Here is a 72,089-nt window from a genome sequence, read left to right as displayed (position 1 = left end):
AATATCATCGATATATAGAAGAATCTCGGAAGAGTTATTGATTTGTGAACGTGTAAGTGTCTGCGAGAGAGAAGATGGATGCAAACGTGGTTAAAAAATGGTCTTCTTCCAATGAAATAATCAGTACAGTTCAGGCAGCCCTAAGGCTGCTATTGATGGCAGTGTTTTTGGGGTCTCTTCTGATGTGGATCATGGCGCCTACAAACACCTATAAGCAAAGTTGGTTGCCGAGTATCCTAGCAAAGCTTAACTCAACATATTTCGAGCCCAAACAAGGTTGTTCCATTTGCATTATTCTTTTCTCTTTCGTTGCTTTTGTGTTCACGTTGTATATAATGTTGTTTTCTCAAATCATTTATTTATACTCTTCATGTGTTACAGGTGCAAGACTTCTGATTTACACTCTTCCCATTCTATTTGTTGCTGCCATGGGCTGTTTCTACCTCCATATGGGAAAGGAATTGAAAAATGATAAAATCACAAGGTAGTTTATAGCTTTCTTTGTACTACATTTTATAGACTAAAGGATTAAATTTACTATTTTTAAACGGTTTAAACTTTTAAGATAATTGATGTTTTTTCAAATACTTCATTTTTTAATATCACTAATAATCAATTTCATTTCTTATGTAATCAAATATTTTTTACAAGAATGAAAACTCGGATCTTACCTTTTTTAATAGCAGTTGCAGAAATCCTCGGTTTGCCTCATGGAAAAAGCCGGTGCTCATAAAAGGCCCTCTGGGGATTGTTTCCAGAGTAGAGCTAGTTTTTCTCATCATGTTCATTGCACTGTTAGCATGGACTTTTGCAACTTACATTAGCAATTATTTTGCTAAAATCAACCCAAATTCAGCAGCAGCACAAGGCGAAAAAGTGTAAGAATTTCTTAACAAATTATCAAATCCAATGCTCGATCAAACTCTCATTTCAAACGATATCATCATCATAAAAAGTTGAATTAATAATTTAATAATATGTTAAAGCTTGTTGGTGCTTTTGGTGGCAGATGGCAATCTAAACTGGATTCTTCAGCCTTAACCCTAGGCCTTGTTGGGAACATATGTTTAGCATTTCTGTTTTTCCCGGTGACTCGCGGTTCATCTTTGCTGCCACTCTTTGGCCTCACCTCTGAGAACAGTATCAAGTATCATATATGGCTTGGAAACATCACCATGACTCTTTTCACAACTCATGGTATTTGTTTCATCATCTATTGGGCTGTTACCAATGAACTCTCCCAGGTAATTAAGAATTTATATTTCGGAACCAACTTCAATTTATTCATGAAGCATTCTTGTATCTCTTTTTTTTTTTTAATTATTAAAGATATACGCCTCTTTTATGGTGTGTTTGGAAATTTTGAAATAGAGGAGAGTAGAGGGATATTTTAAAAATTAGTGAAGATGAGTGGAGTAGATGTATATCTCTCTCTTTTTTCTTTTTTTTCTTTTTTAATTAAGATGAAAATGATAAAATTATCAAATAAATTGACAATCATATCCTTGTTTTGATCAATTTAAAAATCTATATATATACTAGCCTCTAAGCATGCGCTCACGCACGCGCTCACGCACGTGCTCAAAGGCTCTTTTATTTTTTGGGTAAAAATTAATAATTTGCATTTATTATAATTAGATTAGGTTCAAGTTACACTCAGTATAACTCTAAACAATGATACACCACCCAATAAATTGCTATAAAATTCATATTTTGAAAATCTCATCATTGAATTACATGTTTTATATGTTTTTAACATTCTTGCCAATTTTCATGTCAATTTTCATGTTATTTACTATTCGATCCATAAACTCATATTTTTATGCTTTATTTTAAACTACAAAAATTTAAATTTAAACAATTGATTGATGACATGGCTATTAATCTTTAATCACCATAAAAATTTGCAAACATGGAGAATATACAAAGATAATGTAATTTAATGATCGATTTATCAAAATTCACATCCAACTAAAAAAATATTGAATGATGTAATATTGCTTAGAGTTACACCAAATGTAACTTGAACCTAACCCATTATAATTTAGAAATTTTTTTTTCAAACAAATAAAAATGATAAATGATAAACTTTATAAATAAGCAGTAACTGTAGTTTCTTTTTTAAACGTGAAGAAAAAAATCCTAAATTTTAGGATTTCTCTTTTTGAATTCAAAATGAAATTTGTTATTTGACATTTATAACCATATTTCTAAATGAAGTAACCCTTCATTAATGAGAATATTTTTAAACCACATAAAAATCCTTTTTTTTTTTTTTTTTTTTTTGAGAAAGACATAAAAGTCTAGTTGAAAGAGAGAAAATCCTCTTATACACTTATATAATATTGATAAAGGGTCATGTTAACGAGTGCCCTAAGAATAATTGTTAATAAACTATACTAGAAAAGTTTTGACACAATTTTAATAGGAAATATAAAAAGTTGTCAAAAACATTAATTGTTTTATCATTTTTCAATAAAATATTTTTAAAAATAGTTCTTAAACCAATGCCCTTAGGGTATTCGTTAACATTTTCCATACATAAATTATAGAATCATAATGACAAAACTAACAAATTAAAAAAAAAATTTAATTGAAGGAAAATCCCTCTCCCTCCAATTTTGCTCAACTTTCTTAAAATAGATATATATATATATATATATATATATATATATCATTCCCTCAAGTCTTTTCTCGAGTTCACTTCCCCCTCCAACCTTTAAGAAAGGCGTCAACTTTTTTTCCTTTTTTCTTTTTGATATAAATAGGAAAGGGGCGTTCGATTGGGAAAATTAGGTTATCCCGTTAAGGGCTCTTGACAAGAAAGGGTAATCTTTCTACTCTTTTGCCAAATCTTTTTTCAAATCTTAGACAAATAATTTACTCTTTTCCAATTATTTTTTGTGTTTAATAGAAATATAGAATCATAGAAAAGCTCTTTTTGGGATGAAGGGAGGATAATGGTTTTAAGAAACTGAAAGCTGTCATTGTTTGGTATGGATATAGAGGAAAATTATCATTTCTATTTTTTTTTTTCTTTCTTTTCTTTATTTTTTGATGTACATGTACTATGTACATACAATGTACATACTTTCACCTTAGGTGTTCACAATTTTTAAAAAAGTCCATATTTATCATATGATGACATATTATGTGTATGTGTATTCCCATTTTTGGAGAGATACTTACTTGTAATCTATAAATGAACTAAGTTTTTTTTATAAATAACTTGAGTTTAGCTCAAGAAAATACTTGTTTATATTTGTTTGTTTAGTAAACAATCTAAACTCAAATCTAAGTTTATGCTCAACTATTAAATGAGCTAAATTCAAATATAATAATATGTTCGTGAATAAGCTTGTGATTAGAGTTTCAATTTAGCTATATATAATACAATATCTTTATATATAAATTTGTTTAAAAATATACTTATATAAACTTGAAATTAGATTATATAAATTTGTAAATAGATTCATAAGATATCAAATCTTCTTCTTTTTTTTTTTTTTTTTTTTTTTTGCTATTTGATGATAGTAAAGCAGTACATTCATAATAAATTCTAATAAATTTGTGAAGAACCAAATATTTTAGTTATAGTTTTACTATATATAGGAACTAAATAACTTAATCAAGTAGTTTATAAACAAATTCGAATTTGATTGATAAGAAAATGTACCAAACCTAAATTTAAAATCTAGTCTGATAAAGAACTAAAACTTAGCTCATATTTAGAAGAAAATTAAATGAATAACATTAAACTTCTAATATACAAGTATACAACTCGACTTGACTTGTTTACTGCCATACTTACCTGCAAATTATTTTTGTTATATAATTGTGAATGTAATTTTTTTTTTTTTTTTTTTTTAATTGAGGGATTGTGAGTGTAATTATACAACAAGAACATATAACCCCATGTCAAAACCTTAATCTTCCTATTAACTTAAAAGACTATTAGCACTAGAAGTAACCAAAATAGAAAAAGTGTACACTTTTTGTATGTATGATTTTGTTCATGTAAAGAGATCATGAACCGAAAGTAGCAGATGCAAAATCTAAAAATGGTGGTGTTCACTTCACATCACATGGAAATCGTGGTGCTTTCCTCCGGTAGTGGTTGGACCCACTCGTCAAGTTCTGTGGTTGTTCTCCTATGTAGATTACTGGGTATGCAGAGAGAAGTTTGTGACTATTTCAAAGTTTGAGAAGGTTGAATTTATGTTGATCACTAAAAGAGGTTCATCATAAATGGAACTAAATTGACTTCATGATTAGGAGAGAGCTGAGTGGCACACTTTCATGTAGGACCCTGTCCCTCAGCCTCAAAAAGATAGTGAGTGCGGTATTACTTTTCTTTTCTTTTTTTGTACTTTGTCGGTTGTTCTTTACGCGGGACTTTTGGAGGTGGATTGTCACTAACTTTTTTAAAAATGAAAACTAGATAGTTAACGAACTAGAAATGAGAAATGTTTATATCCAAAGGAAAATGTTTTTATCCGAGCTTCAAACCTCTCTTATATCTTTTTATTAGATATGAGTTTTAAAAATCTAATGGTTGGATTACATATTTTTATTATATTCTCTATACTTAAAAAATTTCATAAAAATCAAATATTAATAGCTAATTATCAATTAAATGTTTAAATTTTAAACTTGATTCTCAAAAAAAAAGTTTAAATATTAAACTTTTATGGTCTAAAATTATGCATAAAAATGTGTTTATTAATTGAATAGCAAATAATATCTAATTTGAAAGAAATTTGACATATATATTAAGAACATAAAAAATATGATATCTAAAAGTTAAATTTTCAAGATTCACATCTAATTAAAAGACATAAAAAAAAGTCTAAAATATTTGTCTCAAAATTAGTTTCAAGAGAAACCTTATATATTTATATATATATATTTCATTTGCTAATATATTATTATTGTCTTTGAACATAAGACTACCTATTCTATTATTTGAAACAAAATACTGACTATTAAAATTCAAGTTTTAAATATAAATTAAATACTGTAATAAAATTTTAAATAAATAAATAAGTAAATATATATATATATATATATCATTAAAAAAAACGTATAAAATTGTTACACTTCAAAACAATATATGTGACAACATAATATGAGGTCATCCTAAAGTCTAAATATTTTGGTTTCATATATATTATAAATTATAAATACTAAACTAATTATAAACATTACGAAAATAGTATATACCAATTAAAGTGATAATAAGCATGATTGATATTAGTGCAACACATAAAAAATAAAATATTTTAATTACTATTAAATTATAGATATTAACTAAAATTTTAATATTTAGGTAATAAAATTGATAATGTCCCACATGATCAACATTTTAAAAAAAAAATTAAAAAAAAAAAAAAAAAACGTTCTCTACACGTATTTAAAAAAACGTTCTCTACAATTTAGTCAACGTATTTTAGGCGTATTGTTAGGCGTTTCGGATGTGATGTTGATTTAGTATAATTGTTGGTTACTTGGAATCAGCCTTATTGTTAGGAATTTGGCAGCCTTTCCTGCAAATGTTGGTGAGGAATAGGAATAACGTGGGATTGAGATCAGGATTTCCGTCGAAGCTTTTATAAATTTAAGCATTTAGTATATTAAAAAGTCATTTTATCAATTGGGTCTAGTTAATGTGTATTCTAAGAGCATACATTAACTTATTTATTTTTAGAAACATTTTTTCGGTGAAAAAATTGTCAATGCTTTTTCAATTCTCAAAAAATAATTTTCCAAAAATGATTAATTATTGTGTGCCCTTAAGATACACATTAGTAAAATCCTTATCAATTTTAACAACTCACTTTAAATACACTTAACCTCAAACGTTTTATTTTTTTTTCCATTTCGTTTAAAATAATATAAGCTAATTATTAAAATAATAAAAAACAATTAAACAAACCACCTTTTCCACCACAAGTATTAAAATAATAATATTTTTTCAAGATTGGAGCTACAGTATGCTCACTGTAGCTCAGTTGCTATGTTTTTACATTTATTGTAAAAACATTATGAACCTAACCTTTCTTAATTGACTAACATATAAATTTGTGAAAGTGATATTAAATTTCTACTCTATTTATTTTTCTGAAAAAATAAATATAAATAAATTGATTATATTACTATTAATTTTTGCATCTATTAAATTATTAATGATGTAGTGAAATCTTGTCTACTCATTTCAAATTAGATTTGATAAAATTTTAGAAACTCAACGACTATAGAAGATTCTAATCTTCATCAGCCATTGCTAACTAAGGAGATTTTTTATTGGTCTTTCATTGATTTAAATTGATCGAGCATTCAAATAGGTTAAGGGATAAGGGTGTCACTGGTTGGGTTGATTCGAGTTTGACAACTAAGGTCTTAGTTAATCAAACTCAAATCATCCCAACCAATTAGACTATTGAATTTAATTCAATATGACTTAATTCAATGAATTAGGATCCATTTTGTAAATCAATTTGAGTAGTCTATTAGATTATTTAACAATATGACTTAATCAAACCCAACTAGATCTTACGTTTTTTTTTCTCTTTTCCCTAACCAATTCAACCCAAATGGCCGGTCTTGTAGATTTTTCTTTTTTTTTTTTTTTTTTTTTTTTTTTTTTTTTCCTTTTAACCTACTTACAATTACTTATCTACCTAATTTTTTTTAAAAAAAATCCCTATAATTAACTTCTCATTTTGGTCTTTTAAAAAAAAAAAATTTATATTAAGGAAAGAAATCAAGCAATATCATATCACCATGTCTTGTTTGCCATTATTTCCCTAATTATTCATTTTAATTTTGTATTATGGAGAAAAATCATAAATGTTTGAAATGATTTAATATATTTTATTTTTAAATTTGTTGAGTTTTTTCATAATATTTTCCCTAAACAATGTTTTGTATCTTTTAAAATTGTTCACTCTATTCTATTTTATTCACTTTTATTCATTTAATTAATATCTCTTTTTTATTTTTGTTTTAATTAAACCTACGGCTCAATTATTAACTTACTAGTTGAACATACCCTTAATCCTTTAAGTCCTGGCATATACCAGCGATTACGACTTTATGCATCTTAGGATACTTCGGACTTGTGGATTCTAGTTAACTCAACCGGTAAAGTCTCTGATGATTGTATAAGAGATCTGGGGTTCAATCTCCGCCTACACTAAAAACTGATTGTTGTCTTGGTCTGATAATAAAGAGCTATCATCTAGAGCGAACGTCATAAGTTAAAACTCTATCAAAAAAAAAAAGGTACTTCGGTTTTTCAACCCAAAAAAAATAAAAATAAAAATAAAATAAAATAAAATAAATGAAACCTTCTTGTGTGCTTTCCGAGTCCTAAAACAATTCCACCCAATTTCAAATAAACTACTAAGTTCTAATAAAACCTTCTTGAGTGCTGTCCAATAAGTTTTTACAATTTTGCTATGAAAATCTTACAAATTGATTCCAATAATATATATGATAATAAAATCTCTTTATTACTTTCTTTTTTGTGTTTTCCTTAAAATTTTACACGTTAGTTAGTAAGACTAAGACTTATATTATCCTTACTTCCTTAGCATCACTTATTGGGTACATATGTACAAAGATCCTATATGTCTGTCTTTGAAATGCAAATGGTACACTTCGTGTCATATATATACCCATATTCGTGGAGATTATTATATATTGCAATGTTGTTTTTCCTCTGTAATCTTAATTGAGATGTAAAGATTAAAATGTTATGCTACTGTTTCAATACAGATGCTTAAATGGGACAAAATTGGGGTATCAAATTTGGCTGGAGAGATTGCTTTGGTAACTGGATTAGCCATGTGGTTAACAACCATCCCTCGCATACGACGGAAATTCTTCGAGCTCTTCTTTTACACACATTACCTTTACATCATCTTCATGATTTTCTTCATACTCCATGTTGGTATCTCTTTCTGTGGCATGATGCTTCCCAGTTTCTACCTCTTTGTTGTCGATCGTTACTTGAGGTTTCTACAATCACAACGAAATGTTCGATTACTCTCTGCCCGCGTTTTACCATGTGAAACTCTTGAACTTAACCTTGGCAAGAGCTTAGGTAATGCTACTATATACATATGATCAGTGCTTATATTTGTATTGTGTTTGACTTTATATCTTACTAATCACAATCTTTCACACGTTTTTTTATAAATAATAATAATAAATTTTCACACATGACATACTAGAGCCGATAAAACATATAAAACATCAAGAATGAGACATAAAATTTTTATTCAGGCTCATACACACTACAAAATGAATTTTCAAAAACAGTTTGAATATAACTATTCTTGAAAGAAAAGAAAAAACTTATTTTTGAACTTATTCAAGGAAAAAAATTCATTGAGAACATTTTACCTGTGACTTTTAAGATTGATGTGAAGGTCCATTTTATTTTAAGTTCGTTTTCTAATCTATCCTGCCAGGTCTGAGCTATAATCCATTGGGCATTATGTTCATAAATGTTCCCAGCATTTCCAAACTGCAGTGGCATCCTTTTAGTATCACTTCTAGTAGTAATTTGGAGCCTAACAAGATCAGCATTGTCATTAAAAGCGAAGGAAGTTGGACCAAGAATCTCTACCAGATGCTTTCATCACCTTCTTCACTGGATCGTCTTGAGGTCTCAGTTGAAGGACCGTATGCACCGGCTTCTAAAGATTTTTTAAGGTAAACGTATGCACATGAATAGACTCAAAGAACAAAATGACATGTCAGATAAGAAAATAATAGAGATTGTAACTTCAAATAAAATAAAATGGTAGAAAAAAATATATGTAACCAACCATAATTAGTTTGCTGACAATCCATAACAAACCCTACAAATTTTAGAACTATAACTTGGTTATTGTTCCAACTTCTTTGCTTTTCAAACAAAAGCTTGCTTCTTTTTTTTCTTTTTTCTTTTTTTTTTTTCTTTTTTTTTGGACCAAATAAAGGAACATAAACAAAAATGTACTTTCTTTATGCAAACTAGCTATATGGTAGCTTAATATATTTCAAATAATATTAATTATCGTTTATGCAGGTATGACACCCTTGTGATGGTAAGTGGAGGCAGTGGCATTACTCCATTCATCTCAATCATTCGAGAGCTCATCTATATGAGCACAAAGCTTAATTACAAAGCTCCGAAAGTGATCCTAATTTGTGCATTCAAGAACTCCTCAGAACTAACCATGCTAGACCTCATCCTTCCTATCTCTGGAACCCCCTCTAACAACTCCAATTTGCAGCTACAAATTGAGGTCTTTGTAACAAGAGAGAAAGAACCCAAAATAGATAACATAAAGCCTATAAAAGCCATAAAGTTCAAGCCTCATGCAAAAGATACACCATTGTCTTCCATTTTAGGCCCTAAACACTGGCTTTGGATTGGCGTGATAATAGCCTCTTCCTTTGTTATTTTCCTTATACTACTTGGAATTATTACTCGTTACTACATATATCCTGTTGATCATAATTCCAATATAATATTTTCAACCACTTGGAGATCTATGATAAATGTGTTAGTCATATGCATCTGTATAGTCATGATGACTAGTGCAGCAGTATTTTGGAATAAGAGGCAGAATGATATTGAGACTAGTCAGGTACAGAACATGGAAGGTACAACTGGGTCCCCAAGCTCGTATGATATGGAATTGGAAAGCTACCCACGCCAGTCTCTTTTCCAAACTACCAATGTTCACTATGGTCAAAGACCTAACCTAAGGAGTGAGTAACTTGTACTCTCATATAAACATCTAATGTCTGGATTGGCCTTCAAATTTCGAAGTTAAGACAGCATGCTCTGAAATTATAATAGACCAATTATTTCAAAAGTTTTAAGTGTGGCGAAATGGTAAATTTAATTATTTAACTATAATTCTAATAAATGTTGATAAATTTTCTCTTGCAGGAATGCTACTTGAGTACAATGGATCAAGTACCAACGTTTTCGCGTCTGGCCCAAAGAGGTTGAGACAAGAGGTTGCAACCATTTGTTCATCCGGTTTGGCAGATAATCTGCACTTTGAGTCTATCAGTTTTAGCTGGTGAGTTGTCTATGTTGAATTTTCTACTAGACGTGTGCAGCAATGTTGTGAAATATCGGTGCTTGTGGTTGCTGGCTTGCTTCTATATGCCTGAATCATTAAGACGTGTTTGTTGAGGAGAATAAATGTAACTATGCAAGTGCAAATGATTTCGTATGCTTTGTTAAATATGTAACTGTGGCTTTAGTCTCTCACTGCTCAATGATAAAATGTATATATTTATGAGCAGAAAATAATGACTATCTTTTGGATGACTTATCTCTGTGATTGGATTTTCTATCATTGCATGGACTAGTGTAAGGCTGAGATTTGTACTTCATAAAATGAAGCCAATGTCAAAAATGTGTACAACAAAAACCTTCCCTCACCATAACATAGCTTTTGCTTAAATGGCAGGCGAATGAAACAAATTAAATATAAAAAGCATCGGAATTTTCTCTTTCATTTTTAAGACAATCAAATGCACTCAATCTAAACTCGAGTAGTCAATCCTTTATGAAGAATCAATTGGATCGTTTCTGTATGTAGGAAACCAGTCGATGTGATCACATTGCAATGAATTTCTTGAATTTTCTCATCTTAAGGGTGTGCAATATTTTCCACGTTACATGTCATTGGTTACATTCATGTGAGGGATGGCGTAAACAGCATAATTTGCAAACATCAATGTGACTCTACCGAGTTTAAATTGGAGGGGGGGCCTTTATTATTACGTCATGCTAGCTGGTCTTTCTTTTTTTCCTTTTTATTTGGCAAAAAATTTAGTACAACCTTATATGCCACTACTTTACTACCACTTTGATGTACCAACCTGTAAATAGTGAACCCTTGTATATTTTTGACTTCTCTCTCTCTGGCTCTCTGACAGTAGAAGCTACATACTCAGAGCCTTCATTGTGAGATTCAAACTCTCCAATCTGTTTCTTATCAGGTTGTAGTAGAGGTCTTCGTTTTTTTTCCCCCCCTCTTCTACTTTGTCTCGTCTATTTTTTCTCTCTCTCAGTTTCTTAGACACTTGCTATTCTTCTTTTTTTGTTTCTGTTACTGTTACTATGGATGCAACCATGGAGGAACTTTGGAAACACTTCAAGTTGTCTGATGAGGAAAAAGGAATAATGGCTGTGAAATCTCATGAAGTTGCTGTCTCCAAACAACAGGCTCAGTTTAGCATCTTGTTTAAGTTGCAAACTACCAAAGACTTCAACAAGGAAGCCTTCAAATCTACTTGCTTAAGTCTTTGAAGATGTTCTCGGGGAGTAAACATAAAAGAGGTGGGTTAGAATTTATTTTTGGATATCTTTGGCTCAGAGGAACATGTGAGGGAGATCATTGATAAGAGTCCATGGTCATTTGATAAGAGACTAATTTTGATGAAACGTTTCTATGGAGATATTAGCCCAGCTAATGTTAGTTTTACTCATTCTCCTTTCTGGATTCGTATTTTTAATATTCCAATTAAAAGTATGAATAAGGATGTTGGTGCTCGTATTGCTAACAAGATGGGTGAACTTATTACAGTAGATGCTCTAAAAAGTGGTTTAGCTTGGGGACCTTTTCTTCAAATTAAAGTATTGATATCACTAAGCCTCTCATGCGTGGTAAAATGATTTAGATCGAGAACCTCGATGCAGGATGGGTTGTTTTAAAATATGAAAGACTTCCTATTTTTTGTTATTGTTGTGGTATTCTTGGTCATCAAGATCGTGAGTCTCCTCAATTGAAAACGGGATGTTTTTCCTCTAATGAAGATGAGTTTCAGTTTGGACCTTGGCTTCGCTCTATTACTTCAAGGGGTGGACGTAAAAGAGAGTCTGGTATTCCTCATTCAGAGGCACTAGACGAGGATGATGATGATGAACCGGAGGATTCTCTACATATTGGAAGGCGGCCAAAGGAGCTTCCCATGGTGCTTGTGATCAGAAATCTAGTTCATTTGATGGTTACTCCAATAAGCGATACAGCTATTTCAACGTCGGAAAATATTTGCTCTTCTATTACTTAGGAGGATTCAAATGTTCGAAAGGACACAGCTGATCCGACTTTAGTGTTGGATTCTAATCCAAATTCAAATTTGATTATTGAAGATCAAATTTTGGATTTGGATCACTCCAAGATCTCGCCCACTAAGGTAATTCCCTCTCTAAATCCGGATGTTAAAGATAGAGATAAGGAGGATCCGTTGAGTTTTCAAACACAAACGATTATGATACCACTATAAAAAAGGTTGCTATTAGCGATGGCCAGAGTTCATCGTAACAACACAGAAAGCCGTCACAGATTCGTATAGCCGACGGCAAAAGGCCGTCACGGCCATCAGAAAAAGCCTTGTCGGTAATACTATATTACCGACAAGGCCATTGCTAACACTCATTTTCAATAGCACAACTCCGTCGTAAGTACTTGATAATTAACGTCATAGATTCAACTTCATACGAGGAAGTTGGACGACAAAATACCTTTTGCGATGACCTTAGGCCATCGTTAATGCATAGTTTTGACAACAAAATGCCGTCATAATTATTTCATTTGCCATCGACAATACAACTTCATATGAGGAAGTCGTATCACCAAATACTTTCTACGACGAACTAAGGCTATTGTTAATACCTTTTTTTTACGAATAAAAGCTATCGTAATTACTTGGTTTGTCGTCGACAATGTAACTTCATACGAGGAAGTCAAACGACCAAATACTTTCTATGACGAACTAAGGCCATTGTTAATGCCCTTGTTTTGACGAATAAAAGCTATCGTAAGTACTTGGTTTATTGTCGAAAATAACTTTTGTGATGAACTATAGTCATCGTTAATGTAGTTTGCCAACGACTAAAAGCCATTGTAAAATACTTGGTTTGTCATCAACAATACATTATCAATGTGTCCATTTACCTTTTTTGATGAACTTTAATTGTTATTAAAACATATTCACCAGATCACTAATACATTATTTGCAACAAAATAACTCTGTTGATAATAAAAGAGAAATCATTTCTAATATTTTAATTGTGAGGAAACATAAATCTCCCAAAAGTTTCTCACTTCAGATAACAAGCACAAATCCATAATTGTCCAAAACTAGAAAGTGCATTATGCAATAAAAAATATCAAAACGTCTACAAAATAGAATCAAATGTTCATTAATACATGAAAGCTATAATATCCTTCACCAAACTTGAAAACATAAATATTGAAAGATCAATCATCATCTAAGTCAGTATTCTCCTTCTGAGAGCCATTTGAGTCAGTATTTTCCTCCTCAAAGTCATCTTCTGTGTTTTCGTCCACATTTTGATTTCCTCCTCTAACATTGGTCTGCAATATTTTGATTAAACTAAATAAGTATACAAAAAATTATTACTATGCAAATTATATTTATAATACATAATAAAGATATTGAAACGTATTAATTTAACAACATCAACAACAATCCCCACAATGAATAAAAATGGTATTATCAACATCAAAGAATACAGAATCCTTACTAATAAGAACCTTGTAGTTCTCTTGTGCATGAGAATTTCAAAGAATAAATTTGCCACAAATAATCACATTAATAACATTTTCATAACAAACACTACAAATCATGTACTTTGCATGGATAGGTAAACAAATACTAATTTAAATAACATATTTTTAATCTAAATTTAGTGATCCAAATAATTGAAATCTATAATGAGCAATTTTACAACTTATTTCAACAACCTCAAGAAAATAGCAAAAAATATTAATGTTGATTATACTGAAAAATATATAAATATACCTGTGTAGTAGGTTCTTGCATAGAATTAAGGCCCATCTTTTTCAAAACATTTGCTATCATAAGAGGCATTTTCCTCTTTCGATCGATTGATTGTTCCCTCCAATTCCATTTTCTCAGCAGAACTTTTATCCTTTTCTTCTTTCAAACAAAGCTCAAAATCAAGGACCATATTAGAAATATCAATATAAAGATAAAAATAATTTGTTCTCATTCATAATATGAAAATAAAATACAACTAAATTAACAACACCACTGCTGAATATATTGTAAATTAACTAACATGAAAATCTTAATTAAATTTTAGAAATCCACTAATTTAATTAAATAATTAAATACAAATAACATGCGGAGCTTCAACAAATTGCTAAAGTTACTTTTAAGTTAAATAAATAAGAAAAAAGAAAAAAGAACTATTCTGATACAATTTATTTGCATGGTGCAAATCATTTTTATTTTTTTTGTTTTATCAAATTGAAAAGTGGTCAATACTATTCTAGTCTCCACTTGTAGTTTTATAGACAAAAAAAATATTCAACGGTCCCCACATCAATAGTTCTTTTATTTCTTTTTTGGTTAACGGGAAACAGATACAAAAGCTATCTCACAAAAGCAATGAAACCAGTTCCAGCACTTCTTAACTACATACATACCAGCCATATCCATATTTACTAAATACAAAACATCAAGGCTTGGTGGAGAGCTAAACACAACAAAATCTTCCTCCGTCATACTCCCCCACCTTGCAAGTGCATCCACGCATCGATTGCCTTCTCTATATACATGCACCACTTGAACCTGAGGGATTCTTCTCAGCAAACACCTGCAGTCGCATAAAAGAGGAGAGTATGGTTTATTAATGTCCACATTAGAATTTAAAAGATCAACCACAACTCGCGCATCCAACTCCACAATCAAATTCTGGATCCCTTCACTCAAAGCTAGCTTCAGACCATCCCTTAAAGCCCAAAACTCAGCTGACACGCTGGTAGCAAAACCAATGGATCTCACAAAACCTTTAATCCACTGCCCACTACAATCCCTTATTAACCCACCACCTCCGGCTTTACCTAGATTCCCACAAGAGGCTCCATCCGAGTTGAGCTTGAACCACCTTTCAGGAGGTTTGGACCACTTCACTAACACTCTCTGACTAATTTTCCCCATCTTTCCAACATAATAATAATACTCCATGGCTTGACTTAAACAAAAGCCATGCAGATTGGTATTGAGTGGAATATTTATCAAAAACCACTCTGTTACGGTGCTTCCATAAATTTCAAATAGCAAAAGGAAAAATAACACTCCAAGGCACATTACTATGATGAATCTATGTACAGTGGCAATTACATGCAACTAGTCACCCAAACTTTGGCTGTGCAGGGGCGGTGTGATATGAGGAGACCGAATCTTCAACCAAAACTGGCGAACAAATATACATTCCCTCAACAAATGATCTATGGATTCACCTTGCTGCCTGCAAATAGTACAGAGAGGATTACAATTAATACCCCTGCCTGCAAGAACTTCCCTCACTGGAACACTATTATGCATGCATAACCATAGATAACTCATGATCCTTGGAATAGTATCCAACTTCCAAATCCAAGCACCCTTGAACGAGTTTCCCACTCCCATTTCAGTCTTAATACTGAGGTAAGCCGAGCTAGTGGAGAAACTACCATCCTTCGTAAATTTCCACATTAAAACATCCTCTCCAATACCAAACTCTTGAACTAGAATTGCTCTAATCTTCTCCTTGACGCAAGGAGGCAAAGCAAAAGATAAACTCTCCCACCTCCAATCATTGTTAGTCTGAAAGTCAGCTATGGTTAACTGCAAATCTTCCCTTGTTAAAGGCCCCTCAATAAGCTCCCTTAATGGTTGCCCACAAATCCAATTATCCATCCAAACACTCTTTCTGGAGTTATTCCCAACCCTCCACCATATTCCTTTAGAGAAATAAGGAAAACCAACCTTAATAGCATTCCAATTAGGAGAAGAAGGAAGGCTATCAGGGTTGTTGGATCTATTTCTGGCATTAGAATAGTACTTAGTTAACAGCACCCTTGCCCATAAAGCCTCCTTTTCATGGTACATACGCCAATTTAGCTTGGCCAACAAAGCTAAGTTCTTGGCTCTGGCTGACTGAATCCCCAGAACCCCTTCTTCCTTGGGTCTTACCACTTTTTCCCACCCAACAAGATGCATTCTTCGCTTCTCATTGGCTGACCCCCATAAAAAAATCTCTATTTATTTTGTCCAATTTCTCGCACAAATGAATTGGCAAAACAACTCCTTGCATAACATGGTTAGGTATAGCTGACATCATAGATCAACTTCATAAAAACCGCCCTTCTCGCAAAAGATAAAAATTTGGGCTTCCAACCAACCAATTTCTTCATAACCTGATTAGCCACGAAGTTGAACTGCCCCCTCATTGCTCCTTTATGTTTAAAGGGAAACCCCAAATACTTCCCAAAATTATTCATTTCAAGCATACCCAACTTCTCACAAATTTCCTCCTTCAAATCAACTCCAACATTTGGGGAAAAATATATTCTAGATTTAGCACAGCTGATTTTCTGTCCAGACTCCATACAAAAAGTCCGTAACACCTCAGGTATAACTTCACCAATCTCATTAGTAACCTTAGCAAATAGGATGAGATCATCCCTGCAAAAAGTAAATGGTGGGAAATTTTGATATTCCCACGTGATGCTTCGAGGGGACACCATAAAGCTTTAGAACATTTCTCTTCAATAAGACAACCTAAGTGCTCCATACACATGATAAATAGGTACGGAGACAAAGGATCTCCTTGCCTAATGCCCCTTGAGGGGTTAAAAGCTTCAAGAGTACACCCATTCACCAACATAGACAAGGATGAGGTCAAAATACAACTCATGATCAACTTAATGATGTTATGAGAAAACCTGAAAGCTTGGAGAACTTTATGAATATAGCTCCATTCCAATCTATCATAAGCTTTTCTAGATCAACCTTCATTGCCATATAGCCCTCACATCCCTTCATTCTATCCATCGTATAAATTAGCTCTTGAGCAATTACCACATTATCAACACCTCTCCTCCCCGGTACAAAGGCAGTCTGAATTAGGGATATGAGATTATTGAGAAGAGGCCTAATCCTGGCAACAAGCACCTTTGAAATAACTTTATACACAGAATTGCACAAACTGATAAGCATTTAATTAGCCAAGGATTCGAGGTTATTACACTTAGGAATAAGAGTAATCAGAGTAGTATTCAAATAGGCTGGAATGGTTCCATAATCAAAAGCCATCTTAACTTCCTGATACACTGAAGCTTGCACATCATGCCAAAAATATTGGAAGAATCCAGCATGTAATCCATCAGGTCCAAGGGCCTTAAAATGTTTAATAGACCATAAGGCAGCCCTAATCTCTTCCTCATCTACAACTCTACCCAATTTACACCTCTCCTCCTCAGATAGCATGCAGCACGAAAAATTCATAATAGGGGAGTGTAAATGAACCATGCATAATTCTGAAGTGTACAATTTAGAAAACTCATGCCAAATATGTTCCTTAATCTTCTCCTCCTCATAAATCCATTCACAAATCCCATCCATGATGCATCTGATTTTATTTCTCTATCTCCGAACCACAGTTGTGATGTGAAAATATGAAGTGTTACGATCCCCAAACACAACAGCATTCAACCTGGATTTTAGAGCCCAAAACTCCTCTTAAAGCATGATCAATGCATGTTCCTCAATCAAAAGTTTCTCCAACCTGAGAAGGGCTTCACTTGGATTACAAGCAATAGCTTTTTGAACTCCACCCAATCTGGCTAGCACCCTTCTTTTCCTTGCAAACAAATTCCCAAATACTTCAGTATTCCACTTCTTCCCTTTACTAGCAAAATCAGAAATGGCTGAAGAGAGGGACCTATCTCTAAACCAAGCATCCTCAACCACCTTCGGGAATTGGGGGTGCAATAACCACATGGTATGAAACCGAAAGGGTTTATTTGTGGCATTTGTTCTAGTACCCAATAGTTTAATTAAAACTGGACAATGATCCGAAAAGTATTGAGGAGATGAGTAACAGTAGCTTCAGGATATAGCATTCTCCAACTAGGGTTGGCAAAACATCTATCAAGCCTTTCAAGAATGAGGCTTGTGACAGGCTTCTTATTAGTCCAAGTAAACTTTGGGCCAGCAAAGCCCAAATCCAAAAAGTTACAATTATCTAGACATTCTATAAATTCCAATGCCCTATTTAGGTTTATCTGATTCCCTCCAAGTTTCTCTTCACTACTCAACACTTCATTAAAATCACCAAGTATCAACCAGGGAAGATTGTGGAGTTAAGCAATTTCTGAGAGATTAGACCAGACTAACCGTCTCTCAACCAAATGAGGACTTGCATAAATAACAGAAATAAACCAGTTCCAATTAGAGTGACATACCTTAACTGTGGCATGAATTTCTTGCTCTGTAGCTGCAAGGAGATCAACTTCAGCTTCCTCCTTTTTCCACAACACCCAAAGACCCCCAACATAACCAATGGTCTCTGTTGTAATGAAACCGTCAGTAATAATCTGTTCAGCCCAATCACCACCCACTCTAGTTTCTGTAATCACCATAATTGCTGGATTATGATTAACAACCATTTCAAAAATTCTGCTTTTAAAATCGGGGTTCAAAGCACCCCTACAGTTCCACATTAAAATATTCATTTCAACAAACTGACCCAATGGAACCTCCATAGGGTTAGGATTCATTAATGCAGCTTCCTCCTTTATTTCTTCTACCTCTAGTTTTGCTCTTCTCTAAGCCTATTGTACTTTTATGCAAGCAATCACTGCTCCTCTAGTTTTCAATTTAACTCCAATTTTTTTTTTTTTTTACTTTTTCAAAAATAATAAGAATAGGACAGCCATTGACACAACTACAAATACCTTAAAATTTACAAGCATAGATAATAGGAATAGGACAACCATGTATAGTCACTTGTTTCACTCTGTAACCCCCTCTGACTAAATGAAATCACAAAACAAGAGAAAGAGAGAGAGAGAGAGAGAGAGTTCCTAGCCAGCAGCAAGTAGGGGAGATGGTCGGTAGTGGGCTACTAGAGGGTCTATGAGAAATAAAGAATGAGAGCAAACCCTTTTTTCTTAGAATCAAATGAAAGCAAACATGATAGTGAGCTAGAGACCTAGGGGATGTTTGGTAAAGGAATTTGAGTAATATTATTTGGATATTTTTGATATACGTGTGGGTAAAAAAAATGTGTGAAAAAATGTGTAATATTGTTTAAAATACTCAAAAGTGTGTTCAAACTAAACTACCAAATAGACCCCTAAAGGCTAGAATGACAATCAGCGCTTTCATTTCTCTTCATTATTATTATTATTATTGCATTTAATGAGTTATTGTGACTATATTTGTTGTGGCAAAAATTTTTGTTATAATAGGATATCCATTATAACAGCCGTGCAAAGCTGTCTTAAACTCAGCTATTGTGACAACAATTGTGCTTTGTCACAATAAATTCTTTTTATTTTTTTGAAAGACAAGTAGAATTAGGAAAAATTGCAGTGGGAACTCTCCCTTTAGAACTTAAAACAATACAAATTTTAAAATATTTAGTACAGCTTTTTCTTATTTTTTACTTTTTAAACAGGTTGTGAAGAGATTTGTTGTTACAAGTATTTTCGTGCTTGATAAACTTTGCATTATTATTAAAAAATTGTCAGTAATGTATGTACTAATCATTATTGAACTTTGGTAAAGAAGATTTTATAAAAAAGCATGAAAGTCGACAAAACCCTAAAACACAAAAGAATACCTACAACCCACTCAAAATCTCCATAGTTAACCTAATGTGATCCTATCGAGTGGTCACAGACCTAACTTTGATGGTTGATCATGTTTGACCAAATATTGACCAATTTTGATAAAATTTTGTAAACTTTGACTACACATTTCTCACAATCCAACTGTCTAATTGTTGTCATACTTCACCAACACAAATATCTCACAACATTCTTCCAATCCAATGGTCGGATTTTGGATTTAAGTCTAGAGCATTATGGACATGTGTTGTTGTACCAACACACCAAGAAATTTTGATTGGTCACGTTCTACTAATCCAACCATTTGATTGAGCTCAAAATTCATCGAAACCAATATTTTATCCTACTATTTCAATCCAATGGTCAAATTTTAAATCTAACTATGACACAAGATGGATGCGTGTTGTATATGCTTATAATGAAACTTCAATAACAAAAAATATTTAATACTCTACTAATTAAGAGAGTTATATACTATATAAATATTACTAAGAATTGAGAAAATGATATGCAAAATACAACCAAAAACCTACAAAAGGACCTCGAATGGATTTGTATATGACTTCTGACTTTGCCATTTTAAAACTTGAAACTGATAAAAGCATGAAAACCCTAAAACACTGACCAATACCCAATACCCAAAACACACTCAAAACCTCCCTACTCAACATAATTTGGTCCTATCGAGTGGTCATAAACCCAACTTTGATGGTTGATCATGTTTGACCAAATATTGACCAAGTTTTGCAAACTTTGACTACTCATTTTTCACAATTTGACTGTCTAATTGATATCATACTTCACCAACACCAATATCTCACCACATTCTTCCAATCCAATGGTTGGATTTTGGATTTGAGTCTAGAGCATTACGGGCATGGGTTGTTGTACCAACACACCAAGTAATTTTGATTGGTAACGTTCTCCTAATCCAACCGTTTGATTGAGCTCAAAATCAAGGTTTTGAAACCCGGACCGGACTGTACGGTCCGACCGGAAAAATCTCGAACCGTTTATTTTTGTGGTTCTTTTAGCTTCAAGAATCGTTCTATGTGCAAAAAGCAGGGACCCGTGTGAACCGCAATCAGACCTCACGGTTTTGAAAACCGTGATCAGACCGTTTCTCACGGTTCCCTACTTCCCTTTGAATCTGAACTTACAAAAAATAAATAAATAAATAAATAAAATAAAAACATTATCTACAAGCTTACAGAAGTAGATCTCCATTATTGTAGCTTCAAACATGCTGTTAGACGTTGAGACTTGAGATCACATCATAGTTTCTTCTCATTCTTCTTCTCTATATGACTATATCGCTCTCTCTTGTTCTTTCTCTATCTCAGTATTCTTCATTTTCTCTTCTCTCTTGTTATTTCTGCGTTTTTGCCTTCTCTGTCTTCTTCTCTTCTCTTGGTATTTCTTGTTTTTGCCTTCTCATTTACTCAACCTGACTGTCAACCACAGGCTATATTCTTGGGCTTCGATTTTAATCCGATGGACAAAACAATGTTTTCCTTTCACACTCTTCTAGGCTTCTAGCTTTAGTTTATATTTTATTTTTAAAATTTCATAGGGAAATGGGTAAAGTACCAAGCCATCGGTCTCTCACAAAAGTTATTGGGAATTTAGTTTATATTATATTTTTAAAATTTCATGGGGGAATGGGTGAAGTAACAGAGCCTTGGGTCTCTCAACAAAAGTTATTGGGAGCTTTAGTTTATATTTTATTTTTAAAATTTCATGGGGGAATGAGTAAAGTTCCAGAGCCTTGGGGGAGACAAACTAGTAACCAAACGGAACTATTTGGGACTATTTTAGGTAATTTGGAACTATTTGACTATTTAATGAGGGAATGTTTATTAAATTTTTTTTTTCCAATTAATTTTATGGGAAATGTCTGTTAACTTTTATACTGAGTTCCATAAAAATAAAATAAAAAAGTTTATTGGATTGAATAGTCAAATATTTGGAAGTATTTTTCAAAAATATATATATATATATATTTGGAACTATTTTAGGTAATTTTTCAATTTTTATTAATTTAATATATTTATTTATATTTTAATTAATTATGACGTCATCACAGTTCGACCACGGTTCGACCATGGTTCGACCTCGGTCTGACATTAAAAACCTTAAACCTTTCCTTTTTACGGTTCATTGAACGGTTCGAGTCTGAAAACCTTGCTCAAAATTCATAAAAACCAATATTTTATCCAACTCTTTCAATCCAATGGTCAAATTTTGAATCTAACTATGACACAAGATGGACGCGTGTTGTATCTGCCTATAATGAAACTTCAATCACTAAAAATATCTAATACTCTACTAATTAAGAGAGTTATATACTATATAAATATTACTAAGAATTGAAAAAATGATATGCAAAATACAACCAAAAACCTACAAAATGACCTCGAATGGATTTGCATATGACTTCTGACTTTGCCAATTTAAAACTTGAAACTGATAAAAACATGAAAGCGTAAATGCACTTTTAGTCCCTACATTTTGCACTTTTTCCAGTTTGATCCCTACATTTTATTTTTACCACTTTTAGTCCCTAAATTAATTAACGCATTACATTTAAGTTCTTACCATCAGCCAACTAACAGGAAAAGCTAACGTGGGCATTAAAATATTATTAATAAAATTATTTGGCATTTTTTAAATGCCAAAATTTAAAAAAAAAAAATTAATTACTCAATTTTAATTAAAAAAACAAACAAAAAAATTTATTTTCTTTCAAACAAAAATTTTACTTTCTTTTAATTAAAATGAATTTTTTTATTCCAATCTTTTTTTTTTCAAAAGAACATATTCATGTTCTTTATGTTCTTCCCCGTATATGATTCATATTCATACCGAATTAATCCTAATTTTCTTATCATTTTCTTTTCCTTTCTTGTACTTTCTTTATAACCAAACACATCAAAAATAAATAAATTAGTTAAATGTCTTTCTTGTCTTTTTTTTTTTTTTTCTTTTCATTATTTTTTTCAAAAGAACATGTTAATGTTCTTTGTGTTCTTCCCTATAATCAATCTCCAGCAAAAAACAAACCCTAAACCCAGATCCTAACCAAACCCCAAGCCCATATCCCCAGTAAAGGAAACCTTAGCCTTCAAACCCATAAATTTTCTAGGCAAACAAACACCAAAAAAAAAAACCCAAATCACCACCACTGAATCAAAGAACATGAAGATCAAACCCAAGCGAAAGAATAGAAACCCAGCAACTAGCAAAGCACCACCACTGAATCAAATCATCCACTACCACATCAATGAAACCACTCCCAAACCAAACCAAACCATCCAAAGAATAGAAACCCAACAAAGCACCCAGCTCATCGACTGCCAAACCAAACCATAATCAAAGAAACTTCCAATACCATAACAAGCTAACAACTTAAAAATCAGAAAAAATTTCAAAATGCGAAATGTCTAGCAAACGCCAAACCCAAATCTCCAGTAAACCCCAAACCCCAAATGTCTAGAAATGTCAACTTCTTTCTCCTCAGCGCATTTGGCTTCCCCAAAGGTTGTCTCCACCGACTCCTCAAAGCCCATCAAGAACCATTTATCACTTCATATCTCTACCACTTGCACATCAACAGCGGAGAGGCTGACTACTAGGTCCCACACTACCACAATAACGGTGGCGTGTGGTGGAGAAGAAGGCCAAGCTTGTGAGCTCCGGCCATGGAGCTACGATGAATAGAGAGAGAGAGACTTTAAGATTAGAGAGACTTTCCATCCATGGAGGGTGAGGAGAAAAAGAGTTTGAGAATAGAGAGAGAAAAGGGTTTTGTTTGTTAAGTGTGATGAATTTTAGAGTTTAGTTTGAAAGAAAATCTTGATTTTCTAGGGAAAATGTTGATGATTGGAAAGGAGACTCAAGGGCATTGATGCGTTATTTTAAATCTTTGATATTTTAAATTTTTGGACAATCAAACATGTTTAGGGAAGAACATGAAGAATATGAACAATCATGTTCTTCCCAAAAACTAATGAATTTTTTTTTTTTTAAATTTAATGTTTGTTTTTAATTTAATTAATTGATTATATATATTTTTTTATTCCATTGTCAGCCACGTCAGTTTTTGCCCTTAATTGGGTGAAGGAAATGACCTAAATGTCACGCATTAACCGGTTTAGGCACTAAAAGTGGCAAAAATAAAATGTAGGGACTAAAATGGAAAAAGTGCAAAATGTAGGGACTAAAAGTGATTTACACCAAACATGGAAACCAAGAAAACCTTAAAACACAAACCAATACCCAATACCCAAAACACACTCAAAACCTCCCTATTCAACGTAATTTGATCCTATCAAGTGGTCATAGACCCAACTTTGATGGTTGATCATGTTTGATCAAATATTCACTAAGTTTTGCAAACTTTGACTACTCATTTTTCACAATTTGACCGTCTAATTGATGTCGTACTTCACCAACACCAATACCTCACCACATTCTTCCAATCCAACGGTTGGATTTTGGATTTGAGTCTAAAGCATTACGGACATGTGTTGTTGTACCAACACAAGAAGAAATTTTGATTGGTAACGTTCCCATAATCCAACCGTTTGATTGAGCTCAAAATTCTTCAAAACCAATATTTTATCCTACTCTTTCAATCCAATGGTTAAATTCTAAATCTAACTATGACACAAGATGGATGCGTGTTGTATCTGCCTATTATAAAACTTCAATCACTAAAAATATCTAATAATCTACTAATTAAAAGAGTAATACACTATATAAGTACTACTAAGAATCGAGAAAATGATCTGTAAAATACAACCAAAAACCTACAAAATGACCCCAAGTTGATTTGCATATGACTTTTGACTTTGCCATTTTAAAACTTGAAACTGACAAAAGCATGAAAACAGAGAAAACCTTAAAACACTGACCAAAACCCAATACCTAAAACACACTCAAAACCTCCCTACTCAACATAATTTGATCCTATCAAATGGTCATAGACCCAATTTTGATAGTTGATCATGTTAATTTGACCAAATATTGACCAAGTTTCGCCAACTTTGACTGCTCATTTTTCAGAATTTGACCGTCTAATTGATGTCATACTTCACCAACACCAATGTCTCACCACATTCTTCCAATCCAACGGTTGGATTTTGGATTTAAGTCTAGAGCATTACGGACATGTGTTGTTGTACCAACACAAGAAGAAATTTTAATTGGTAACGTTCCCCAAATCCAACCGTTTGATTGAGCTCAAAATTCTTCAAAACCAATATTTTATCCTACTCTTTCAATTCAATAGTCAAATTTTAAATCTATTTGTGACACAAGTTGGACGTGTGCTGTATCTGCCAATAATAAAACTTTGATGGCGAAGTATATTGACCATGTTTTGCAAACTTTGACTACTCATTTTTTATAATTTGACTGTCTAATTGATGTCACACTTAACCAGCACCAATATCTCACCACATTCTTCTAATCCAATGGTTCGATTTTGGATTTGAATCTAGAGCATTACGGTCATGTGTTATCGTACCAACACAAGAAGAAATTTTGATTGGTCACATTCTCTTAATCCAACCATTTAATTGAGCTCAAAATTCTTCAAAACAAATATTTTATCCTACTCTTTCAATCCAATGGTCAAATTTTAAATCTAACTATGACACAAGATGGACACATGTTGTATTTGCCTATAATGAAACTCCAATCATTAAAAATATCTAATACTCTACTAATAAAGAAAGTTATATACTATATAAATATTACTAAGAATTGATAAAATGATATGCAAAATACAACCAAAAACCTACAAAATGACCTTGAATGGATTTGCATATGACTATTGACTTTGCCATTTTAAAACTCGAACTTGATAAAAGCTTGAAAACCAAGAAAACCTAAAACACTGACCAATACCCAATAACCAAAACACACTCAAAACCTCCCTACTCAACATAATTTGATCCTATCGAGTGGTCGTAGACCCAACTTTGATGGTTGACCATGTTTGACCAAATATTCACAAAGTTTTGAAAACTTTGACTACTCATTTTTCACAATTTGACCGTCTAATTGATGTCATACTTCGCCAACCCCAATATCTCACCACATTCTTCCAATCCAATGATTGGATTTTGAATTTGAGTCTAGATTTGTTGTTGTACCAATACACGAAGAAATTTTGATTGGAAACGTTTTCCTAATCCAACTATTTGATTGAACTCAAAATTCTTCAAAATCAATATTTTATCCTACTCTTTCATTCCAATTGTCAAATTTTAAATCTAACTATGACACAAGATGGACGCGTGTTGTATATGCCTATAATAAAACTTCAATCACTAAAAATATATAATACTCTACTAATTAAGAGAGTATTACACTATATAAGTATTACTAAGAATCGAGAAAATGATCTACAAAATACAACCAAAAACCTACAAAATGACATCAATTGGATTTGCATATGACTTTTGAAATTGCCATTTTAAAACAAGAAGTTGACAAAACCATGAAAACTAAGAATACCATAAAACACTAAACAATACCCAATACCCAAAACTCACTCAAAACCTCCCTACTCAACATAATTTGATCCTATCGAGTGATCATAGACCCAACTTTGATTGTTGATCATGTTTGACCAAATTTTGCAAACTTTGACTACTCATTTTTCACAATTTGACCATCTAATTGATGTCATACTTCACCAACACCAATATCTCACCACATTCTTCCAATCTAACGGCTAGATTTTGGATTTAAGTCTAGAGCATTACGATCATGTGTTCTTGTACCAACGCAAGAAGCAATTTTGATTGGTCACGTTCTCCTAATCCAACCATTTGATTGAGCTCAAAATTCATCAAATCCAATATTTTATCCTACTCTTTCAATCCAGTGGTCAAATTTTAAATCTAACTGTGACACAAGATGGACGCGTGTTGTATCTGCCTATAATGAAACTTCAATCACTTTTATTTCTAATACTCTACTAATTATGAGAGTTATATACTATATAAATATTACTAAGAATTGAAAAAATGATATGCAAAATACTACAAAAATCCTACAAAATGACCTCGAATGGATTTGCATATGACTTTTGACTTTGCCATTTTAAAAATTGAAACTAATAAAAGCATAAAAACCAAGAAAACCTTAAAACACTCACCAATACCCAATACCCAAAACACACTCAAAACCTCCCTACTCAACATAATTTGATCCTATTGAGTGGTCATAAACCCAACTTTGATGGTTGATCATATTTGACCAAATATTCACCAAGTTTTGAAAACTTTGGCTACTCATTTTTCACAATTTGACCGTTTAATTGATGTCATACTTCGCCAACCCCAATATCTCACCACATTCTTCCAATCCAACTGTTAGAGTTTGAATTTGAGTCTAGAGCATTACGAACATTTGTTGTTGTACCTACACACGATGAAATTTTGATTGGAAACATTCTCCTAATCCAACCCCCCTAATCCAACCATTTGATTGAACTCAAAATTCATCAAAATCAATATTTTATCCTACTCTTTCATTCCAAAGGTCAAATTTTAAATCTAACTATTACACAAGATGGACGCGTGTTGTATCTGCCTATAATAAAACTTCAATCACTAAAAATATCTAATACTCTACAAATTTAATGAGTAATACACTATATAAGTATTACTAAGAATCGAGAAAATGACCTGCAAAATACAACAAAAAACCTAAAAAATGACATCAAATGGATTTGCATATGACTTTTGACATTGCCATTTTAAAACAAGAAGTTGACAAAAGCATGAAAACTAAGAAAACCATAAAACGTTGACCAATACCCAATACCCATAACACACTCAAAACCTCCCTACTCAACATAATTTGATCCTCTCGAGTGATCATAGAACCAACTTTGATTGTTGATCATGTTTGACCAAATATTGACCAAGTTTTGCAAACTTTGACTACTCATTTTTCACAATTTGACCATCTAATTGATGTCATACTTCGCCAACACAAATATCTCCCCACATTCTTCCAATCCAACGGTTGGATTTTGGATTTTAGTCTAGAGCATTACGGTCATGTGTTATTGTACCAACACAAGAAGAAATTTTGATTGGTAACGTTCTCCTAATCCAACCGTTTGATTGAGCTCAAAATTCTTCAAAACCAGTATTTTATCCTACTTTTTCAATCCGATGGTCAAATTTTAAATCTAACTGTGACACAAGTTGGACGCGTGTTGTATCTACCTATAATGAAACTTCAATCACTTTTATATCTAATACTCTACTAATTTAGAGAGTTATATACATTTAAATATTACTAAGAATTGAGAAAATGATATGCAAAATACAACCAAAAACTTACAAAATGACCTCAAATTGATTTGCATATGACTTTTGACTTTGCCATTTTAAAACTCGAACCTGATAAAAGCTTGAAAACCAAGAAAACCCTAAAACACTGACCAATACCCAATACTCAAAACACACTCAAAACCTCCCTACTGAACATAATTTGATCCTATTGAGTGGTCATAAACCCAACTTTGATGGTTGATCATGTTTGACAAAATATTCACCAAGTTTTGAAAACTTTAGCTACTCATTTTTCGCAATTCGACCATCTAATTGATGTCATACTTCACCAACACCAATATCTCACCACATTCTTCCAATCCAACGGATGGATTTTGGATTTGAGTCTAGAACATTACGGACATGTGTTGTTGTACCAACACACGAAGAAATTTTGATTGGTAACGTTCTCCTAATCTAGCCCTCCTAATCCAACCATTTGATTGAATTCAAAATTCTTCAAAACCAATATTTTTTCCAACTTTTTCAATCCAATGGTCAAATTCTAAATCTAACTATGACACAAGATGGACGCGTGTTGTATCTACCTATAATGAAACGTCAATTACTAAAAATATCTAATACTCTACTAATTAAGAGAGTTATATACTATATAAATATTACTAAGAATTGTGAAAATGATATGCAAAATACAACCAAAAACTACAAAATGACCTTGAATGGATTTGCATATAACTTCTGACTTTGCCAATTTAAAACTTGAAACTAATAAAAGCATGAAAACTAAGAAAACCTTAAAACACAAACCAATATCTTATACCCAAAACACACTCAAAACCTCCCTACTCAACATAATTTGATCCTATCGAGTGGTCATAGACCCAACTTTGGTGGTTGATCATGTCTGACCAAATACTGACCATGTTTTGCAAACTTTGACTACTCATTTTTCACAATTTGACTGTCTAATTGGTATCATACTTCACCTACACCAATATCTCACCACATTCTTCCAATCCAATGGTTGGATTTTGAATTTTAGTCTAGAGCATTATGGTCATGTGTTATTGTACCAACACAAGAAGAAATTTTGATTGGTCACATTCTCCAAATCCAACCGTTTGATGGAGCTCAAAATTCATCAAAACTGATATTTCATCCTACTCTTTCAATCCAATGGTCAAATTTTAAATCTATTTGTGACACAAGTTGGACACGTGTTGTATTTGCCTATAATGAAACTTCAATCACTTTTATATCTAATACTATACTAATTAATAGAGTTATATACTATATAAATTTTACTAACAATTGGGAAAATGATATGCAAAATATAACCAAAAACTTACAAAATGACCTCAAATGGATTTGCATATGACTTTTGACTTTGCCATTTTAAAACTCAAACCTGATAAAAGCTTGAAAACCAAGAAAACCCTAAAACACTGACCAATACTCAATACCCAAAACAGACTCAAAACCTCCCTACACAACATAATTTGATCCTATCGAGTGGTCATAGACTCAATTTTGATGGTTGATCATGTTTGACCAAATATTCACCAAGTTTTGCAAACTTTGACTACTCATTTTTCACATTTTGACCGTCTAATTGATGTTATACTTCGCCAACACCAATATCTCACCACATTCTTCCAATCCAACGGTTGCATTTTGGATTTAAGTCTAGAGCATTACGGTCATGTGTTATTGTACCAACACAAGAAAAAATTTTGATTGGTCACATTCTCCTAATCCAACCGTTTGATTGAGCGCAAAATTCATCAAATCCAATATTTTATCCTACTCTTTGAATCCAATGGTCAAATTTTAAATCTAACTGTGACACTAGATGGACGCGTGTTGTATCTGTCTATAATGAAACTTCAATCACTTTTATATCTAATACTCTACTAATTATGAGAGTTATATACTATATAAATATTACTAAGAATTGAGAAAATGATATGCAAAATACAGCCAAAATCCGACAAAATGACCTCAAATGGATTTGCATATGACTTTTGATTTTGCCATTTTAAAAATTGAAACTGATAAAAGCATGAAAACCAAAAAAACCTTAAAACACTCACCAATACCCAATACCCAATACCCAAAAAACACTCAAAACCTCCTACTCAACATAATTTGATCCTATTGAGTGGTCATAGACCCAACTTTGATGGTTGATCATGTTTGACCAAATATTCACCAAGTTTTGCAAACTTTAACTACTCAATTTTCACAACTTGACCGTCTAATTAATGTCATACTTCGCCAACACCAATATCTCACCACATTCTTCCAATCTAATGGTTGGATTTTGGATTTGAGTCTAGAGCATTACGGACATGTGTTGTTGTACCAACACACGAAGAAATTTTGATTGGTAACGTTCTCCTTATCCAACCGTTTGATTGAGCTCAAAATTCATCAAAACCAATATTTTATTCTACTCTTTCAGTCCATTGGTCAAATTTTAAATTTAACTATGACACAAGATGTACGCATGTTGTATCTGCCTATAATGAAACTTCAATCACTAAAAATATCTAATACTCTACTAATTAAGAGAGTTTTACACTATATATGTATTACTAAGAATCAAGAAATTGATCTGCAAAATACAACCAAAAACCTACAAAATGACCTCAAATGGATTTCATATGACTTTTGACTTTACCATTTTAAAACTTGAAACTAACAAAAGCATGAAAATCGAGAAAACCTTAAAATACTAACCAATACCCAATAATCAAAACGCACTCAAAACCTCCCCAGTCCACATAATTTGATCCTATCGAGTGGTCATAGACCCAACTTCATTGGTTGATCATGTTTGACCAAATATTGACCAAGTTTTGCAAACTTTAACTGCTCATTTTTCACAATCTGGCCGTCTAATTGATGTCATACTTCGGCAACACCAATATCTCACCACATTCTTCCAATCCAACGGTCGGATTTTGGATTTGTGTCTGGAGCATTACGAACATGAACACACCAAAAAATTTTGATTGGTCACATTCTCCTAATCTAACCGTTTGATTGAGCTCAAAATTTATCAAAACCAATATTTCCGCGTACTTTTTCAATCCAATTTTCAAATTTTATAGGATACTATTTCCAGTCCATAATTAAGTACTGCATGACCCTTACTATCATCCCGTGCCCATCATTCGATCTATGGTACCGTTTTTTTTTTTTTTTTTTTTTTGGGTTAATTCTATGGGCCCATCTTTGTTTCCTTTATTTTTTTGAGAAACAATAATAGTGCCTTATTTGGTCCACTAGTGTTAAAAAATGTGCCATTCATTAGCTCTGTAACAACTAACAAGTAACAAGAGACGTGAACCATGCTTCTTTTCCATGTACATCCCCCTCAAACACGATAAAGCTAACTTTCGCATCTAATATTATATCATTTGCAAATTCTTCCCTATAAATATGATAAATTCCTCTCAGAATATCATCGATATATAGAGGAATCTCGGAAGAGTTATTGATTTGTGAACGTATAAGTGTCTGCGAGGGAGAAGATGGATGCAAATGTGGTTAAAAAATGGTCTTCTTCCAATGAAATAATCAGCACAGTTCAGGCAGCCCTAAGGCTGCTATTGATGGCAGTGTTTTTGGGGTCTCTTCTGATGTGGATCATGGCTCCTACAAACACCTATAAGCAAAGTTGGTTGCCGAGTATCCTAGCAAAGCTTAACTCAACATATTTCGAGCCCAAACAAGGTTGTTCCATTTGCATTATTCTTTTTTCTTTCGTTGCTTTTGTGTTCACGTTGTATATAATGTTGTTTTCTCAAATCATTTATTTATACTCTTCATGTGTTACAGGTGCAAGACTTCTGATTTACACTCTTCCCATTCTATTTGTTGCTGCCATGGGCTGTTTCTACCTCCATATGGGAAAGGAATTGAAAAATGATAAAATCACAAGGTAGTTTATAGATTTCTTTGTACATTTTATAGACTAAATGATTAAATTCACTATTTTTTAACAGTTTAAACTTTTAGGATAATTGATGTTTTTTCAAATACTTCTTTTTTAATATCACTAATAATCAATTTCATTTCTTATGTAATCAAATATTTTTTACAAAAATAAAAACTCGGATCTTACCTTTTGTAACAGCAGTTGCAGAAATCCTCGGTTTGCCTCATGGAAAAAGCCGGTGCTCATAAAAGGCCCTCTGGGGATTGTTTCCAGAGTAGAGCTAGCTTTTCTCATCATGTTCATTGCACTTTTAGCATGGACTTTTGCAACTTACATTAGCAATTATTTTGCTAAAATCAACCCAAATTCAGCAGCACAAGGCGAAAAAGTGTAAGAATTTCTTAACAAATTATCAAATCCAATGCTCGATCAAACTCTCATTTCAAACGATATCATCATCATAAAAGGTTGAATTAATAATTTAATAATATGTTAAAGCTTTTTGGTGCTTTTGGCAGATGGCAATCTAAACTGGATTCTGCAGCCTTAACCCTAGGCCTCGTTGGGAACATATGTTTAGCATTTCTGTTTTTCCCGGTGACTCGCGGTTCATCTTTGCTGCCACTCTTTGGCCTCACCTCTGAGAGCAGTATCAAGTACCATATATGGCTTGGAAACATCACCATGACTCTCTTCACAACTCATGGTATTTGTTTCATCATCTATTGGGCCGTTACCAATGAACTCTCCCAGGTAATTAAGAATTTATATTTCGGAACCAACTTCAATTTATTCATGAAGCATTCTTGTATCTCTTTTTTTTAATTAATAAAGATATACGCCTCTCTTATGGTGTGTTTGGAAATTTTGAAAGAGAGGAGAGTAGAGGGTATATGAGATTGAAGGAGATGTAAGGGAAGAAGAATAGGTTTGTCTCTCTTGTTGGAATATTTTAAAAATTAGGTAAGATGAGTGGAGTAGATGTATATCTCTCCTCTTTTTTTTTCTTTTCTTTTTTTTGTCAATTAAGATGAAAATGATAAAATTATCAAATAAATTGACAATCATATCCTTGTTTTGATCAGTTTAAAAATCTATATATATACTAGTCTCTGAGCACGCGCTCACGCACGTGCTCAAAGCGCGTGCTCAAAGGCACTTTTATTTTTTGGGTAAAAATTAATAATTTGCATCTATTATAATTGGGTTGAGTTCAAGTTACATTTAGTATAACTCTAAATAATATTACACCACCCAATAACTTGTTATAGAATTCATATTTTGAAAATTTCATTATTGAATTACATGTTTTATATGTTTTTAACATTCTTGCCAATTTTCATGTCAATTGAATGTTATTTGCTATTCGATCCATAAACTCATCTTTTATGCATTATTCTAAACTACAAAAATTTATATTTAAACAATTAATTGATGACATGGCTATTAATCATATCCTTGTTTTGATCAATTTAAAAATCTATAAACGCGTACTCAAAATCTCTTCTATTTTTTTGGTAAAAATTAATAATTTGCATCTATTATAATTTAGAAAACTTTTTTTTTTTTCAAACAAAGAAAAATGATAAACTTTAGAAATAAGCAGTAACTACAATTTCTTTTTTGAATGTGAAGAAAAAAATTCTAACCTTTAGGAGTTCTCTTTTTGAATTTAAAATGAAATTTGTTATTTGACATTTATGACAATGATGATATTTTTGAACCACATAAAAATACAGTTTTTTTTTTTTTTTTTTGAGAAAGACATAAAAGTCCAGTTGAAAGAGAAGAATCTTCTTATACTCCTATATAATATAGATAAATGGTCATGTTAACGAGTGCCCTTAGAATAATTGTTAATAAACTATATTAGAAAAGTTTTGACTCAATTTTAATAGAAAATATAAAAAGTTGTCAACAACATTAATTGTTTTATCATTTTTCAATAAAATATTTTTTAAAATAGTTCTTAAACTAATGCCCTCGTTAACATTTTCCATATATAAATTATAGAATCATAATGACAAAACTGACAAATTAAAATTTTTTAATTGAAGGAAAATCCCTCTCCCTCCAATTTTGCTCAATTTTCTTTAATATATATATATATATATAACCACCAAACAAAGTGACAAAATCATTCTATCTCATTCCCTCAAGGACATGTTTGGTAGACTGTAATAGGCGCTGTAATGTAATAGTTATTCCTATGGTTTAGTTATTCTTTAGTTTGGTTATGTTTTTATTACAAAGAATAGTAATTCCTTATGAATAGTTATTCTTCAAAATGAGGAATAACTATTCCTCTTTAAAATGTTGTATTAGCTATTCCTTAGTAAGTGCAATAATTTTAAAACTTAATATATTTCCAAATAAACTAACTTTCCATATACATCTAACAATTATAAAAATAAAAAATTATAAAAATTAACACATATCTCTCTTAAATTTACAAATAACAATTTTTAAGGAGATATAATTGTATGAGTAAGATATTTCCTAAAATAAATATTAAGTTTCATTCTAAAATTATAACTCACAACCAAACTAATGAATAGGTTTAGTTATTACATTATAACATACTTTATTACTAGTAATAAAGATTACAATTCTTGTTGTAATACTCATTCAGTGTACCAAACGTACCCCAAGTCTCTTCTCTAGTTCTCTTCCCCCTCCAACCTTTAAGAAAGGCGTCAACTTTTTTTCTTTTTTTTCTTTTTGATAGAAATAGTAAAGGGGCGTTCGGTTGGGAAAATTAGGTTATCCCGTTAAGGGCTCTTGACAAGAAAGGGGTAATTTTTCTACTCTTTTGCCAAATCTTTTTTCAAATCTTAGACAAAGAATTTACTCTTTTCCAATTATTTTTTGTGTTTGATAGAAATATAGAATCATAGAAAAGCTTTTTTTGGGATGGAGGGAGGATAATGGTTTTAAGAAACTAAAAGCTGTCATGGTTTGGTATGGATATAGAGGAAAATTACCATTTCTCTTTCTTTTCTTTCCTTCTTTTTTTTTCTTTTTTTTTTTTTTATGTACACGTACTATGTACATACAATGTACATACTTTCACCTTAGGTGTTCACAATTTTTAAAAATGTCCTTATTGATGATCATATGATGACATATTATGTGTATGTATATGTCTGTTTGGATTGAGCTTATTTTTGCTAAAACTGAGAATTGAAATTGAAAACACTGTAACAAAATAATTTTTAAATGTGTGAATAGTGCCGTGGGACACATTTTTAATGAAAAAGTTGCTGAAAAGTGGAATTTGTGGGTCCATGAACAATGCATGAACAATAGCCGCATTACTCCCTGAAATGCGTGAAAAAAAAAAAAAAAAAAAAAAAGACTTGTAAACGCAGACGCCGAATCCAAACCCCACCTATATACCCATTTTTAGAGAGATACTTACTTGTAATCTGTAAATGAAGAGTTTTTTTTGTAAATAACTTGAGTTTAGCTTAGGAAAATACTTGTTTATATTTGTTTGTTTAGAAAACAATCTAAACTCATATCCAAGTTTATGCTTGACTATTAAATGAGCTAAACTCAAATATAATAATATATTTGTGAACAAGCTTGTGATTAGAGTTTCAATTTAACTATGTATAATACTATATCTTTATATATAAATTTGTTTAAAAATATACTTATATAAACTTGAAATTAGATTATATAAATTTGTAAATAAACCAATGTTTTATCATTTTCCCATAAAACGTTTTTAAAAATAGTTATTAAACCAATGCCCTTAAGGCATTTGTTAACATTTTCCATATATAAATTATAGAATCATAATAACAAAACTGACAAACTAAAATTTTTTTAACTAAAGAAAAATCCCTTTCCCTCCAATTTTGCTCAATTTTCTTAAAACTTTAGTTTGTATATATATATATATATATATATATTAAAAAGATAAATAAATAAAACCACCAAAAAAAGTGACGAAATCATTCTAACCTATTTCCTCAAGTCTCTTCTCTAGTTCTCTTTCCCCTCCAACCTTTAAGAAAGGCGTCAACTTTTTTTCCTTTTTTCTTTTTGATATAAATAGGAAAGGAGGGTTCGGTTGGGAAAATTAGGTTATCCTGTTAAGGGCTCTTGACAAGAAAGGCGTAATCTTTCTACTCTTTTGCCAAATCTTTTTTCAAATCTTAGACAAAGAATTTACTCTTTTCCAATTATTTTTTGTATTTGATAGAAATATAGAATCATAGAAAAGCTCTTTTTGGGATGGAGGTTAGGTGTTCACAATTTTTAAAAATGTCCATATTTATCATATGATGACATATTATATGTATGTGTATACCCATTTTTGGAGAGATACTTACTTATAGTCTGTAAATAAACCAAGTTTTTTATAAATAACTTTAGTTTAGCTTAGGAAAATGCTTGTTTATATTTGTTTATTTAGCAAAAAATCTAAACTCAAATCCAAGTTTATGCTCGACTATTAAATGAGCTAAACTCAAACATAATAATATATTTGTGAACAAGCTTGTGATTAGAGTTTCAATTTATCTATATATAATACTATATTTTTATATATAAATTTGTTTGAAAATATACTTATATAGACTTGAAATTAGATTATATAAATTTGTAAATAGATTCATATGATATCAAATCTTTTTTTTTTCTATTTAATGATAGTAAAAACAGTATATTCATAATAAATCCTAATAAATTTGCGAAGGGCCAAATATTTTAGTTATAGTCTTACTATATATAGGAACTAAATAACTTAATCAAGTAGTTTATAAAAAAATTCGAATTCGATTGATAAGAAAAGGTACCAAACCTAAATTTAAAATCTAGTTTGATAAAGAACTAAAACTTAGCTCGTATTCAAAAGAAAATTAAATGAATAACATTGAACTTCTAATATACAAGTATACAACTCGACTTGACTTGTTTACTGCCATACTTACATGAAAATTATTTTTGTTATCTAATTGTGAATGTAATTTTTTTTTTTTTTTAATTGAAGGGTTGTGAGTATAATTATACAACAAGAATATATAACCCCATGTCAAAACCTTAATCTTCCTATTAACTTAAAAGACTATTAGCACTAGAAGTAACCAAAATAGAAAAAGTGTCAATGTTTGTAGGAGATGTACGTGTAGGTATGATTTTGTTCCTGTAAAGAGATCATGAACCGAAAGTAGCAGATGCAGAATCTAAAAATGGTGGTGTTCACTTCACATCACATGGAAATCGTGGTGCTCTCCTCCGGTAGTGGTTGGACCCACTCGTCAAGTTCTGTGGTTGTTCTCCTATGTAGATTATTGAGTATGCAGAGAGAAGTTTGTGACTATTTCAAAGTTTGAGAAGGTTGAATTTATGTTGATCACTAAAAGAGGTTCATCATAAATGGAACTAAATTGACTTCATGGTTAGGAGAGAGCTGAGTGGCACACTTTCTTGGTAGGACCCTGTCCCTCAGGCTCAGCCTCAGTGAGTGCGGTATTTCTAATTCGTGTACGTACGGTAGAGAGTTACTTTTTCTTTCCTTTTTCGTACTTTGTCGGTTGTTCTTTACGCGGGACTTTTGGAGGTGGATTGTCACTAACATTTTTAGAAATGAAAATTACTAAATTAGATAGTTAACGAACTAGAAATGAAATGTTTATATCCAAAGGAAAATGTTTTTATCCGAACTTTAAACTTCTTTTATATATTTTTTTTTTATTAGATGTAAATTTTAAAAATTTAATGGTTGGGTTACATATTTTTATTATATTCTCTATACTTACAAAATTTCATGAAAATCAATTAGCAATAGCTTATTATTAATTAAATGTTTAAATTTTAAACTTAATTCTAAAAAAAATGTTTAAATTTTAAACTTTTGTGGTCTAAAATTATGCATAAAAAATATGTTTATTAATCGAATAGTAAATAATATCTAATTTGAAAGAAATTTAACTTATATGTTAAGAACATAAAAAATATGTAATCAAAAACTTAAATTTTCAAAATTTACATCTAATAAAAAGAAATAAAAAAAAATTCTGAAATATTTCTCTCAAAATTAGATTCAAGAGAAACCTTTTATATATATATATATATATATATATATATATATATATTTCATCTGCTAATATATTATTATTGTTGTCTTTGAACATAAGACTACCTATTTTATTATTTAAAACAAAATACTGACTATTAAAATTCAAGGTTTAAATATAAATTAAATACTGTAATAAAATTTTAAATAAATATATATATCATAAAAAATAAAAAATAAAAACTTATAAAATTGTTAGACTTCAAAGAAAAATATATGTGACAATATAATATGAGGCTCCAAAAGTCTAAATATTTCGGTTTCATATATATTATAAATTATAAATACTAAAGTAATTATAAACATTACAAAAATAGTATACAAATTAATGTGATAATAAACATGATTGATATTAGTGCAACACATAAAAAAAATATTTTAATTATTAAATAAATTTTTAATATTTATGTAATAAAATTGATAATGTCCCACATGATCAACATTAAAAAAATAAAAAATAAATAAAAAAGAGGTTCACTACACCTCCACAATATAGCCAACGTATTTTAGGCGTTTCGAATGTGATGTGGATTTAGCATAATTGTTGGTTACTTGGTATCAGCCTTATTGTTAGGAATTTGGGAGCCTTTCCTGCAGATGTTGGTGAGGAATAGGAATAACGTGGGATTGAGATCAGGTTTTTATTGCATCCTATCCAAATCCGAAAACGTGTTGTGTGGTTGGGAGGAGTCTTCACCCTACCTACATTAGGAAATGTTTTTTTTTTGGTAGGAACTAAAGAAATGTTGACTAACATATAAATTATTACATTTGTTGTAAAAATGTTATGAACCTAACATTTTTTAATTGACTAACATATAAATATTTGGAAGTGATATTAAATTTCTACTCTATTTATTTCTCAGAAAAAATAAATAACAAAAAATTGATTATATTACTATTTTTGCATCTATTAAATTATTAATGATGTAGTAAAATCTTGTCTACCCATTTCAAATTAGATTTGATAAAATTTTAGAAACTCAGCAATGGAGTTTTCTTGAGAACTATAGAAGATTCTAATCTTCATCTGGCATTGTTAACTAAGGAGATTTTAAATTGGTCTTTCATGGATTTAAATTGATCGAGCATTCAAATAGGTTAAGGGATAAGGGTGTCACTGGTTGGGTTGATTCGAGTTTGACAACTAAGGTCTTAGTTAATCAAACTCTAATCATCCCAACCAATTGAACTATTGAATTAGGATCCATTCTGTAAATCAATTTGAGTAGTCGATTAGATTATTTAATAATATGAATTAATCAAACCCAACTAGATCTTACGTTTTTTTCTTTTTCTTTTCCTTTTTTTTCTTTTTTTTTTTTTTTTTTTCCCTAACCAATTCAACCCAAATGGCCGGTCCTGCAGATTTTTCTGCGTTTTTTTACTCTTTTTTTTTTTTTTTACCTACTTACAAATTACAATTACTTATCTACCTAATTTTTTTATTAAAAAAATCCTATAATTAACTTGTCATATTGATTTGACGTTTCAAAATTCGGATTTTACCCCCTAAAATGTGGTGATATTTGGATTTTACATCCTGACATTTCAGAATTTAGATTTTACCCCCTATATTTTAAAAGTGTTTAGATTTTACTCCCTAAAATTTTGAATTGTTTGAATTTTATACCCTAAAATTTCAGAATTGGGAGGAGTAAAATCCAAACAACCCTAAACTTTAGAGAATAAAATCCAAGTTCTAAAATGTTAGGGTGTAAAGTCCAAACACCCCAAACTTTAAGGGGTAAAATCCAAATTCTGAAATTTTAAGATGTAAAATCCAATCACCCCCAAACTTTAGGGGTGTAATTTACCATTTACCCAAATTTATATTAAGGAAAGAAATCAAGGAATATCATGTCACCATGTCTTGTTTGTCATTATTTCCCTAATTATTCATATTAATTTTGTATTATGGAGAAAAATCGTAAATGTTTGAAATGATTTAATATATTTTGATTTTAAATTTGTTGAGTTTTTTCATAATATTTTGCTTAAACAATGTCTTGTATCATTTAAAATTTTTCACTCTATTATTTTATTCACTTTTATTTTTTTAATTAATATCTCTTTTTTATTTTTGTTTTATTTAAACCTACCGCTCGATTATTAACTTACTAGTTGAACATACCCTTAATCCTTTGAGTCTTGGCGTATACCAATGATTACAACTTTATGCATCTTAAGGTACTTCAGATTTTCAACCCAAAAAAAAAAAAAAAAAAAAAAAAAAAACACATGCATTCTTGTGTGCTTTCTGAGTCCTAAAACAATTCCACCCGATTTCAAATAAACTACTAAGTTCTAATAAAACCTTCTTGAGTGCTTTCCAATAAGTTTTTACAAATTTGCTATGAAAATGTTACAAATTAGATGCCGATAATATATATGATTGATACCACATCAATAATATGATAATTAAATCTCTTCATTACTTTCTTTTGTGTTTTCCTTAAAATTTTACACGTTAGTTAGTAAGACTAAGATTTTTATTATCCTTACTTCCTTAGCATCACTTATTGGGTACATATGTACAAAGATCCTATATGTCTGTCTTTGAAATGCAAATGGTACACTTCGTGTCATATATATACCCATTCGTGGAGATTATTATATATTGCAATGTTGTTTTTCCTCTGTAATCTTAATTGAGACGTAAAGATTAAAATGTCATGCTATTGTTTCAATACAGATGCTTAAATGGGACAAAATTGGGGAATCAAATTTGGCTGGAGAGATTGCTTTGGTAGCTGGATTAGCCGTGTGGTTAACAACCATCCCTCGCATACGACGGAAATTCTTCGAGCTCTTCTTTTACACACATTACCTTTACATCATCTTCATGATTTTCTTCATACTCCATGTTGGTATCTCTTTCTGTGGCATGATGCTTCCCAATTTCTACCTCTTTGCTGTCGATCGTTACTTGAGGTTTCTACAATCACGACGAAATGTTCGATTACTCTCTGCCCGCGTTTTACCATGTGAAACTATTGAACTTAACCTTGGCAAGAGCTTAGGTAATACTACTATATACATATGATCGGTGCTTATATTTGTATTGTGTTTGACTTTATATCTTACTAATCACAATCTTTCACACGTTTTTTTATAAAATAATAATAATAAATTTTCATACATGACATACTAAAGTGGATGAAGCATAAAGTAGAACATCAAAAGTGAGACATAATATTTTTATTCAGGCTCATACACTACAAAATGAATTTTCAAAAACTGTTTGAATATAACTATTCTTGAAAGAAAAGAAAAAACTTATTTTTAAATTTATTCAAGGAAAAAAATTCATTGAGAACATTTTACCTGTGACTTTTAAGATTGATGTGAAGGTCCATTTTATTTTAAGTTCGTTTTCTAATCTATCCTACCAGGTCTGAGCTATAATCCATTGGGCATTATGTTCATAAATGTTCCCAGCATTTCCAAACTGCAGTGGCATCCTTTTAGTATCACTACTAGTAGTAATTTGGAACCTAACAAGATCAGCATTGTCATTAAAAGCGAAGGAAGTTGGACCAAGAAGCTCTAACAGATGCTTTCATCACCTTCTTCACTGGATCGTCTTGAGGTATCAGTTGAAGGACCGTATGCGCCGGCTTCTAAAGATTTTTTAAGGTAAACATATGCACATGAATAGACTCAAAGCACAAAATTACATGTCAAATAAGAAAGTAATAGAGACTGTAACTTCAAATAAAATAAAATGGTAGAAAAAAATACATGTAACCAATCATAATTAGTCTGTTGACAATCCATAACTGAACCTACAAATTTTAGAACTATGACTTGGTTATTGTTCTAACTTCTTTGCTTTCCAAACAAAAGTTTGCTTTTTTTTTTCTTTTTTCTTTTTTTTTTTTTGACCAAATAAAGGAACAGAAACAAAAATGTACTTTCTTTATGCAAACTAGCTATATGGTAGCTTAATATATTTCAAATAATATTAATTATCGTTTATGCAGGTATGACACCCTTGTGATGGTGAGTGGAGGCAGTGGTATTACTCCATTCATCTCAATCATTCGAGAGCTTATCTATATGAGCACAAAGCTTAATTACAAAGCTCCGAAAGTGATCCTAATTTGTGCATTCAAGAACTCCTCAGAACTAACCATGCTAGACCTCATTCTTCCTATCTTTGGAACCCCCTCTGACAATTCCAATTTACAGCTACAAATTGAGGCCTTTGTAACAAGAGAGAAAGAACCCAAAATAGATAACATAAAGCCTATAAAAGCCATAAAGTTCAAGCCTCATGCAAAAGATGCACCATTGTCTTCCATTTTAGGACCCAAACACTGGCTTTGGCTTGGCATGATAATAGCCTCTTCCTTTGTCATTTTCCTTATATTACTTGGAATTATTACTCGTTACTACATATATCCTATTGATCATAATTCCAATAAAAAATTTTCAACCACTTGGAGATCTGTCATAAATGTGTTAGTCATATGCATCTGTATGGTCATCACGGCTAGTGCAGCAGTATTTTGGAACAAGAGGCAGAATGATATTGAGACTAATCAGGTTCAGAACATGGAAGGGACAACTGGGTCTCCAAGCTCGTACGATATGGAATTAGAAAGCCACCCACGCCAGTCTCTTTCCCAAGCTACCAATGTGCACTATGGTCAAAGACCTGATCTAAGGAGTGAGTAACTTGTACTATCATATAAACATCTAATATTTGGATTGGCCTTAAAATTTCGAAGTTAAGACGGCATGCTCTGAAATTATAATAGATTACCGATTATTTCAAAAGTTTTAAGTGTGGCAAAATTATAAATTTAATTATTTAATTATTTAATTATAATTCTAACAAATGTAGATAAATTTTCTCTTGCAGGAATGCTACTTGAGTACAATGGATCAAGTACCAACGTTTTCGCGTCTGGCCCAAAGAGGTTGAGACAAGAGGTTGCAACCATTTGTTCATCCGGTTTGGCAGATAATCTGCACTTTGAGTCTATCAGTTTTAGCTGGTGAGTTGTCTATGTTGAAATTTCTAAGGGACGTGTGCAGCAATGTTGTAAAATATTGGTGCTTGTGGTTGCTGGCTTGCTTCTATATGCCTGTATCATTATGACGTGTTTGTTGAGGAGAATAAATGTAACTATGTAAGTGCAAATGATTTCGTCTGTGTTTTTAATCTTGTAACTGTGGCTTTAGTCTCTCACTGCTTAATGATAAAATGTATATATTTATGAGCAGAAAATAATGACTATCTTTTGGATGACTTATCTCTGTGATTGGATTTTCTATCATTGCATGAACTAATGTAAGGCAGAGATTCGTGCTTCATAAAATGAAGCCAATGTCAAAAATGTGTACAACAAAAACCTTCCCTCACCATAACATAGCTTTTGCTTAAATGGCAGGCGAATGAAACAAATATACAAAGCATCGGAATTTTCTCTTTCATTTTTAAGACAGGCAAATGCACTCAATCTAAACTCAAGTAGCCAATCCAGTACATTCTCCCAAATAAAAAAGTAGCCAATCCAGTACATTCCTTTATGAAGAATCAAGTGGATCGTTTCTGTATGTAGAAAACCAGTCGATGTGATCACATTGCAATGAATTTCTTGAATTTTCTCATCTGAAGGGAGTGCAATATTAACCACGTTACATGTCATTGGTTACATTCATGTGAGGGATGGCGAAAACAACATAATTTGCAAACATCAATGTGACTCTACCGAGTTTTCCAATAAAAAAATATCAAGTTTAGCCACAATTCCTCACAAATTTTTTTCATAAATGTTGAGGTAGCAGGTTGTTAAGTGGTTGGCTCATTTTGTGTGTGTGTGTGTGTGTGTGTGTGTGTGTGTGTGTGTTTGTGAGAGAGAGAGAGAGAGAGAGAGAGAGTTGAAAATGAGGCTAAGGAGACACTTCCATTTCCCCTATCCTTGGTTGGTAGTTTAGTAGACTAAGCTCTCCACGTTTACCATGTGATAAACTGGATATTGGGATAAGTGTGAACCAATAAAATTGCAGAAACACCTACACGATCAAAGGCTCTTTTTCTATATATAGAAATTATACATGTGAATAAATAAACAATTTAAAAAATGAAAATGAAATATCAGGAGGCAGTTAACTGCGCATAGGTCTCCCCATGTAGGTTTTGTTCCTCCTTACCTATAAAAAAGAACAATTCTATTATTCCAATGAGACTAGCAATACCATCATTTTCATTCAAAAGATTAGATACAAAATGGACAACATGATTTATTTCCTGGTGCTCATTGTCCGCTCCATTCAACGGACCGATGGATGCTTGGTCATTTGTATGGGATTTGACTGATATTTGCTCCGGCCAAGGAAATGTTCCCATTGAATTATTCCAATTAGCAACAATCTGTTGCCGAAGTCTAGGCTTGGAAATCCAAAACTGCCCTTGCTAATCTTCCAAATTTGTGACTGATGAAAGTTTCTCTTCCAAGTCTTCAAGCAGATCATGGTATTCAGCAAACACTGGATGTGACTGAAAATCATTGATCAACAAAGAACCCTGAGATATACATATATATGACCAATTTCATGATTATTGTTAAAATCAAGAAAGCATTGAAGCATACATACCAGCAGGGTAATGCTATATGCTTTCCATAACCGCATATCATGCCGGAAAAGATCTAAAAGGACCTGGGCAAATTCACAAGGAACATGGGTTAAAAAGGGTCCAGAGTTACTTTAAGAAAAAAGATAAGATCCCCTGGAATTAAATCCTTCAATTCCCTCCAATTGTTATTTAGATTTAAGACATGACATTTAAAATCAAATAAATGCCAAGTGTAACACATCTGGCTAAAAATGTGAGGGAATTGGAGGATTCAATTGGAGGGGATCCTTTCCCCTTTAAGACCAACCTAGATGAGACATAAATATTGCTCTGTTCTACTTCTACCCTATCTTTCACCGAAAAATCCCCCTGCCACCTATACACCATTTTTGCATGCATGTATCCATGCAGGATAAGGTTAAGCATCAATGCTTTTCTGCACATACTAGTCAAAGACTCCTCTATTGGCACAAGGCTAGGATGACAAAAAACTATCATTTAAACATATTTTAATCCTACTTTTTAACTTCCAGTACTGGCTTTCCTCAGCTTTGCCACCATTAATTTTATTTATCACTAGTACACAAATTTTGAGAGGCGAGAACATTCAGCTACAAAATGTCAGATGTATATGGTATATACAAGAATACAAGCAATTCCAAAATCGTTAAGTAATTGCCTCCAAGATATATAGGTGAGATCTTAACCAAAAAAGAATTGTTAACTTTACGAAATTTCCACAAATAATCCCTTCAAGAGTAAACATAATAAGAGTTATCCTTGTTAGAGTTTGAAAATTCTCAGTACAGAAATTACAATCCCAATAATAAGACATTCTTCATTAGTTTCTCATAAATCATGAAAGCTAATACTGATCTCAGACAAGTAATACACCAACAATGCCTATGCATGAACCAACAATTTTAGAGACCAGAGCTTGTAAAAAGGAATCCAAGTGTACCTCAGATCGTCTTAGAAGTGTAGCCAATACAACTATCCACTCTTTGAACTTGACAGAGCACATATGAGCCAAAAGGAATTCGGCATCCAACCGGCTCTGCAAAGTACTCATTTGAAGCTGCAAACACAAAGAGTGGATTTAGTAAGGGGAGAGAGAGTCCAAAAAACAAAAATAATACGGAAAACCAAATATTCTGGTATTAAATGCATTGTCATGCTTTGTGCTTTAAGACATATTCAAGCCTCAGCATCAATTCCTCTCTGTTTACACTTCAACAAATACACTAGGTACCCGTTTGGATCACATCCAGCGTGTCCACGTCTGGCGTTTTTGGCTTTTTCTTTTTCTTTTTTCTTTTTTTTTTTTAACAGTGTTTTTGGTGTGAATAGTAATCCTGAAATTATTTTTTTATTGTTTTCAGTTTTCAACAAAATAAGCAGTATCCAAACGCACCCTAGGATCCATTGTTCCTTATATGGAAAAACCCATCAGGATTCAACATTTCTTCTTGACATGTGATGAAACCCAAACTACAACAAACTGAGCCTAGCTGCCCTACCAAATTAGAAAACTTAAGATCCCTCAGCTCTAAACAAGGATAGATTGGAAACTATGACTAAGGCTATTATTAGCTAGCCAGTCAGCTGAGAACTTCCTCTTCGCAAATGAAGAAAGAGACAGCCCCAACATCAACCATTTGCAGACAGGGAAAGTTAGGATAGCAAGTTGCCATCTCACCATTCAATAGCTGGAGCAAAGTACCTGAGTCTATCTTTACCCTTGAGCAGCCTTCTATTTTACTACAGGTAGGCCACAGCATAATGCCCCTTGCTCAGTCATAGAACAAATCCATGAATAATATGAAAAGCTTGCCAGTCAAGCTTCGTAGATCAGTCCTGCCCCACTAGCTCATCACCCATTTAATTTGACCCACCCCTTGTGAGATTCCAATTGTTCATATTCATAAGAAGCTTTATCTTATTCCAAATTTCAGTATAAACCATTGCAATTGATCAACCAACACATGACCAGAGGACAATAATAAATGGTCTCATTTTTAACCTAATTTTTATGACATTATAATTACTTTCGGCATATACCCATTACAAAGGCTGAATCAGGATAGGCACCTAGGAAAATAACATAAAAATGAAATAAAACCAAAAGAAAATGGCAGAGAGAGAGAAGGGTGATGCTAGGCTGTTAATATGTGACTTTAAAAATTTTTAACAATAAATTAACAAGGATTTTGAGCATTTAAGAGTTTCCAGTCATGCCTTTTGCCCAATTAGTTCAAGCCCTGAAGCAAAGTTTTCCAAGCGAGCAGATCCATATCTTTCTCTTTGAAGATACTCCTGCAACATACAGTTGTCAAAAAATTAAATCACTTCACAGTAGAACATAATGATTCAGGAAGAAAAAACACAACCTTCTCTTACCACTAAATCAAACTGAGTGCCTTTTACAAATGCAACAAGCTTAGAAAGTTCTTTCCCTGACATTAAATAACTCGCATGGTTTTCTAAGATACTCTTAACAGAAGCAATATGAGCACTCTGCTCCTTGAATGAGCTGACAGGAGAAATAAGATGCTTAGTTAGTATCATTTGGAATGCCAAAGCTTGCGGGGACTGGGAATCATAAAAAAAATATTAAACATAAAAATGTACAACCTTTTCTCCGAGGACTGCCTCCGGTAATTAGGGCGGAAAAGAAAATAGCCCAAGATTCTAGGAGATAATTTGTCTGAATCTGTAGATGCATGTTCATAATCCCTTCCTGATCTCAGCAAGAACCTTACCTAAGAACAACAAAATAAAATAAAATTTATTATTATCCCCTCTCGAGATACAGGTATCAATGTTGAAAAAAGCATATAATAATAATCATGTCGAATTCATACCAGCTCCCCAGCAAGTTCATATAATGATTCATCAAGCGTTGCCTGCAGAGGGTTTGACAATCACTGTCAAAGATAACTCTTAAAGAAAAATAATAAAGCAAAAAAGGGGGAAAAAAAGGGTTTGAAAACGGATTTTTTTTTTTTAAAAAAAAACCAACTACTAGTCTCTACCTGTAATAACCGTAAAGCACAGTACTGACTCACAGCAGGACCTTCAAGTTTAGCAATCACCTGAAACATTCAAGATGAAATAAGTCAATAGATTCTCATAACCAGAAATAACACAAAAAATGGGGGGCATATACTATGTACTTATGCATGGCCTGGTAACCACAGCAAAAGGGATTCAAAAACTTTCATCTCCTTCCACAATACATCTACAGTTCAGTTGCAGGGTTCAAAGTTTCTTCTTCCAACCAACACAAGGCACAATTGTCTCACCAACCAAATTCTATCTGAAAAACACCCTAAAAGACATAATTCTTGGAAACACAATCACTTGATAAAGCATTGGATGATCCATGGAAAGTTATCTAATCAGGAGACAAGATTTACAGCACTATTTTTTAGTGAAGACACGTATACTGAAGAATGGTACTAGCTACCCCTTATTTCACAGTTAACCTTAACCCCTATCAAGAGAAAAGAACTATTGGCAGAAAATAGAGGAAGAAGAAGAAGCAAAACCATGATAATTTCCAAACAATTTCTTACGAGTATATAGCAAGCAGCAGTACGGTACCATCTCCGCTGGAAGCACTCCTCAAACAACCTAAACAATGAAAAAAAAAACACACTTTTGAGATTATAAGGCATCGATGTTAAGCAAACACGGAAACAAAATGAGAACATTTAAATTCTAGATTGTTCAATTGAGCTAATGATGTAACTGACACAAGTGATGTCCAACAACTGATAGAATAAGAACAACAAATCAAGGCAATTTATGGACCACAGATGTGTGGGAATTGGTTTTTTTATTATTATTATTTTATAATTCAATGGTTGAACTTGGGCCAAGAGGTGCCAGTCAAGCTAAATGGCTCTCAGCATGTGGAAAATGGTATGTTATGTCCACATAATAACTTTTGTCTTGATGAGGCACAAACTATGGACTAATCAAGCACAAGTCTGGGGACCAAAGGCCAACCAGGTCTACCAGCACAATCTGCAGGAAATCTGAAAGACTTCCAAACCACATTCAAACAACATTCTTTATCCTTCTTACACAAGTTCCTAAATATACATGATTCTAATACACTTCAAATGTGAAGTAAAATTATTCAAGAAAAAATAGATAGAAAAATTGAAGTGAAACACTGAACTCTGTAGATCTTCCAGCAGCAGAAAACAAATCCGCCCAATGTCGACCATCCGTTTTTCTTGCAACACTTACAACCACATCAAAATACTCGGGGAAACTTCTGATCAAATCACAGGTCTTCTCCAGAAGAGAGAATTTAGCATATTTAGAGACTGAGACATTGTTCTTGCTTACATTTTGCCTGCAATACAGTTAGCATAGTCAATGACATAGTTCTTTATATACACAGATGGACAAATACAGCGATCATTATAAATTCCAATATATTGACAAATAACCTAGAAAGAGAGATTAATTAATGCAAAAGGTCAAGCAAAATATACCCAACCACTCTGTATAGTGTAGCTCTCATAAAAGTAACCTCTGCCAATTAGAAAATACTGCTAGAGGTCATATAATTTAATAGCAAGGAAAGCATTAACTAATGTTAATGAAGAATACACTAGATTAAGGTGCCAACTAGCATGTTGAGATGATAATATCTATGGTGTTCAAGGACTGGGATGAAATCCGGCCTTCATAAATATTTAGGGGGTTTTATCATTAGGGAGGAATCTACCCACATTGTATTGCCAAGTTGCCAACCATTCCCAATAATATAGTCTATAGGAAGCTATTTTGGACACTGATCTTCTACAACTCGTTACACCATTAAAGTATTCATGCTCAAAGTCAGACTCATTCAATTTCCCTTCCTTTATTTGAAAATACCTGGTTATTTCTGTATCAAATACAGTGAATAGAAGCCACTCCAGACAATGTGAAAAATGAGGCTTTTCTGCTGATAATTGTGCCAACCTTAAAGCCTCCTCCCTTTTGTCCCTCTGGCAGACACACATACAAAAACTGAATTAGAAGAAAAGCATCTCAAATATAATAAAGAACACTGTTATTCAACTTACATGAACTTCAAGCAGCTTCGGGTATTGGATTAAGCCAACAAAATCAACCAAGGAAAGTAAATTATCCTTGCTTGACAAGAGAAAACTTCATTCCAAAATCGTAGGAATACTAATGATGTCAGATTCCTACCAACCAGCAATAAACAGAACACTACATATATTCTTATGACTTTATCAACGCTTTTGAAATGCAAACTTTTTGATGAATAAGTTTTCGAAATACAATTGTCTAGACACTGGCCCTGCTAATATCCTAAGGACCATCCAAGGGCCAACTTGGTTGAGAGACTCTGTATTACACATGGTAATTTTTAGTTAATGACACATCTATAAGGATCTATTGCATATGAATACACTGAAGCGAGTATCAAACTACTCTGACCAAATTTTCTCTCATTGGACAAGCAAAACATAAGGCAAAGTCCTGAGATTGGGAATTTCCAAGTGAAAGCATGAGGTCAGGGAATTCATGCTATCTGCAGTAGAATTAGATCTAGGTTTCTTTCAAACAGTCCTAACACGTTCTTGTGCAAAAACAATCACCTCCCCCTGCCCCCAACAAAAAAAAAAATTCAAATAAAATGTGCAGCGAGGTGTGGGGAGTGTCCAGTTGAGGAAAAGAAAGTTTGTTTATGGTTTTAGGAGACATTGGACATCCATATCAAAGAACATAACAACGCAAAAGTAGTACCTGAAGAAGGTGACGAAGTAGGCAATGCAGTATAGTTTGAGCTTGAGGAGTAGGCTCAAAACATGGAAATTCAGTGCATGCTGAAAACGACATTCTCTGGGAAACGCCAACAACAACACCAGCATTTGGAAGAAGCCCCAGAGGGTATACTTCACGATCGAATTCCAGCTCCGGATCCAACTAAAAATGAAGGCCGAGTTACTTTACCAACTCAAGGTACATGGACCAAATACCAGATCAAATTTCTTTAAGTCCCACAAATTCATTTTTGAATATGAATATACATAAAGTTGAACACTTTTTTTTTTTTTTTTGAAAAGCAAAATTAATAATAAATAGGTAAATCGAACACATCACCAGTAGGTTGAAGCCATTTAACATCTGGTCTTAATTCAAACAGAAAATTTAATATCTCATTACCAAAGGTAAATACATTTACAGGCCATATTTCTTGCATGAAAGACAGACCAGAACAGAGAACAGAACTAAGCCCATCTTATAAATTAAAAAGAACAAGAAAAAGAGATACGTCTCTTATAGCATCAGGTAAAGGCAATCAAAAACATTTAACACTGAACTCCTATATGACATGAATTAGTGGAACTACTATTTTACCTATAGCCTAGCTGATAGCTTTGCAAATGAACAAATCAGTAATTGAATTGCCCAAAATACAGGTTGTACCTAGTGCACAAAGGTCTCACTTTTACGAGGTTTGGGAGAGGTCATGGTAGGCAGCCTTACTCCCAATTTATTGGAGAGGCTGATTCCCAAACTCAAACCCACAACCTACTGCATTTGGTGGAAGGCACTTGCCATCACACCAAGGCTTGACCTCAATTGAATTATCCAATATGAGGAAGAAAATTACACAACTGAAAACAAACTTCGAAAAATCACATGTCCTATCTGCCAAAAAACCCACAATATAAAGAGTCTTGAAAACATGCATACCTGCATGAAATCCTCCTGCTTAAAAGGGTCAACACCAGGAGATGGATACCAAACCTGTAAAAATAAGCTTCCAACCAGAATCTATATCAGACAAGTACAAATGACCAAAACTAATGGTAAATCATAATAAACAAGATGATTAAGAGTATTAAAATTCAATAGACCTCAACAGTTCATTACCTGCATTCCTCGGTGGCCATAATCTAACCACGAAACTTCCTCAATTAGATTTACTTTCTCCTCTGATTGACCACAAGTGACCCAAAATAATTCAACAGAGTCGGTAAGCTCCCTTTCACGTCCTTCATCCAAATCAAGAAGTGAAAGCTCCCCATTCACCCTCAATATCAAACATCTAGCAAAACATGTGTCCATTCAGAGGATTATGTTTGTGAAAGTTTCTAAGTATCACTTTGGAGGACACATACCTTGCAGGCTCACTAAGTAACAGATCCGGAGAGGAAGAAATATGATTGTTTGGGATATTATCTCTGGGAAGCTGATCAGGGATAAAGCGCATAGCTGCAGGATGGCTCTTTGCAGTCATGATTGAGAGTTCCCGTACTGTAGAAAGCTGTTTGTCATTTTATCACTTAAAAATGTATGAAGTATAAAGTTTTATTAAAGCACTCATTCAGAGTGCAAACAGAAGCTTCAAAAGTACAGAAAGTAGGATCATTTCCAATGATATACTTAAAGAAGAACAGCTGAGAAACAGGCCTTTACCTGTAAATCTGGTGTACTAGAAGGTGTCAATTCACCTAATAATTTCACATGGAATATGTGGACATCAAATGGCCGATACGTAACAAGAATGTATTCTTGATAGACATCCATCACCATTGGCTTGGCAAGCAAAGGTTTCCGACCAAGCAGTGAGCTCTGATCAAGGTGATATCTAGGATAAAAAAGCAACTCATACCTGCAAAGGATCAATTATTTTAGATTTATATACAATGATGTCCTGCAATACAAAATAAACAAATCGTGCATTTTAGCTATTAGAGGAGCAAAATGCAAACAAATAAAGCCATAGAAATACCACGAAGTGAATTACATATACAAAGGGATAAGGCCTATGATGCAGCCATGGAAGCCTAATTTGTTACTACTTCAAAAATTTCATCTATTCAAGATTTATTTTATGGGGCCCACTGTGAAGTCCACTAAAATAAAAGTCATGTGGTTTTAAAATCATAGTACGTGTCCTAGGGTTAAAAATGTTTTTTAATTTGGGTTTTTATTTGACAAGTTATGATTAATTTTTTATTTAGGGGCAAAACTATAATTTCCACAATCCCTAAAAAAAAAAAATTAAGATCCCAAAGAATTAAGTGTATTTTTTGGTAATTTAATTTGAGTCAAATTTATATGATATCCCAAGTATCTTAGGCTTCTTTTGGAGTCCTAGATAGTATTTTATTACTTATTACCTTATTAAGTTTTTAGTTTACTATTTTTTTATATAGGTATTAAGTTTTTAGTTTACTATTTTTTTATATAGGTATTAAGTTTTTAGTTTACTAGTCAAACTAGGAGTTCTAATACTGCAAGTCCAGATATATTTTTGTGCTAAATGTACTCAAAGAATTGGTGGAGTTGATTAATAAAAAAAATTTTGATAGGTGGAGTAGATTAATAAAATTATTGAGTGTTTTTAGCATTGAGGCACATTGTCCTTATTATTCCTTTTTTCCCTTTCTATTCTCACTTTCTTTTTTTTTCTCTTTCTTATGGTACTGGTCATACAAACGCTATAAATTTTTTTCTATACTTATTTCCTTACAACCCCAAGTCAAACCCTTCTTCTTGCCTATCAAAAGATTCAAAACCATCAAGTCCCACATACTTTCTCGATCAAATAACCATATTTATTAATAAACAAAAACAAAAAAGATACTCATCAAACCCTAGCCAATTTTGAGCACTAACCCTTTCTTCTACAACTCTAAACTTAGATTCACAAATTCTCCTAAACCTTAGCCCACCATAAACGCACATAGAAAAATTCCCCAATTTGTCCATCCTACGGCTGCCTAAGCAATCAGCAAATTCAGTGAATAGGCTTACCTCAATATAACATATATAGAGCAATAGTTCATAAATTATCATCATTTTTCAAACAGATTAAAACAAACTTGGAATAGACTAAATAAATGAAACATGGAACCATGGATAATCATCTCACGTGTTAGAAGCATCAATGTAGTTGCAGACAACAACGATCTTCCCCAGCCATAACAAACCTTTGCACTGAATCTTTTGCTCCTGAGTAATATCTCCAAAGACTCTCCATTTTTTCAACCGTATATCATATATGATTAACCCATGGAGACCAGAAACTGCCAAGTACATTCCATCCTTGCTAGCAGCCACATGTTGAACTGGCCAATTTTGGGAGATGTATGAAACCTGAGCCAAGGCAAATCCAAATCAGTAAAATCCATATTGCAAGGACATCAAATAAGGATTTTCCAAGTTTGTAAGTTGAATGCGTAACTGGAAGGTTAAGATGTAGCATTTTAAGATCGTCAGTATCTTCAGACTGCACAACAAGCAACCGATCTTCCCCATAAATAACTTGACGAACATGTGTTGTTCCTGAAACTCCTCTGTTTAGGCAACATTTGCCAAAAGAAAATGCAAGAATTCTCTCAGAAGATCCTTCCTCAATAGCATAAAGCCTATATCCATATTCGTCCCACTGCATCAGTGAGGTGCCACCCATCAAAGGTTCATACTTACTATCCTGGTTTGGCTTAACCATTGGAGATGAGATAGAACTTAAACCAATCTGACGGATTGTCGACATCAAACGGCACCCAGAAACAGACCAAACTGTAAGTCCTCTTAACTTCCACCCAACTGCAAAAGCTGAATTATCAGGTGTCCATGCAATACAACTGACAGAGCCAGTATCATCCATTGAATATCTGCAACATAATTACACCAAGACATAAAAGCCCATCATACTTCATGATCTATAACCTAGACCAATAAGAGTATATGATATAGACATCTAATCAAACTAGTAAATACTTTGATTTTTATAAGTCAACAGGAAAGAGCATTCCTCAAACTACTCGCAAATGCAGGTATTAATAATCATCAATTAAACTTTTGGACTCATCTTCAGAAACAGCAATACAAAGAAGATATTAGCAAATGAAATAAAATTCACTGTAGCATTTTGGTTTATCAATTTGAATGAACTGATCAAAAACAAAAATTCACAAACACAAACTTTGATACAAAAGCATCTCCAATATGAGTAATGACTTATAGTATATAACTAAATATACACAAAATTCGAAGTTACAGATTTAACTCAAGTCCACTCCAGCCAGTCTCATCTACTGATTACAGGATTTGAGTCATTCAACCCTTCCTCAGACATTCTTGGTTACTTGGAGCACGACTCTTCTTTTTCCTAACCCTTGTGCAGGTCATAGTGATGAAAGAAATATTAACCATGCAAGGGGAAAAACAATCACTTTTTGATAATTCGATAGTTCGGGGGTGGGGGGATTTGAATCCCGGAGGTCTCAATTGAAAAAGCCAAGAGGTGCCAACCAATTGAGCTACTAGGCTCTTGGCAAGGGGAGAACAATAACACAAAGATGAAAAAGAACAAAGGCAAGGGTAAGTTGATATAGACTCAAGATGAAAAGGAATGTTATTTTGAAAATCTTAGGTGACACAAATGTATTTATAGAAGAATCGGAGTTTTCAGTATCTAGCCCTACAAATTAAACTTTAAAAAAACAAAACAAAAACATTGATAAGTACACACGCACCCAATGGGTTTAAATCCACGACCATACCCTCCACCCATTCTTTTGAGAGAAGGAAAAGGCATCTGAGCTAGAGCTCAATGCCTACAAAGTAAAATAAAAAATTATTCAATTTTGCCACAAAATTTCTTGCTTTACTAATTCTATCAAGGCTTACCCCCAATCATACAAAGACACAGTACGAATAAGTGATGCAGATTCTGTCAGGTCATATAACTCAACAACTCCTCTTCTGGTACCAACAGCAAGGAGCTCTTGTTCTGAAGCAACTGAAGTACATACAGCATCACCAGAACCCAACCTTTTTTCAGCTTTAATAGATTCGGCTTGCTTTACACCTTTTTTACTGACTGAACATGACACCAGTTGCCCATCAGAATATAACACAAATAGCAACCTCAATGGAAGACAAAGCTCCAGCTGGATAATAGCAGACTTGCTGGAGATATTATGGTCAGATACAGTAACTCCTGGAGTCCCTCCAGAAGCAAAACCATTATCAAGAGAACTTGGTAATTGTGTAATTTCACTGCTATCACATGGAAAGGGATCAAGTTCAAATGATCCATAGAACTGTCAAGAAGACAATAGACAATAAGATGACCAATACAAGTAAAATAAAAATATCACTCAATACTAAATAGAATTTACGACACCAATGCTCAAAAAAAAAAATGTGCTAAACTGAATCAAAACAGCTAAAAAATTCTTGTGCCTATCAATTTAACGGTACCTCCCCCTTCCAAGAGATGTTGTATAAAGATCCATTAGAAAGTCCAACTAGCATATGTTTATTATCACATACAATATTGCTCCTGGCAAGACAAATAGTACCAGAAAAGATATCAGTATGAAACTAAAAAGAACAGATTATGAGACCAAACCATAAAAATAAAGGGCTAGCATACATAATGAAAATCAATTTTTAACATAATATCAAAATTGAACTAGCAAATACTAATGTTATCAAAAAAATTTAAAAGCAAGTCAGTCATATAATCAACAATATTAACCCCATTATAAAGGAACAATTTACTTATTGGATATAAATTGGCAAAAATTCAAATTAATGGAAAATTTGAGCAAGATAGATTCTTTTATGGACCATGTATCATTTATCCTACAAAACTTCCTTTTAGACTTCACCATACTTTTTTTTTTTTTCTTTTACGAGATACTTGGATGAGAGGAATGAAAAGGTCAAACAATGTACTGACACTCTGGGAAACATCAATTGAGCCTAAGTGACTTCCATTCAGTTAGTTGTTTATGCCAGTAAAGTAAAATTTGGAATCATTTACTACTACCTCCATTTTTTTAGACTAAGAACTATAACTGAAGTAAAAGTTCAATTCCATGAAATAAAAGTCAAGGGTTCAGTTGTTGATGCCGGTAAAGAAAAATTTAGAATCATTTACTACCTCTCCGTTTCACAAAGACTTTATTTCTGATTTACTACATGGATTTTTTTTTTTTTTTTTTATGACGATTGAATTTTGTAAAGTCTCAGGATATCTTTCCATTTTATTGAGATTAAAAGCTATAACTGAAGTAAAAGTTCAATTTTACTAAGTCAAAGAGTACTTACAATGCCAAGTCCTTCTCTGCAAAAGGCACCAGCTCACTAAGAAGAAGAGATATAGAAGCAAGAAATAAACTAGAAGGTTGCTTCCCTCCAATCTGTATTCTTTTCTCTGTAAACTGAACCTTAAAAATGTGAAGAAAGAAAGATGATGTCTGCAACAACCAAAAACAAAAAAGCATAAGCAATCTAAAAAACTTGTTAGAACCAAATCTGAAGAAAGAAACAAAAGGTATGCATTCAACACAAAAGTGCTACAGAAAATCACATTACATGCCTTTATCAAGACAATTAAAATTTAGTTCATAATGAGGGCTTTTTATCATCCTAAAAGATTAATGGTATGCAGTGCAAGCACACTTGTGGATGGCGAGATTAAGCCAATATTCCTTGGACCAAATGGCTTCTCCCCCCATAAGTAAGTGGTGGAGGGTGAGGCCATGGGTTCAACCCTATATTCGTTTGAGGTGTATATTTGCCTATTAAAAACACTCTTTCATTAACAGCATCAAGTCTTATTTCCTAGAATGCACGGACGCGGCTGGGAGGGTGCCGCACCTGAGTCCGACGCGGCGCGACGCGGTTGACCGCGCGTCGGTGCCGCGTCTGCGTTTTTTTTTTTTTTTTTTTTTTCTCAGATTCGCGCCGACGCGGCTCGATTCGCGCCGAATCGGCTTCGATTCGCGCCGAACCGGGCTGATTCGGCCAGAATCGGGCCGTATCGGTCCATATCGGCCGGCGACCGATACGGCCGAAACAGGCCGAAATAGGCCTTGAAAATCGCCGGAGAGACCGAAATTCTGACCTTAGATGCGTTTCTTGCCTTATTCTTTCTTTGTTTTGTGAATCAAGTATATTAATGTGTTTTTTAAGAATATTTTAATAGTAAAAATATATAGAAAATATAAATAAAAATATTTTTAATAATTTTTTAATCGCCGAGTCCCGCCGCACCCGGACCCTACTTTTTCAAAAATTGCCGAGTCCCGCACCCGCACCCGCACCCACACCCAAGTCCCGAAACGCACCCGTGCTTCATAGCTTATTTCCAGATATATTGAAACTACTAATGCTACACAAAATATTAAACGTCAGTAGTAGCTAATGAAAAGGTATATTCAAAGTCACGGGATCTCATTAACAAGTTATAGTAATCAATTAAAATGAATCTGCTGCCATTCTTTTTCCAAATGTGCACAGACAAATAGGCATGGCTACACATGAACAGCACAATGTAAGACAACTGACTTTGATTCCCAATTCCCTATTCCATTTGACATAGTGAGGCACTTTGTTCATTCACTTCCAAACATAATGCCCATCACCTTAGTGCTAATTCTAAACAATGTCATTGCCACATCAGTCAACAAAGGCAGTTATATAAGCAATCATCCAGATGTAAGCACAGTCAAGACATAGCCAAATACCTCCCCCCATGAAAGATCACATGTAGTAGAACTCAACACCAGTAGACTCTATATCACAATTTTGAAGAACTCACTGAAACACATTAATACAATAAACCAAAAAGTACACAAATAAAAACAATGAAACACTTACAAGAACAGCTATTAATTTGCCATCAGGACTCCACACAGCCTGCAAATTCTCTCCCTCCCGTTGCAGCGAATCCGAACTCCTCTTGTACTTCCCCAATCTCACTTTGTGCTAAAAACCCAAATCCCAAAACCAACCAAAAAACCATTAAAACAGTTAAAACCCAACAAAACACAGCATACCCACATCAAAAAAACCCACACCCAGAAAAACCCAGTTGGCAAAAACTCAAATACACACAAACCCACATACATTTCCACACAAATATACCAAAAAAAAAAAAAAATGGTACCTGGAACGAGCTCCATAGCTCTATATGAGAAGGGGACACGACCAACAAGAGACGATTGATGACTTTAAGGTATACGATCTGTTGGGAAGAGGGGTAAAGACCTTGTTCCAGTGGGATCACCTGAGGCCATCCATATGACATATACATCTTTCTTCTTGGGTTGGGGTTATCGTGATTTGGAATGGGATCTGAGAATTAGAGGGTTTGGAATGAATTGGATTTGTATGAGAAGGGAGAGAGATCTGATGCAATTCATTTTCTGTTGAAAATAGAGAGAGAAAGAGAGAGTGATGCTGATGCTGATGCTGATGCACCCATTTCAGTTTGGATCTCTCAACCTTCACAACAACCAGCTCTTTATTTTTTTGGGGTCTAATATTCCTATCTGGGTGGAAAATGTTAGTTTTTGTTGGTGCAAGATAGGACATTATACCAATGCACAACAACAAAAGAAACAAAGAACTGAAGAGGACCCATGGTCCCACCGAATGGAACTTGAAAGATGAGGACCATGGTGACCTGGATTATGTTAATCCTAGTTTTTTTTTTTTTTTTGGGAAATCTTTTATTTTTTATTTTTTAAAAGAAATTATAAATTTCATTCTTTAACTTTATCTATATTTATTCTCGAAAAAAAAAAAAAAAAAACTTTGTTGATATTGCTAACGAGACAATAAATTGTATTGATACCATATTTTATTCGCTTCAATTTGTATGCTAAAATCCTATTTTTTATAAAGAAATACTAAAATCATTGTTTTAATTATGGGCAGCTCTACATTTAAGTGAGAAGGTCACAAGACCACATTGACTTGCAAAAAAAAAAATATATATATATATATATATATATATGCTAAACTAAGTTATTGTAACTACCTTAATAAAAATGTTGAACACTCTGATTTGTGAATTATAAAAATTTGAGTTTAACAAAAATAATAGTAATGTTACATCCTCAATATTTTCATAATAATTTCGCAATAAATCCTATGTGGTAAGATTCTAATTTGGACGCAATACAGACATCACTTTTTTATCCACCAATAATAACTGATGGGTAATCAAAAAGTGTTTATCGTCCATGTGAATTGTTCAAAAGAAGAAGATTCGTCCAAGATAATGGGCTGGAAGGAAGAGAGAAAAATGCTAACGCCAAGGAGAAAGGTCATCTAAGAAAAATAGATCGTTTATGCGACAAGAGACTATAGACGACCAATGAACACTTAATAAACTATAAGGTGTTTTCTACAAACCAAGTCCAAATAGATATCCCGTATCTCCACCAGCCATCCAAATAGACATCAGTCGTTCATAGAGATATAGGTCATCCACATGACAAGAAGGTGTAGACAATTAGACATGGCAAAACGGGTCAGACCCGTTTTGACCCGACCCGTTTGACCTGCAACCCGTTTGACCTGCAACCCGTTTGACCCGTAACCCGATTGACCCGTTTAAAAATGACCCGTTTTGACCCGTGACCCGTTTTGACCCGCGACCCGATTGACCCGACCCGAACCCGAACCCGAACCCGACCCGCACGTTTTGCCACGTTTACCAATGTTGAGTAGATTTAGATTGAGGTGTAATTTTTATAAAATATTTACTTATTCTTTTTTACTTAATATGTTATGTACTCCATTATAGTTTGTTATTTTTTACTTGCCACATTTATTTTCTCTTCCTACTTTAAATAGATTGAAGATTATACCAAAATTAGTTTCTAGAAAGTTGGAACAGGAGTTGCACCAAATTTGGGTATCAATTCAAGTGTTTAGTGGTAATTGGTAACAATATCACTAGTGAGAATCTAATCACAATTAAGGAACTCATAAACAATTGACAGATTGCATCTATTTCCAAAAAAAAAAAAAAAAAATTGTTTGAAAAATACGGGTCAACTCGACCCGACTCACGACCCGACTCAACCCGCGACCCGTTTGACCCGCAACCTGATTGACCCATTTTAAAAATGACCCGTTTTGACCCGTGACCCGTTTAACCCGCAAACCCAATTGACCCGACCCGAACCCGACCCGACCCGTGAATTTTCCACGTCTTAGACAATCAACAAACACTTAGTAAAATTTTAAGTATTCTCCACTAACCACAAACGATCGGACCATGATTAACTATTCCGAGACCTGGGGTGAATTTCCCGAAATTCGCTCCATTCTCCCGACTAAATCCACACATCTCCCACGATGTTAGTGGCACCTAACTAGTAGACCAACTCCAAACTCTCTATAAAAAGGAACAATCTCACCAACCAAAGGTAGGTTCTACTACTCATCCATTCATTAAACATGAGTCCTAGAGAGAAAACTGACTTAACAGTCAAAGAGTCTTGGCCGATTCACCCCAGTCACTTTCGATAGTCTCTTTCTTTCTTTTCAGGTCATCTTACAATCGTTGAAGCTTGAAGTATTCAGCCTACTAATTGTCATGCATCTTCAATAACTTTTTACATAAGATTTATTATAAAAATTTTGTGGACATAGCATTACTCCAAAATTAATTTTGGCTTGTCAAACATAATCCCTAACTCCTTAAACAAATTTTTTCTTTTTAAATGCTTAAATGACATCAATAAAATTAGTCCAAATAACTCAAACAAAAACAATACTAGACCAAATGACAATAACATGTGAATAAATTATTTAACAAGAAGCCTATTCAAAAATAAAATAAAAATCTCTAATCATTCAAATTTGTAACTCATTCACTCATTCAATAAAAATAATCCATATATCTCGAGTGCTACATGGCCTTTTTTAATTGAGAAAGCAACATCAGCTACTTCTACCGTGGCACAAATCACATAGAACTCGAGTATAAGGAAATCAAGTTCTACATAGAACTTGATTTTCTTAAAATCGAGTTTTAAAAGAGGGGAATTTTACTAGATAGTTTCAAAAGAAGAACATTTTGCTACATAGTTTTCAAATTAATGCTATTTACCCATTTTGGTCCATGTATATATAAGTAGTGTTTTCCAAAAAGACTTTTTTCTAAGAATAATGTTTCTTTTAAAGTTTGTCTTTAACTTGGGCTTCCACCTATAAAACCTTTTAGGGGGGATTTATTAAAAATAAAAACTCATGATTTTTTATCAAGTCACGAATTTTTCAAAATGCAAAACCTATGAGATTTCAATCATATACCCTTTAATTACTTTTCAAAACTTAAAAACCATGGGAATTTTAATTAAACCACTTCTTGGGAATTTTTCTAAATCAAAACTCATGAAATTTATTTTGAGTGCTTAAAAGTTGATGCTTGGCCCATGGCTTAAATTCATTAAGTCCATAGGCCCCCCTAAAGCCAAACATAACCCCTCACCCCTTTAACTAATATTCTATCTTGTTGTTTTTGCATGAGAATAAATTTGGTGCCTAAGCGGTTTAATTTTAATGTAAAGGCAAAAGGTATATATTTTGTACATTTTATTTAATTTCTTATACAGGTTTCACATGCCTTTTGTTGATACCCATTTTCGCGACACATTTCGTACAAGCCCGATTCAACCAAGCTTGCCTTCCTTATGGACTCGATTCATATATTATATCTTATTTATTTTTTTAAGCATGACCCAAGCCCATGTGACATATGGGGGAAATTGAGGAAGTGTGGTTTAAAGGATATAAGTCGGTTCCTTTTGGATCTTTTGCATGAGCCCAGCCCATGCATGCTACCAAGTGGGCAAGGGACCTTGATAGCACCTCAGGCTCATGGAGTCCAAAATTTCTATCCCAAAACAGCTTTTATGCTCTGGGTGATTGTGGCCCAACTTTTCTACTCTACCTTTTTTTTTTGCCTAAAACACATAGCTGACCCTATGTGGCTGGCCTTATCTGCTACAACAACCAAATGCAGACTCCAAGGGCTTGCCATGTCTAGGAAACATCGGCCCCTGAATTCAAGTCACTCCATTTCCCAAATAATGCAAAAAGCAAGACAACTCTCTTGCCTAATTAAAGCAAACCTGACCATAACCTCTTTGATTAAGGCCTTGGGGTTCAAAACCTCTTCTATTGACCAAAAACCAATCACTTAGAGCACCCCAAGTTCAATACAAAAGGCCCCAATCAAATTCAAAATGGACCAACCACGTTCTACCCATATACCTGAAACTTCAGAGCAAAAACCTATTTAGCCAGTTAACAATCTCACAATTCCGAAACTTGGGGGTGCAAATATGGGTACAGGGGAACCTTCCCTCTTTTCCTCACAACCTCCCTCAATTTCCTCTTCTAGGTGATTGTGAGTTAAAGTTTCAGACCTGTTTAACCACGTTTTCCCTATAGAGTTGAAACTTGAGAGCAAAAATCCACCGAGCCAAGAAACATTCTCACAATTCTGAACCTTAGGGGTGGAAATATGGGTATAGGGGAATCTTCCCTTTCTTCCTCACAACCTCTCTCATTTTCCTCTTCTTGGTGACTGTGAGTCGAAGTTTCAGACCTGTTATATTTTTATACTTTTTCTACACTTTTGTTATTAGCACTTTGATTCTCTCTTGTCAAAGCACCATTAGCCTTTTGTTCATTATATATTTGGAATTTTGGGCTTGATTCTCCACAATAAACACTTCTTAAGAACCCAAGAGGAGATTTAGGTCATTCTCGCATTTTCGGCCCTTGTCGCAAAACGTCCCCAACACCTTTCATTTGCAAGTCATCATAGTTAAATTGTGATGATGTATGAGAATTAGTAGGCTGAATGCTCCGGGCTACGATGTCGATTTAGTGACCTGAAGAAAAAAGAAAAAAGAATGTCATGGATGACTATCATGGATGAATGGAACTTAATTTAATCCACCATCAGTTGCCCCATTGTCCTTATGTCGTCCATGCCACTGTTGAAAATTTTGTCAATATTATTATTATTTTACACGTGGTGATTTTTTAGTGGTTGTTAAGTGTTCCATATGGCATCTTGGGGTGGCTTGGGATCTGATGTCCTGGATGTCGACACATGGCTTAATCCTAGCGGTCTGCACGTCACATCGTTTCGTTTTTCAAAAAAGCTACCACGTGGCGCTTCTTGGTTGGTTTGCATCACTTCAATGTCCCACCCTGTTACCTATAAATAGGCCAATGTATTTCCTGCCCTTTCACTTTTCTCATATTTTCTCTCTTGACCTTCTAGTCTTAGTTGGCCCTTCGCACTTCGTCTAGGAGTCCTCATTATCATCCTATATGCCCAAAGGACGCTAGGTAGTTCGTCTGAGCATATACCATTTGTCCTCTCAAGCCGAGTTTTGATGATTTTCAGTAAGGATCGATTTGCAACTTCTGTCTATCTATTGGCTTATGGGTAGAAGGGTGAGGAGTAGTGATTCCTAGTTCCCACCTGCTCACAGAACTCTCTAAAGGGTGTGTTATCGAATTGGCATCCATTGTCTGAGACAAGCACCCTTGGAATTCCAAAACGGTAGATAATATTCTTCTAAACGAAGTTTCTAACATTTTGCTCAGTGATCTTCACTAATGGCTCTACTTCCACCCATTTAGTGAAAAAATCGATTCCCACCACCAAGAATTTCATTTGCTTTATCCCTATGGGAAATGGACCAAGGATGTCAAGTCCCTACTAGGCAAATGGCCAAGGGGCCACCATTGGGGTAAGGTACTCTGATGGTTGTCTAGGCACATTGTTGGAGCTTTGACACTTGTCACATGCTTTGACATATGCTTCAGCGTCTGCTTGCATAAATGACCAGTAGTATCTCGCACGGACAATCTTGTGGACGAGGGACCTTACTCTTGAATGATTTCCACATGCTCCTTCATGGACGTCCCTTATAATGTAGTTCGAGTCGTCTAGGGTCAAACATCCTAAGTAGGGGAAAACCCCTCTTGTATAACACTTCCTCCACAATGACGAATTTAGCTGCTCTAACCTTTAGTCTTTGAGCTTCTTCCTTCTCCTCAGGGAGTATGCCATCATTAAGGTAAGATATAATCGGTGTAGTCCAATTGGCTTCTTCATCTATCTGCTGTACTTCAAGGACATCAATGCTTGGGATATACTGGACCTTAACCTGTTCATTTATAATGCCATCGACAGAAGGGGCTTTGGCTAGGCTATTCGCTTCCATGTATTCCTCTCTTGGGATCTGTTGAAACTTGGTTGATGTGAAACTTTGGACGCAATGCCTGACTTTGCTCAAATACCTCTTCATTCGTTCTTCCTTGGCTTCACATGTTCCATTCACTTAGCCTATAATCAGCTACGAGTCTCCCTGGACGAGAATTGACTCTGCTCCTAGTGACTTAGCCAACTTCGAGCCCTGGAGGAAGGCTTCATACTCAGTTTCGTTGTTGGTTGTTTAGAACTGTAGACGTATCACATACTCTAGACGATCTCCTTCGGGTGATTGTAAGATTACATTGACTCCTCCTGCATACTGAGTAGATGAACCATCCACATGGACGATCCTTTGTTTTGCCCCTCTCCTCCATTCAGCTAGTCATAGGCTGGAGTGAATTCTGTGATAAAGTCTGCAAGTGCTTGGGCTTTTATTGCTTCTCTAGGGTGGTATCTTATGTCAAACTCACTGAGTTCCATTGCCCATTGAATCAGTCATCTAGCTACTTCTAGCTTATTCATAGCCTTCTTGAGCGAATAGTCTGTCAGGACGTTAATGACATGGGCTTGGAAATAAAGCTTGAGCTTTCTTGCTGCTGTTACCAATGAGAAGGCTAACTTTTCTATTGGCGGGTATCGTCCTTCAGCTCCTCTTAAGGCCTTGCTGGTGTAGTAGATGGGCTTCTGCACCTTTCCTTCTTCCCTAATTAAGGCTAAATTCATTGCTTTAAGGGACACCACTAGGTACAGATACAACTCTTCACCTGGTTTGGACGGCTCAACAAAGGAGTTGAAGTGAGATAAGCCTTAAGGTCTTCAAATACCCGTTGACACTCATTCGTCCATTCAAACACTTTCCTTAACACTCTAAAAAATGGTAAACACTTATCAGTTGCTTTTGAGACGAATCTGTTGAGGGCCACTACTCGTCTAGTAAGACTTTGTACTTCTTTGACATTCTTTGGCAGCACTATGCTTAGTATTGCTTGGATTTTATCAGGATTTATTTCAATTCCCCTTTATGAAACCATGAAACTAAGGAACTTTCCTTATGAAACTCCGAAGGCGTATTTGCTCTAGTTTAGCTTCATGTTGTATCATCTAAGCATGTCAAAAGTCTCCTACAGGTCGTCTAAATGTTGTCTCCTTTGTGCTTTTGACTAGCATATCGTCTACGTACACTTCAACATTTCGTCCAATTTGTGGATGAAATATATGGTTGACTAGCCTCTGATAAGTGGCCCTTGCATTTTTCAAACCAAAAGACATTACTTTGTACCAAAACAAACCTTAGCTTGTGATGAAAGATGTTTTCTCCTAGTTTGCCTTATCCATCTTGATTTGATTGTACCCCGAGAATGCGTCCATGAAACTCAGTAATTGGTGCCCAGCTGTTAAGTCTACCAGCTGGTCAATGCGTGGAAGGGAATAGCTATCCTTAGGGCATGCCTTGTTCAGATCTATAAAGTCCACGCATATCCTCCATTTGCCGTTAGCTTTATTAACCATCACTACATTAGCTAGCCAATCAGGGTAGTAGACTTCGCGAACGAACTCTATCGTTACCAACTTTTAGACTTCTTCTTTGATAGCACTATCTTGTTCTGAGGCGAGCACTCTCCTTTTCTGATGGACGGGCTTATAGGACAAGGACACATTTAGACGATGAGTAATCACACTTAGGTCAATCCCAAACATGTCTTCGTGGCTCTAAGCAAAAACATTTGTACTTTTCTTGAGGAATTGGACGAGATCTTGCTTCATCTTCTCTTCCATGCCTGTTCCAATTCTAGTGAACTTTTTCAGGTTAGACTCGTCCAAAGGGACATCTTCCAATACTTCGATCAACTCAGCAAATGTTCTTCTTTCTTCAATGTCCATTGTCTGCATCTGCTCGTCTATTGCTAACATAGCCAAGTAACATTCTTTAGCTGCTAGCTGGTCTCCTTATACTTCTCCAATGCCATATTCCGTTGGGAATTTAACAGACAAGTGATAAGTAGACGTTGCAGCTCTTCAATTGTTCAAAGTTAGTCATCCTATGATGGCATTATATGAGGATGATTTCAAGGCTGTAAATGAGCCAAGCCGATCATGAACAACTCAGGCTCGGCTCAATAAAAAGCTCGTTTATGTTTGTTTGTTTATAAATAAGCCAAGCTTGAACCTTAGTTTTTGGCTTGTTTGATAAATAAGCCGAGCCTAAGCAAAAAAAAAATTGTTCGTGAACAAGCTCATGAACAATCGGGCTCGATACAACACAAGTCAAGCTTAACCTTGTGTATAGCTTGATAAAAGGCTTGATATATATTTGCTAAATAAACTAAATACTTTTACATTACTTTAAGTTTTTTTCTTTCCTTTAAAAAAAAAAAAAAACATTTTTAGCAAAAAAAAAAAGACTGGAGACTCCACTTTTCGTAATTCATGTATTTTCTAGACTTTTCAATTTCCACTTCTAGAGTTCTCTAGTACAGTAATACTTCATGCATAACAGCTGGACTTCACCATCTTAGGTGTCCCTTTGTTATCTTTTCGTATTATTTTTGTGCGTTACAGTTTACTAGTTTAGTCATTTACTAAGTATCCTTTCCATCTGAATACAATATATCTTAATACAGTTTAGTTTCTTGTTTCTATCAAAACTTCAGAATTTAGTTCTATCATTGAACAAAAAAAAAAAAAAAACCCAATTCAGTTTTATTCAAACTGAAATTCTCGGCTGTCACTCAATGAGTCCATGTCTATCCTATGCAGTCTGTAGCCTAAAACTCTTAGGCTCTTTTGGAAAGACCGAAGTTTCATTGAGAAGCTTCAATCTTTCTCTCTTTTATCATCAGTTTCTTTCTTTTTCCCAAATTTTCACAAAGAATTGATCAGCTCTCTCTCTCTCTCGTGAGGCTAAGAAATTCCACCAAATTTGCCTTATATCTCTTTGCAACAAACAAGTCCTAGATTTGGACGAGTTAGATGCTAGCAAAGAGGATTTAGAGTCCGGTGTTTACTGAATCACCATGTAATTTAAGGGATCTAGTGGGTGTACAAAGAGCTCCGACAACAGCTTTAGATCCGGTGCAGTATTTGACATCACTACCATCTTCGCTCTCTACCTTGATCCTCGGAGACGTTCATAGCCTTCTCTCACCACAGGTAAATTTTCATGTTTAAAATTTTTATATATATTTTTATAGTTGTTTGCACTATAGTTTGTTTGATATTGCAGCATCGTTTTGATTTCCAAGTTATGGTTGTTTATGAAATTTCTATATAACTTAGAAAAATCTTGTTGGTTGAATTCGTTTGATAATAACTTAACTTTGTAATTAGTGGATTGAGGTTGTGGAGTTTGGTATGTTGTTTGGAATGGGTTTGTGTTTTTCTTTTCCTAAGGTGCAGAGTCCTCTGTGGTTAGCTACTAAAAATATTATAGTTTCTTTGTACTTAGCTTTGTTTTGTGTCATATGCTATGTGTTTTTGGATATCAAATTTGATTTCATGTTTATTCATATATGTTTTGGAATGTTAATTTATTTAGATTTATGAAGTGGAGAGTCAACAAATGGATGCTCCTGCTATTGAAAATCTAGATGCAGTAATTAATATTGATGAGAATGAAGAATCTATAAAAAAATAATTATGTCAAACTTGAAAAAAATCCATTTGAACAAAAGAAAAGGAAAAGGACTTCTGTGAGTTGGAATAACTTTAATGAAATTATTCTTCCTGATGGAACAAAAAAGGTTCAATGTATTCACTGCCTTCAAAGACTTGCCTACAGTAATAATGGTGCAACAACACAATACCATAGGTACTTGAAAGGTTGTCTAAGTCATAAACTAGCTGATAAGAAGCAAAAACAGTTAGCTGTAAATGAAGGTGGGGTGGAAAGTGAGGTGGCAATAGCAAACTTTAAGTATGACCGTGCCAAGGTTAGGGAAAAGGCTTCACATATGATTCTTGTGCATGAATACCCTTTTAATATGATGGAGCAGAAGGTTTTTAATGTTTTTATGAAAACGGCTACTCCATATTACCAGAAAATTTCACACAATACTGCAAGGAATGATTGCATTTCTACTTTTGAGTTGGAGAAGAAAAAATTGAAGATTATGCTTGGTAGTGTCAATAGAGTTAGCTTTATTGCAGATTTTTGGAAATCTGGACAAAAAATTGGGTATATGTGGCTCACCTGTCATTTTGTTGACTCTAGTTGGAAATTACAAAAGCGAATTATAAATTTTTGTGATGTACCACCTCCACATTTCGGAGATGTAATTTTTGATGCTATCTTTAAGTCTTTGCTTGATTGGGGGCTTGAAAACAAGGTGTGTACAATAACCTTGGACAATGCTAACAACAATGATGCAGTTGTAAGAATTTTGAAAGATGCTATCAAAAGGAAGCTTATGTTGGGTGGCAAGATCTTTCATGTACGTTGTTGTGCATATATCATTAATTTGTTGGTACAAGATGAGTTGAGTGAGATTGAAACGGTGATTGAAAATGTTCGTGAAAGTGTGAAGTATCTAATTGCATCAGAAGCTCGTCTTACAAAATTTGGTGAGATTGCAAAGCAATTGCAATTACTGTCCAAGAAGTTGATTTTAGATTGTCCCACAAGTTGGAATGCAACATATGCAATGTTAGTTGCTACCTTGGAGTCTAGAGAGGTGTTCCCTAGGTACAAAGATAGAGACGCGGGGTATAATTGGCTACCTAGTAATGAAGATTGGGATAGGACAGAATATGTGTGCAATTTTTTATTAGTTTTTGAAGAAGTCACAAATGTCATATCAGGAAGTGAATATCTAACTGCAAATATATTCCTTGCTGAGGTTTGGAAGATAAAAGAAGTTTTAAATGAGAAGTCACTTGATGAAAATGATTACATTAGTGCTATAACATGTAAGATGAAGTTAAAATTTGACAAATATTGGGGTGAATGTAATTGTAATGGCCATAGCTGTTGTGTTAGATCCTCGGTTCAAAATGACTTTGATAAACTTTTCATTTCCAAAGATCTATCAAGGGTTTGAAGTAGCTAGAAACATTGATCGTGTTCATGATTCCTTATATGAATGTTATAATGAATATGTTGTGGACTATACTTCAAGCAATGCTGGACAAAGTGCATCTAAATCCACTGAAAGTAGTAGTAGTATTGGTGGCAATAATTCAAAGTTTAAAATTAGAGGTAGAATGGAGTTTGATTAGTTTGTTAGAAATGTTAATAACATACAACCAGCAAAATCAGATTTGGATGTGTACTTGGAAAAATTGTGTCTTTTTATGCTCGGATGATTTAGACTTAGACTTTGATGCTTTGGAGTGGTGGAAGGCTAACAACCTAAAATTTTGTATTCTCTCAAAAATGGCATCTGACATACTTATCATCCCCTTCACCACAATAGCTTCAGAATCTGCATTCTCTACATGAGGTAGAGTAATTGATGTGTATTGAGCTTCTTTATCAACAAAAATTGTACAAGCTTTACTTTGTGGCGGTGATTGGGTTCGACCTCTTTACAAAACTAAGAAACAATCAAAAGTAAGTGTTCATCACATTTATTAATTCTTTTCCGAAAAACAACTTAAATTTATTTTAATTTTTATCTATTATAACAAAGACTTGGAATCTAAAGCTTCTAATTTTTTTATTGTAGGTTGAACCGGGGTCTACTAACATCACAGAGATAGTCATACCTTTTCAAAATGATGTTATCTTAAGTGTATTGTTTAATATGTGTGTGAGTTTTTTTTTTTTTTTTCATTAAATGTTTTTTTATAGTTCTTTTTTTTATAATGTTCTTGAAAGCTTATATTTGCTTTTACATGCAGTTGGAAGGATAATGAGGTGAAGGATTTTTTGTTGTGGATGTTAGTTTTTTGTGTTTACAAGAGGGTGTAATTGGTATGTGCTTTATTATTTGATAATGGTCTTTTATATCTATGATTTTCTTATATTTGCAAAGGGCATGCTATGTTGATATGGTGCGTATTGATAATACAACTATAATAATGTAAAGTTGATTTTCTCTTAATTTACTGAATATTGACTATAATTATCATCTTCCCCTATAATTTCTAATGTCTTTTTATTATTTTTGGTTGTTTTGTATGCAAGTTGTTGGTTTTTTGATCTGGTGCATATTAAAGACCTTTCGGTGGAATATATTCTGATCTGGTGCATAAAGACCTAGATTTGTGAATGATAGATGGCTTTTTATTTTAAAAAAACTAAATATTCTTTTTGTTAATGGCATGGTGTTTAGCATATGATAACTTAGCATATGGTGATATGGATACTTTTGAAACGTCATGCCAAGAGGGTCTTTTTTTTTTTTTTTTTTTTTGAAGATTATAGCTACATAGATGACAAATGTGGATTTAAGAATTGTATTTTGAACAAATATTAAAGTTAGAGACAAGGAAGCATGAATGGATAGATTTAATTGTGTTACGCTTTAATTTGAGCAATTGCTAATCACAGGTAGAATTAGAAGCATGAACAAATGAGATATTATTTTCTTATTTTTGTTTACTTGATTGTTGGAGATTTGAGTAGATTTGAGCACTTGATAATGCAATTTTGTTAGATCCTAAGCAAAAAAGCTTGACTTAAGCTTGAGTTTGAGCTTGATGTTAAGCTTGAGCTTGATGTTAAGCTTGAGCTTGGCTTGATTAATTTATCAAGTCAAGCCAAGTTGAGCTCAAGCTTTTGGGTTTTCCCATGAGCTCAAGTTCAAACATTATATTTAGGCTTGTCTCGAGTTCAAGCCAAGTTTAAGCATTTGATTTTTACTGACGAGCCAAGCTCAAACAGACACTACTTGCTTGAGCTTGGCTCGTTTACAACCCTAATTGGATGAACAATCCACAAGAAGAAAGTTTACTTCCTTATTGATTTGTCGTGAGTAAGAACCAACTACAACTAGTAAGGAGATAATGCCTACTAGTAAAACCTTCATTCTTCCAAACCCAATCAAATGTACATTCACTGGATGAAGTAATTCATTGCCAACCCTCATTTGTTGGAAGGTTGGATAGTAGAGGATATACGCTAAACTCTCATTATCTACTAACACTCTTCTTGTTGTGTAATTTGCAATTGTTAAAGTGATAACAATTACATCATCATGAGGATGATGCAGTCTTCTTGGCTTTGGACGAACTCCCGGTTGACATTCCTCCCACAATAACTCTTATTTCTTTGAGTGGCTAACACTGGTTCTTCCTCTTTGCCTTTCAATGGTTGCCCTTCTTCCTTGTGATCTCGTCCAAGGAAATTCTTCAACTTTCCCTGCTTAATGAGAACTTAATTTGCTATTTCAAGTCATAACACTTGTCCGTGTCATGCCCGTGATTCGATGGAAACAACAATAATTGCTTTTGTTCCATTTG

The 72,089-nt window shown here is 33.4% G+C and overlaps 3 protein-coding genes, 1 long non-coding RNA gene and 1 pseudogene across 7 annotated transcripts in view; 3 read left to right on the top strand and 2 right to left on the bottom strand.

The window, feature by feature from the left end:
* LOC115987400 (ferric reduction oxidase 2-like) overlaps nucleotides 1-10,355 on the top strand; it is a 10,425-nt gene extending 70 nt beyond the window's left edge. Inside the window, exons 1-8 of one of the 3 annotated variants that reach the window (XM_031110931.1) lie at nucleotides 1-276; nucleotides 382-484; nucleotides 693-878; nucleotides 1,010-1,244; nucleotides 7,780-8,107; nucleotides 8,478-8,721; nucleotides 9,080-9,768; nucleotides 9,953-10,355. The exon at nucleotides 1-276 is cut by the window's left edge and continues 70 nt beyond it. In XM_031110931.1, coding sequence (XP_030966791.1) covers nucleotides 75-276; nucleotides 382-484; nucleotides 693-878; nucleotides 1,010-1,244; nucleotides 7,780-8,107; nucleotides 8,478-8,721; nucleotides 9,080-9,768; nucleotides 9,953-10,092 — 2,127 coding nt within the window. In that variant the 5' untranslated portion in view covers nucleotides 1-74 and the 3' untranslated portion in view covers nucleotides 10,093-10,355. Of the gene's footprint in view, nucleotides 277-381; nucleotides 485-683; nucleotides 879-1,009; nucleotides 1,245-7,779; nucleotides 8,108-8,477; nucleotides 8,722-9,079; nucleotides 9,769-9,952 lie in introns of all 3 variants that reach the window. The other 2 variants (XM_031110930.1, XM_031110929.1) reach the window with 2 other exon arrangements.
* Nucleotides 10,356-13,153: 2,798 nt separating this feature from the next.
* On the bottom strand, nucleotides 13,154-13,993 carry LOC115984379. Its single transcript, XR_004090534.1, has 2 exons — nucleotides 13,849-13,993; nucleotides 13,154-13,400 (listed from the first exon to the last, which is right to left on the bottom strand). It is a non-coding gene; the product is annotated as an uncharacterized LOC115984379 (long non-coding RNA).
* Nucleotides 13,994-31,551: 17,558 nt separating this feature from the next.
* Nucleotides 31,552-43,241, top strand: LOC115987826 (annotated as a pseudogene).
* A 704-nt stretch (nucleotides 43,242-43,945) lies between these two features.
* LOC115983166 (RAB6A-GEF complex partner protein 1-like) lies at nucleotides 43,946-59,008 on the bottom strand. Of its 2 annotated transcripts, XR_004089898.1 has the most exons (24): nucleotides 58,596-59,008; nucleotides 58,307-58,414; nucleotides 56,753-56,901; nucleotides 55,898-55,979; nucleotides 55,322-55,737; nucleotides 53,871-54,303; nucleotides 53,559-53,782; nucleotides 52,097-52,292; nucleotides 51,799-51,944; nucleotides 51,551-51,725; nucleotides 51,371-51,424; nucleotides 50,417-50,596; nucleotides 49,535-49,647; nucleotides 48,825-49,004; nucleotides 48,214-48,271; nucleotides 47,671-47,730; nucleotides 47,500-47,541; nucleotides 47,270-47,397; nucleotides 47,036-47,168; nucleotides 46,874-46,951; nucleotides 45,597-45,713; nucleotides 44,656-44,718; nucleotides 44,297-44,557; nucleotides 43,946-44,211 (listed from the first exon to the last, which is right to left on the bottom strand). XR_004089898.1 is itself a non-coding variant. In XM_031105793.1 (23 exons), exons 1-23 carry the CDS (start codon nucleotides 58,740-58,742, stop codon nucleotides 44,474-44,476), a joined length of 3,366 nt encoding a protein of 1,121 aa, XP_030961653.1. In that variant the 5' UTR covers nucleotides 58,743-59,008; the 3' UTR covers nucleotides 43,946-44,473. The 2 variants fall into 2 exon arrangements, 1 of the variants encoding a protein (XP_030961653.1); XM_031105793.1 differs by having other exon boundaries at nucleotides 43,946-44,557.
* A 7,724-nt stretch (nucleotides 59,009-66,732) lies between these two features.
* LOC115985458 (zinc finger BED domain-containing protein RICESLEEPER 1-like) lies at nucleotides 66,733-69,902 on the top strand. Its single transcript, XM_031108393.1, has 4 exons — nucleotides 66,733-66,762; nucleotides 68,224-68,280; nucleotides 68,429-69,632; nucleotides 69,718-69,902. The coding sequence occupies exons 1-4, from the start codon at nucleotides 66,733-66,735 to the stop codon at nucleotides 69,900-69,902; spliced, it is 1,476 nt and encodes a 491-aa protein (XP_030964253.1).
* Nucleotides 69,903-72,089: the final 2,187 nt, after the last annotated feature.

Source organism: Quercus lobata, chromosome 4 (genome assembly GCF_001633185.2).
Source record: "Quercus lobata isolate SW786 chromosome 4, ValleyOak3.0 Primary Assembly, whole genome shotgun sequence".
In the NCBI taxonomy this organism is placed as follows: Eukaryota; Viridiplantae; Streptophyta; class Magnoliopsida; order Fagales; family Fagaceae; genus Quercus; species Quercus lobata.
Note: the sequence above shows the minus strand (reverse complement) of the source record. Positions and strands in the feature narration are given on the sequence as shown.

What these genes read in the sequence shown, in the direction of transcription:
- LOC115983166 (XM_031105793.1), bottom strand. Translation starts at nt 58,742, where the DNA reads ATGTATATGTCATATGGATGGCCTCAGGTGATCCCACTGGAACAAGGT. An exon ending in ATGGCCACCGAGGAATGCAG is followed by an intron (nt 51,425 to 51,550) that starts GTAATGAACTGT and finishes TTATTTTTACAG; the next exon opens with GTTTGGTATCCATCTCCTGG. An exon ending in GCACTCAGTTTGATTTAGTG is followed by an intron (nt 46,952 to 47,035) that starts GTAAGAGAAGGT and finishes TGTATGTTGCAG; the next exon opens with GAGTATCTTCAAAGAGAAAG.
- LOC115985458 (XM_031108393.1), top strand. Translation starts at nt 66,733, where the DNA reads ATGGCATTATATGAGGATGATTTCAAGGCT. An exon ending in CTATTGAAAATCTAGATGCA is followed by an intron (nt 68,281 to 68,428) that starts GTAATTAATATT and finishes GGAACAAAAAAG; the next exon opens with GTTCAATGTATTCACTGCCT. An exon ending in TGACAAATATTGGGGTGAAT is followed by an intron (nt 69,633 to 69,717) that starts GTAATTGTAATG and finishes AGATCTATCAAG; the next exon opens with GGTTTGAAGTAGCTAGAAAC.